This window comes from Gorilla gorilla, chromosome 3 (assembly GCF_029281585.2).
Source record: "Gorilla gorilla gorilla isolate KB3781 chromosome 3, NHGRI_mGorGor1-v2.1_pri, whole genome shotgun sequence".
Lineage (NCBI taxonomy): Eukaryota > Metazoa > Chordata > Mammalia > Primates > Hominidae > Gorilla > Gorilla gorilla.
Window position 1 is genome coordinate 131,014,415 of NC_073227.2, and position 71,597 is coordinate 131,086,011.

Below are 71,597 nucleotides of genomic sequence, written 5' to 3' on the forward strand. Positions count from 1 at the left end.
CGAGCCAATAAAAAGAGGATATAACACAAGAAAAACAAATGCATTTGTGTGAAAAGATATGTAAAGTTTAGTACATAAACTTTATAAACTGTTTCAGTGTTTTCTTGGAACACACAAATTTGACAATGTGTGTGAGTCCACAGATGGTAGTTTCAGGAGAGGAGGAGCTTTCAAGGTGAGAATGGCAAACTGGAGATTTCCCACTTTGGTGGCCATAATGCCAACGGTCATATTGCCTGGGTGAAAGAAGCCTGCTCATTCACTGTCCCAACCTCTCCAGCATGCAGTGGGGCTTTATTAAAGAGTGTGCACAGTCCTTTTTGTGCTCTGAAAAGACAAGCTATACAATATTGCATGCTTTACTTATTCTACCAGAAACTTGTATTGTTCATAGAAGTACTCCATATTCATAAGTACAAACGGTTTACAGGTAGACTCTTGACTGAATAAAACAATGTATCATGCCTGGAAAAGTGAACACTACAAACAATCTGAAGCCTTAATTCAAAAGAAAGGATAAGCAGGGCATAATCCAGGAGCAGCCAAAATTCTGGGGAGAGTCACCTGATGTAGAAGAAGGGCAATAATAAAATGAGGAAATGAAGAAGGTAGAAAATAAAGGGAAGGTAAAGAAAAGGAATGGAGAGAGACTTCAATTTCTCTCATCCATGAAGCTGTGTTGACATCTATTCCTAATCCACCATTCTCTGACAAGGCATTTTGTGTAAATGCGGTGTCCAGCAGAGACTTTGTGTTGCCAGGCTGCTCCAGCCACTGTGGCCTCATCCTCTCTCCACCTCCATGGTGGCACCCCACCCAGATTCCTTTCTTGTCAAACTTGTTTCCAGTCACCCAAGCCCTCTAGTCTGTGACCTCTTGGTCAAACTGTCTGTTACCCAGGACACAAATAGATCGAGGGTGTCAGATAACATGGTAATTTGGTGGGGGAGAAGAGGGTTTGAGTGAACACTGCAATACCCTTTAGAATACTCCTTTCCCCAACTACTCAAACCCTTAAAAGTAAATGCCCTTTCTCCACCTATGTTTCTCTGTCTCTAAGTCACTGAAAAGCAACTGAGCGTGTGATTCATACTTCTTTGTATTTATTTGCTTCGATGCATTCATTGTCTCTCTAGAGCTAACTTAGTGGAACATTTGAGTCAATTCTATTTTTCTTGGGAGAGTGGAATAACATAAAGTTGGGTGCTGACAAAGTTGATCTGTATTGCTCTATAGGAATGACATAGAGCATTGTGTGCACTGCAGTTAGAGCAGCGACACTACATGAAGTGATGAACACTCTGTAACTACATCTTAAACAGAAAGCCATTTTCTCTGAGAACGAACTGATTGGTGATGTCCAATTAATACACATACACAGCACTTGTCACATTGTTGATGCCTGCTGAGACTCTGGAAAGCCTTGTTTACTGCATGTCTCCGCTGCCACCCTCCATCCCGTGCCAGAAATTCTCAGGATCACTATACAGGCTGTGAACACACTGAAGCAGGAGCAGTGGCCTTTGAAGAAGCTAGGATGTGACCTTGAGAGTAATGCAACGATGCAGCGTTCTCAGCAGACATGCACACCAGCACAGCCACTTTCTCACACCCCTAAGTATAGAGATTTGAGTGAATGCTCTCAGCAAAACTTCTGTTTCAATAAACAAGTCAGAGGTCAGAGGTAGGGTCCAGGTTGAGGCAGAGTGTGCCATCTGTTCAAAATATATATATATATATATATAGTGTGTGTGTGTATATATATATACATATACACACACACTAAGAGGTTATAATGAGTCAGGCATGCATTTAAATAAAACTATTTTGTATAAGAAAAAAAGAATCTTCTTAAGAGGTACAGGAATTGCTCTGCAGGTTGGCTGGCAATTCCTGAAAGCCCTAATAACATCACATCTCCCTTTTGCTTGCACCCACCTTATCTCAGATTTTTCTTCAATGGGGGCGGGGGACGGGGGGAACAGAGGTTAGGCAGAGGGAGAGAGACAGAGATACAGAAACAGAATCATCTTCCTATTCAGGAATTTGCTCAGTGCCTGAGTCAGTAATGTTTCCAGGTGAGGGCACAGGAACTTAGGATGTGCACTGTCTTGAATTCTTCCTTCGGCTCTGTTATCTTTTGGTAAAGTCTGTATATTTTGACTGGGCACGTGGGCCTAGCACATAAGTCAGCGCAGACGTATCATTTTACTTTCCATTACTTATGTTTAAAGGAAAAACAAATAGGTCAGAGTCGGAAGGAGGCAGGGTCCAGACCAGTTGTGGGTGGGATCGGATAGGAGCCTAGGACTTCAGCGCGACCTCAAGCCAGGACTTCTGCGAGGTCTCAGGTCCGAGGGCCAGGTCGGGCGCCGGTTGCACCGCCCACCGCGCGCCTCCCCTTCGTCCCAAGGCCCTGGTCCGGGGCTCTTGCTGCCACTCCCAACCCACTGAGCCCTGCCTCCTGGGATCCCACCCCGGGCGCCAGAGATGGCAGCAGAGCGACCTTTCTCGGCCCTGTGGACAGCCGCTTCTCTTAGACTCCAGCTTTCCCCCACTAACTTTTATAAGAGATGAAAAGCTGTTCACACGTTCTCAAGTGTGAAAGAAAAGGAAATTCTCTTGTGTTAGAAGCCCTGAAACTCAAACTCCGCAAGGAGAACGGTTGACTCAGTCACCCCCCTTCCTCCAGTCCCTCATTTGTCCTCCGCTTCCTGCGGCTGAACGGTCCTTGATAAGCGGCCTCCAGAAGATTCGGTACTTTGGGCCAGGGGCAAGGCTGGGGCTGCTCTAGGTGCAGAGCTCTCTATAGGTCCTCTCTCCCAGGACCGGATAGATGATTCATTTTTATACGTAACGTTTTACCCCAGTCTATTCCCGCAGCTGGTTAATGTTCAACCCCCGGGCCTCGAGAGGCAGCTCCAAGGAGGCAGGCAGGCATGACCCATTAACGGTATATGGCTGCTCGGGAGTGAAGGCGCGGAGGCCCGAGAAAGGGTGAGAAGGGATGCGGCGGGGGGCTCCTCTGGCCCTGGACTCCCTGGTGGACTAGAAAAGGGCAAAGAAGTGGTCACATCTGTGGGCCAGACTGGTGCGCGATCTTTGGAGGCGGAGCAGCAAGGCCGCGCCAGGGCTGAGCCCAGACCGCCCACGAGGAGGCCCGCCAGGCCCGGAGCAGCGGCGCGTGCGGGAGCGTCCCGAGCGCAGGCTCTAGGGCCCCTGCTTCGCCCCAGCTGGACCCCGCGGGCGGTCGGTGCAGCTCGAGCGTGTGGGCTGCGATGCCCTGCCTGAGACTTCGGGCTAGGGATGCGGGCGGGAAGTGGGGGTGCGGCGGCAGCTGCAGATTAGATTCCTTTTTTTTTTTTGGCAGGAGGGACGTGCAAACTTCTAGTGCCCGGGCCAAGAGGGCGACCCCGGAGGTGCGTAGGTGGCCCTCCGGGTTCCCGCTTCTCCTAGTGCCTCTGAAAATACCGTCAGGGTAAAGGGAGACAGGCAGTAAGTCTTACCACCACCGCCCTTCCCCCATGTCATTGGCCAAAAACTGAACATTAAGATAAAGCAGCTGTTTTAGTCAATGGAAAGCGGTAGGGCGAGGTTGTACCCAAAACCCGGTTTAGACGGCCAATGAAGTCCTAGGAAAAGCCGCCCCGGGGGCACGTTCAGGTGGAGCGGCTGCACCTCGGGTCGTTCTAAGGGATGGGCTGCGCGGTACCCACGGAATTCATGGGTCCAAAAGGTCCTGGTCACCTGTCCAAACATCCATCCCCTGGCGCATGGCGGTTGACAAGATGGCCCGGCCACCCAGAGGAAGGAGGATCCGGGACGGGGAACTTCGCGCCGGGAAGCTGTAGCCCAGAGCTGCAGCCCAGCATTCGCAAGAGATTCTTCTTTTTTTTTCTCTCGTGTTCGGAGAAACAGATAAACAAGACACCGCCTCATCAGATAAGAACGTCTCCTTCGATGTCACGGATTTCAAGAGGTAGCTGGAGAAACTGACGTCAGGAGTGTCCTGTGAATGAACATCGCCCGAGGCCTAGCACCCACAGAAGAAGGGTTCTATTTTACTCTACTTTGCTTGATATTATTTATTTTCTAACAAAGTGATCCGTAGTCTGCAACCTTAGGCTCTGACAGGCAAAGCCCATTTCTTAGCTCTGGGGATGGCTTGCAGGGTCTCCACCTCTGTCCACTTTGGTGTCCTCTTTCTCCCTTCAGCTCCCCACCTCCATCCCCCGAGCCCACACACAGCGGGGTGAAGCTGTCGGGGAGACTCGTGGGCAACCAAATGCAGGCACCCTCTGAAGAGACGCCGAGAAGGCCCTGCATTCGATCCGGGAGGACATAGAAAGATGCCATGAAGTTCTATTGGGTGCAGCAAGCCGTTCCCCACGCACACTCCCCGTGATACCTGCCCAGAGAAGCAGAAGCAGTTTCGAGGGCTGTTGACACAGGCAGAGCTGGGAAACGCGCCCAAGAATTGGGCTGCCACTGGTCTGGGTCCCAAGTCACATTCAATAAGCTGACCACCGCTTTCTGGGGGACAGCAGTGGTGGTTCTAGGTCTCATCTTTCCAGAGCGACGAGGATAAAAGTTCCTGCCCAGGACTGCGTGCGAGGGGGTCCCGCACTGCTGCAAACTCTCAGCGGAGGCAGAGAGGCTTTGCTGTTTCTGGAGAGAGGAAGCATTGGCAGAGGCGGTCTCGGGGCTGTGAGGAATCCACCCTCATGCCTTAGTGTGGGTACGTCAGGTCCCAGCATCAGCGGGCCATTTCCTCAGTTGCATGAATGGAGGAAAAACCAAACCAAACCAAACCAAACCAAACCAAACCAAACCAAACCAAACCAAACCAAACCAAACCAAACCAAACCTTGGCTGTGGACAAAGAAAACAGGAGAGGGAGAGGATGGAGGAGAAAAAGAGCACGAGGGAGGGCAAACACCTTAAACATTTTTTGCCGTAAGACTAGAAGAACTAGGTCTGGAAAGATCCATCAAAGTCCCAGGGTGCAGACACACACCCTGCCCAGGGAGAGCCCAGTGAGTCTGAACTTCTCTTAGTCCTTCTGAAGGAAGGAAATTTAAAAAGCACCTCTCACTACCACCAAAAAGTAAACACTTTTACCATGTAGTCATTACATGTTTTTGAATTTTTTTAATTGTAAGGAATTTAGATGGCTCTTATAGCCATTCTTCTGCAGAGTAACTTAAGCTTCAAATAGCTCCTGTTTTCCACAACTACCACTGAACTGTAGAAATGTATTGTTACAAAAGGAGTAGAAATGACTTTTAAAGGTAATTAAGTATAATTAAATGTATCTTCAGGGGGTATTTCATTTCTTGCAGGATTCTCTACTCTTCAAAAAAATCTAAAATCAACATTTACATTTTAAAAATGCATAAAATACTCAGCACAGAAGTGAATGAAGTTATGCATCCCAAACACAGTAAATTCTGCTTTCTATCTTTTCAGATAGACAGTCAACAATGGGAAGTCCTCCCTTTGGGGAGGGGGCAGGGAAGGGTGGGAGGGGCCAAGTGTGATAAATTTTTAAGATTAGAGTAAAATTTCCCTGGGTTCATCTGCTAGAACCTGAAAAGGTAAATCAGTTATGTGTTTACAATGGTGTTTCTACTTAACCCCCTTAAAAAAAAAACTCGAATTACCATTTTCTCAAGTTCAGTTAATGAAATTGTTTGGGAACCTGGGGAAGAAAAGCTATTTTTAAAAAAATTCCTTCTGAAAATCTGCTACCAGAAATTCCTCTCGTTTACTTCCAGACTTCTTCAGTCAACCACGTTTCTTGCTTCCCGGTGTGCTTAGATTAACTGCAGTTCGTCAGGGGGTTTATAAATCAATCAATAGGGAGTCTATATTCATAAAGGCCTCTGATCTAATTACACCCCCTCCTTTTTTCCCCCTCTCTAAAAAAGTTAAGTCGCGGAGCCAGGGACTCCCAGGGTAGCTCCGTCGACTAAGGGCGGCTGGAGGCTGAGGAGTCCCGGTGACGGCGGCGGGGGCATCCGTGGATTAGGATGTGGATTGCAGGACAGACCTTTGTTTGGTCACATTCGCAACAGGGATTGGGGGAAGGGTCGTCCTCCTTTGAGATCACGCTGGATTTTTATAGACTCGCCTTAAAAGGGCTCACTCTTCACAGGGTTAATTTATAAGGCTTTCGAGGAATATTAGGACTTTTAAGACGCTGTTTATATTGTCCCATTAATTTTTTTGTGACACTCCTAACCCCCACCCCTGCACCCCCCGGCTTCAGCATCTAATAGAAAGGGGGTGGGGGTGAGAGAAAAAGCAGGGCAAGGAGGCGAAGAGAATTTGCCTTCTAATCAAACTACTTATTCGGCCCAGGCTCTCCAACATGTTTTTAAAAATTAAACTTCTAACCAAGTCGTAAACACTAAAACTCAGATTTAGGAATTGGGAGGAAGGAGAGACAGTCATGGGCTGTATACACCTTTTCCCAGGTCTCCACTAATCTGAAATCGGTATTAGCGGAATGAAGAATTTGGGGCCTTGGAAATTTTTAAAGAGGTTTACTTTTTTTTTTTTTTAAATAAAACAAAACCCGAGGATAGGCCAAAGATACCGAGAGAAGAAAAGGTGCCTGCTAGTAACAGGTGAGGGATGGAAGGGGGTGGCGGGGAGAAAGCCCCCAGACGGCAGATCGCCTGCGCGGGGTTCCTGCCCCAGGCCTGGCGAACCTCTGAGCGCTCAAGGAGCACGGCGGCAGTGCGCTGAGGCCAGTGAGGCCTGGGCGCCTCCGGGCCCAACCTCGAGCTCGCCATTTTTGAACCCAAGCGGGGAAGGTTGGTGCTCGTGCTATAGATTATGTTAAAGGTTTCTTTAAGCACTTTAATACACAACTAGCTCAGAAATCATTAAGAGACCTAGAGAAGGAGAAAAAATACCCTCACACTCACCGGTAATAAGTGTTGACATGCAGCAAAAATCGATTGAGTGGAACCGAGGTGGTGGTTGCAGCGACGGCTGGAGGGGGACCCGCGCAGCGGCGGGAGGGGCGAGGGGACTGACTGCACCGGCTCTGGGAGCTAGGTTTCTCTCGCTGGATGGGAAAAGGAGGTGCGGAAAGGGGCAGGCGGCCTGAGGGCTAGCGGGGATGAGAGTTGTGGGGAGAATGGAGGAGAGAGTAAAATTATTCCTTTTGGAAGTCCAAGGGAAGGGAGCTGAGGTGAGAGAAATGGCCTCTCTTAGGTCCCAAGTCTCCGCCCCCAGCCTGCACCACTCAAGTCGGGGAAGTGACAACTCTTCCTAAACCTCGACTTCCATTTTTTGTTTCCTGCAGATTGATTGATCTCGTGTTGTTCTAGTTCAGCAACCAAACTAGGCCGAGGTACACCTCTTCTACCCAGAGCTCCCAAATCACTCACCAACCTGCAGGAGACCTAAATCCTCCGGGCAGGTCTCGTTAGCGCTTCCAGCCCCCAACCCCAAATCCCCTCTTCTAGCTCCTTCCTTCCCCTCCTCCCTTTGCTCCTCCCCGCCCCCTACCAGGCTGAGAGGCGGAGAGGCCGGGACCGCTGGGCCCTGCGGCTCCAGAAGCCAAAGTCCGCCCGTGGGGACCGTTTTCCTCTCCACTGCTCTCAAGTGAACAACATGGAGGGAGGTGACCCTCGTCCAAAGGGCTTTTTTATCTGCCCCCCACTGCTGCGTGATCCCTCCGCAAGTCGGAGGCAGAGCTTTAAAAAGAAAGAAAGTTAGTGTGCGTTGAGCACTGATCTTAAATCGGGGACATTATCTGTGATCTCTTTAAGTGGCAGCAGCAGTTTCTTGCAGAACAAAGACTCAGTGTTCGAGCTCCAAAAGCTTCTAGGTAAAGTTTCATTCAGATGAAAGCAACTAAGGCGAAAAAACAATGATATTCTCGGCTCCAGAAAATCGGCGGTTACTTTTTGCTCTAAGTTCCCCAGCGTGGTGTTTGTTCTCGCCCACTTTGGTTGTGCGCGGGGTTGACAAGCATAACAAAAGATCTCAGCACATCCCTCCCCCCACCTCCACAACGACCCTCCTAGCGCCATGAGGATGAATTCTCTGGGACTAAGTGGTATTTGTTTCTATTTGTTATGAAATCAAATTTCACATTTTTTTAAAGCTGAAAATCGCGGATAAAGAAGGATCGGGTGCTTAAAGTTCATTTAAACACTCACACCGAACTCATTCCCTGTTTAGATGTCAGAGGATGGCAGGAAGGGCCAGGGCTGTAATTCATCTTGATTTGCTTCATTGTCCTGCAGTTTGCAAACTATAATCCTGTATAATTTCAGGAACAAGCAGGTTTAGAATTAATGGGTCAATATTATTTAAAACAAAACACCGGGAGCATGACCTTTGCCTCAACTACATATTGCTCGACAAGACTCAGGAAACTCCACTCTAACCTCTCAACCCTCGAGTTCTTTGACAAACTGAAGGGCTGTAGTTATTAGAAATCATCTTTGTTTCTTTTAATGTCTCCAAAGGATTTGGAAATAGTAATGCAATATAACATGAAGGATCTCTCTACTTAAGCCTGAAGATAAACGTGGAAGCCTAAATATTTTGAACTGGAGATGTTTCCCTGTAAATTTATTATAGATGTATTCCTCCTGAGAGAAATGCATATAAACTATACATGTATACATGCACAAATATTTCTCCAGAACAATTTTCTAGAGGTGTAGGTTTCCCCGTAAAGGAGTAAACTTGAGAGTCATTTTAAGCTGATGGACTTGCTGAATTTCTTTCTTCTTTTTTCTTTTTCATATTATTTGCTAGCCATAATGGAATCCTCTGGGTTTAAGCCAAAGAAAAATTGGAGAGACAAAATTAGATTTTGTAGCCCTTTTTCCCCCGGGGAATGCCTTTTTTTTTCTTTTTAGTTTCTGATGAATGGCTATCATTTATTTCTACCAAATTTAAATAAGGACTGCTGCCTTGTATGTTTAACTAGGCAGGCAGAGGGAACTGGTTTGTTTAGGAAGCAGTGACTGAGATGCCCTGGCCAAGTTAGTGACAGAGGAGGGGAGAAAGAATCCAGACCAATTTGTATGCAGTATATTTTACTCCCATGAAATAAAACACATTTTTTTCATATTTGCTGAAAAGTAAAACAATAATATTGTACGAAATGTTATACACAGGGTAGGTTGTACATAGCAGTTTCAGAAACATCATTGCATCCACCAGAGAAACTATTCTAAAACTGATATTCACACATTTTTTATAATAATAATAATATGTTAGAAACATACAGTGTGGCATTTAGTATATACACTCCCTTGCTCGCAAGCGAAAAATCCTAATCGCTTCTGTATAACATGCTTTATTTTAAAGCCTAACCTTTAAAAACACTGTTGTGATATTACTAACAACTGCTTTTATAAAATTAATTTGACATTTCGATATATATACATCCTTTCAGTCATTTAAATGTTAACAATGCTAAACTTAAAAAATAACAAGCTTATAGTAATGTTAAAATGTCATATCCAGTCAAACATTTGTTTGTGTATGTGTCCTTGCAACTGTTGGAAATACTTGTAGTGAAAGATGTCAGACACTGAGGACATCCCTTTGAAATCAAAGGAGCTCTCTCTTTGATTCAGTGGTTTCCTTTTCTCTATATAGCTTCTCTTTCTCTCCCTTTCTTTAGTGCCCACGACCTTCTAGCATAATTCCCAGTCTTTCAAGGGCGGAGTTGCCCCATCCGGCAAGGTCCTAGGATCCCGGCGCTGTGGGTGCGGCTCACACGGGCCGGTCCACTGCATACTGGCAAGCACTCAGGTTGGAGGCCGGGTTCTGCACGCTGGCGTAGCCGAAGCTGGAGTGCTGCTTTGCTTTCAGTCTCAGGCTGGCCAGGCTCGAGTTACACGTGTCCCTATAAACATACGGAGGAGTCGGCGGCGCGTAAGGACAGGCAGGCGTCGGCACCGCGGAATTCAGCGACGGGCTACTCAGGTTGTTCAAGTTATTCAGGCTGTTGAGACTGGAGCCCGGGACGCCCGTCACTGCTGAGGGCACCATGCTGGACGACATGCTCATGGACGAGATAGAGTTGGGTGGGGAGAACATGCTCTGTGATGACAGGGGGTTGACGTTCATAGAGTTGAAGAAGGGGAAGCTCTTGGTGGATAGGGAGGCTGATGTAAGGCCCTTGGCGGCCCAGTTGTTGTAGGAATAGCCTGGGTACATGTCGTCGTAGGGCTGCATGAGCCCATTGAACTGCGGCCCGAAGCCATTCTTGCATAGCTCGGCCTGCTGGTTGCGCTCCCTCTTTCTCCATTTGGCCCGACGATTCTTGAACCAAACCTGGGGGCGGTTGGGGCAAGGGAGCAAACAGATGCCACAGTGCAGATTAATAAAACTTCCATCGGAGGCCAACCCCCGCCTTCCCCCGACACATACGCTAGCGCACTCACACACCCTGGCCTCGCTTCACTGCACCGCCCTGCACACCAAGATACCAGGGCCAGCTTTCAGTTACTGGCCCGGGTCTCCACCAAGCGCAGGAGACCTGGTCTGCTCTGGCCTGCGAGCCGGGACTCTGAGCTACGCCACAAACCTCAGCCGAACGCATGGAGACCTGCGGACGGTTTGATCACTCAGCTAGGCGTTTCTCCAGGTCCAAAAACACTTAATGTAAAACAAACGCGGGGCAGCAGGCTTTTCCAACCCTTCCCGGGGCACCTTGCAAACTTGCTTCCATTCCAAAGCCACAGACCCACGGATGAGGAGAAGGGGCTGGAAGGGCACTAGAGGACCGCTCTTTCTTCCAAGCAATTCCTCCCTCCCTTCCCTGACCTCCACTGTCGTCCCCCACCCCCTGGTACGTGCTCCCTTAACAGGGACTAGGCCGCCAACACTCTTTCTCGCCTAGCAAAACAACCAAATAAAGAGCAAAAGACCACCTCTTCGTCAGCTCGTTAACTCCAGGAGCTTGGCATATTAAACTCCGGGAACCCGGAAAGGGTAGTTTTGCAGAGATTCCCCCTTCTTTCGCTCTGCCTCTTCTTTACCCTAAGCCCACCACAGGCCTGTCCCGCGCGCCAGGCCCAGCCGGGTCGTTTGGCTTTGCAGGCGGCCGCCCAGGCCGGCCGGCTTCCACCCGTGTCCGGTGGCCCAGCCGCAACCCCGATCCCAATCCACATCGGGCCTCCCTGTCGCCCCAGACGGCGGCTTTTGTGTATTGGAGAGAGGCCTGGCCTGAGATATCCGAGCTGACACCAGTGATGTTTCACATTACACATCTCCGCCGGGCCCAGCCGCGTAATCCGCTTTTTCTCTTTTTCCTTTCATTCTTGATTTCCTTTTTATCCCCCTTCCTCTTTGCACCCGACTGCTATAAAAAGCACAGCTCACTCCCACTTGGCTCGACAAGCAGCCGCCCTGGAAGGAGAGACAGCTGCAAGGAGAGCCCAGCGCCGCGGCTACAAAGCACTAGGGTGGAGCTGCGGAATAGCGGGCGGGGTGGGAGGGCGTTTTCGAAGGATCCCAGAAAACCCATAGACTCTGTCTTTATTTTAATTACTTGCCATTTCTACCCTAGGCCATCTAAACTTTGCCCAGGCGAGAAGAGTACGTGAGAGGCCCGTTCCCTTGATGTGCAAGAGAGCTAATGAAAGACTGACCTTGCTCAAAACCACGCCGCCCAGGACCCAGCTCTGGCTCTGGACAGTTAAACTAAAACCATTTTCAACTTCTTCCCGGCCTTTTATCCACCAGCATAGCCTCATGCCTTGCACAAATGCCACCCAGAGAGTGTCTTCATTCCCTCTGATTTGGGAGAGCATTTTGGTCTTTATTCTTTTTATCGTTGTTTTCTTCTTTTTGTTTGCTCTGCTCTAACCGGGGGCTTTATTTCTTCTACCCAGAGCACTTAATTTTTTTTTTTAACAGCAAAGCCTCTGGATGCCGCTTGATTTGCTTGATTCTGTTTTCTGCTTCCAGAATCCTAACAAATTTGGAATCTTCCACCGACCAGCATAAACCAGGACGTTGCTATTGGGTAATTTATTTGAGCTCATTTTTGCCAATCCATAAAGTACAGATTTGCTACAAAGTTAAGGTAAGCCCTTTTTACAAAACTATGATTATAATTTAGAAGAGGGGGTGTGAGTTTCAATTTCCAGAGTTCAACTCCTGAGAGAAGATAAATAAACCAAGCAGAAAAGTCTTTCTTCTTTTTTTCTTTCTCCTTCTAAGAGGACTAGTAGTTGTGTATTAAAACTTTGCTCCCGGAGATCACAAAACTAGGAAATAGGGTGTGTGGGAGAGACCTGAATGGCCGAAACAACCGTAAAGAAGGTGTAAGAAGCGCGAGCCCAGGAGGGAAAAAGCTGGGCCAGGGCCGGCACAAAGGTTTCCCAGGGAGGGCCAACTCTTCCGTGTCTCTGGCGGGTTTTCCTTGTTAAAGGCTCACAGGTTGGAGCCTGTTCGCGGCTCTTGGCCTGGTAGGGATTTTATTAGCTCTGGTCTGGCAACTGCAAGCCAGGAACACAATGTCCTGTGCAGGGGATTGCCCACGCAGCCCAGCTCGTGAGATCGCGGGATGGCGGGGCAGTGAGCCGGTGCCGCTCTGGGAGCCTGAGCCAGGGCGGCAGTCCTGTCGGCCTCGGAGAGGGAACTGTAATCTCGCAACCAGGCCGCCGCGAGGCCTTCTGCCTTTGCAAAGCTGCGCCCCACCGGCGCCCTCCCAGGCGGCGCTGCCTTCCACATTCTCTCCCGGTCTACTTGCCCTGTACCTCCACAACATCCTCCCCCCATCCCTCCCAGGCTCCGTGCTGGCTCCTACCCGGACTCGGGCTTCCGTAAGGTTGGTCCACACAGCGATTTCTTCGCGTGTGGACATGTCCGGGTAGCGGTTCCTCTGGAAAGTGGCCTCCAGCTCCTGGAGCTGCTGGCTGGTAAAGTGAGTCCGCTGCCGCCTTTGCCGCTTCTTCTTGGACGGGTCCTCGGCGCCCACGTCCTCATTCTTCCCCTGCTGGCTTTTATCTTTCTCTGAAAACGAAGCACACACACTTTCCCGTCAGCATGCCCACCTGCAACGCGGACGCCAACTGGACCGGCGGCAGAAGCCGTGGAAGAGCTGGGCTGCCGGGCGCCGGAGGAGGGTGCGCGCGGCGGCTCCGGGCCGCGAGGAGCGCTGCGCCTGTGGGGTGTGCAGGCGCGAGTGTGGGTGTCCGCGCCCCATTTCCTCCCCTCCCCCAGCGCCGCACGTTTTATTCACATGTTTATCTCACTGCAGCGGCACATTCACTTTTATAGCCTGTGCTTTCAAGTATATTTATACACCTCTGCGCAGACACACCAAATCTCCTGGGACGCGCACACGCGCGTGGTTTACAGACCCCCCTCCCCCTCGCATAAAGCTCAGATTTCGATGCGGTTTGGGAAGGCTAGGAAAAGATGTGGGGATTCGGTTGGGCACCGAAGTTCGCCGGCCCTTTCCCAAAAAAAAAAAAAAAAAATGCCTCTTCGCGAAGGGCATTTCTGAGTGGTTTCAGGCAATTTCCTAACGAGTGGAGCTCCTCGGGAGCTGAAAGCCGAGAGGAAAACAGGGACAGAGGTCGGCGGCCTTTGAAGGTCCTCGAATCAAGATGCTGGGATTTTTGTGACCCAGGAAACAGAAGGGAGGCCAGGGTACGAATAGAGAGGGCGGCAGAATTGCTCGCGCCCTTAGCGCCCCAGGAGCCGGGCCGGTCGAGGGAGAAGTAAAGGGATGCGGGGTAGTCAAAATTCCGGCTCCCAGAAGTTCTGCGGGGAGCCAGGCGAACGACCACTCCCACCAAGCCTCCCCCCGGAGGGGCTGACTTCCTTGGGGCGAGAGGGAGCGGGTGGCGCAGGGCAGCTGAGCGGGAATGTCTGCAGGGCGGCGCGGCGCCTTACCTGCGGCCTCCGGGCTGGAGGTGTCGGAGATGGTGTGCACCTCCAGCCTGTGCTTGGAGGAGTCCAGGGAGCGGGGCTGACCGGGAGCCAGAACCGAAGCCATGGCTAACGGCTGGGGATGGTGACAGGAAGATGAGGAGACGGCCGACAGCTTGGTCCCCGCTGCTCGGTGCTCCAAGTGAAGCGGGCCTTTCATGCAGTTCATGGACGAGGGAGCGCGACGCTCTACTAGTCCTTGGCTACTGCCCCGCCGAGCCCCCGTAGCCGCCGCTGCCCGCTCCGGGTCGCGCTCTAGGCGCGGAGTTTCCCCGCTGCGGGCAGAGCCAGGGGACGCAACCCCCGCCGAGTTCTCAAGCCAAGCTGCCCCCGTCTCCTCCGGAAGGCTCAAGCGAAAAAGTCCGGAGACGGAAAGTCAGCGGGCAAACGAAGACATGGGATGTGGGCAGAAGGGCACCACTCGGAGCGTCTTTAGGGAGCAGGCTTCCAAGCTCCAAAGCGAAACAAGAGTGGGCAAAGACCCCCTTCTTCTCTCCCTCCCTCCCCCAAGAACCCCTCCAATAAGGAAAGCTAACGCCGACCGCGCTCTGCCCGCCCCCCCCACGCGGCAGCCCTGACAGAGAAGTGTCAAGAGTGACAGGGACAGGTAGCTGATATTAGATCCCCTGCGGCGGCAGCAGCCGCTGCAGCAACGACGCGGCCCTCTGAGCGCACCCTCCGCAACGCGCACACGCACACCCCTCGGGCGGTCGAACAGGAGCCGGGCCTTGCCGCAGCTCAGCTCCAGGCACCCAGGCGAGCGACGGACCAGATCTGCGGCTCCGCGCTTCCCTGTTGGCCTAACATCTTAAAACCAGAGGCGGGCTTCCTGGTGCCGAGACGTCACTCCGCTGCGGCCCTCCCCAGCCCTCTCCGCCTCCGCCTCCTCCCAGACCCTTCTCCGGGTGCGAGTGACGTGGCTCCGCACCAATCAGGACGCCCCGAGCCGCGGTGGAGGGACTGTCCTGCCTGCACCTATCAGCAGTGCGGGGCCGGGCTACTGCCTCGCCGTACCCACTGGGTCTACACAGGCAAGCTCCCGGGAATTCAGCTCCTGCCCAGCCCAAGGCGATCCGGCTTTTAGTACGAACCCGAAGGTGAAGAGATGAGGCTAGGAGTCGAAGGCTTGGGAGAAGAGAGTGGAAAGGTCAAGAAGAGAAAGGTACAAGGATCAACAAGACACCCACTCTTTGTGTCTCACTACATCCATTTCCAATCCCCCACCCCATATAAAAAGGAGACATGTTACTTAAAACTAGAAAATTTGAAAAACAGCAACAAATCACCTCTCCGATCTTATATTTTCCAAACAGCCTGTCAAGTGAATGCTGCGCTAATCTGAAGAAGCTTTAATTGCAAAGAAGACAGAGCCCTGAAAAGGCAGGCTAATAAATTAGAAATCGAGAAGCAAATGGACCCGTCAAAAGAAAATTACCTTGACTTTAAACGAACAACTGTTTGGTGGTTCACTCTGGATTTATACAAGAATAAAAAGTCGCCTCAGATCACGTTCTCTGTGATGCTTATTAGTCCCCAGACAGAAAACACACAATAGAATAGAAACCCTAACCCAGCGTTTTCAAAATGGTGAAAGCTTATCCATTCTACTTAACGTTGATTAAGACACATATCCTAGATCTTTCAAATTCCTTGTACACTGTATTAAGCTCGTCCTAACCCGAGAGAGCCACGCTTTAAATTCGACTCTCTTGTTTACTTTATTATCAATCAGATTTAAATCCATAAAGCCTGTAGAATCAACAACCTTGAGCTAATTACATATGAAATATGCCTTAATGAATTTCCATACAATTAAGAATGTTGCCAAATAACCAATTTCAAGGATAATTTTTAACAGTCATTTTCTTTTCCCAGTGAGCTCAAGGCTGTCTTGAGCCGTTAAAGTCCAAGCAGGCAGAAGGGGTGTGTGTGAGCTAAGGGCGAAAAGCCTAGAACTGCGCTCAACTAGCAAAAGCAAAACCTTATTTATATAAAACAAAAAAAATCACCTTTGGAGACATCAACTCTTTATAGCACTGTTTCCAAGTAAATTTAATTTCCAAAGAAATTAAAGAAAGAAATCCAAACATATTCAAAATAATTTTTGAAAGTCCTTTTGTCCCCCAGCATAGGTCAGCTGGAGAGGACAAACTAATCTCCTCTGGGTTTCTGCATGGGCGATTGTTTTACTATGGAGTTAGTGTTATCATCTCTGAATGTGTATTTGTTTGACATTACAGTCAATGATTTGCAATGCCAGCATGAAGTATCTTTAAAACACTCCCTCCTTGTCCTTGTTCACAAGATTGGGAAACTTATTCGGTGTGGAACAAAGTGGATGAAGCAGACTACAAATATATTTGTAACCTATGTGTCTCTCCTTTGCCCTGACCACCCCCAAACCCTATCTGCAACTCCTCCCCATTTTAAACTTGCAGTCCAAAGACGCAAATGAGAATTGTTTTTCAGTCTTTCTTCACCAGTATCATCCCACTTTAAGAATAATTTAGCTGCAAGGGAGGAATTTCTTCATAGTAAGTTTAAATCAGCATTTCTGCTTTTAACGTTTTATTCCACTTTACCCCATTCCACACATACAGACACCTGCTCAGAGTAGAACACATCCTCATGTGACAGGTCTGCATTAGCTGAGGCTCATACATCCAGCTATATTAGGTCCTGCAATCTTATCACTAAATTATACACATTACACTAGCAGCCTGTTGGTAAAGAAGGTTAAATTAATTTACATTCTGCTCATTATCTGGTGCTTAAATGACGCATTTTATCCCGGAGATTTGGCGGAGAATCTCCTTCTCAGACCCCACAGCGTTTCACTGAAGACAATGCTCTTACATTTGTAGTGGTTTTTAATCTGATAAGACTCTAATTTGCTTAAGTCTTTTAAATAAGGGTTTTAAATGTTTCTAGCCATTTTCTTATTGAATTTCCTCTAATTCCCCCAAGATCATAAAGTATATGTGTAAAGTAAATATTTCCTCCCATTGCACTGCCAGCCGATGACCTATAACTAAGTCAATAAGAATCCAGCTCTTTTCTGCCGAATGTGTTTACTAATCATATTCCAGTTTCTTCTTTTAAACCTCAGAATAGCTGTGGTCCCCACAATACCGTGCCCCTTAAAGCTTCATTTCATGAAGGGACTCCATCACATGAAAGAATGAAAAAAATCTCCACTGTAGTTAGTATACACAGCCCCTCACTCCTTGTTTTTCAAGATTCAAACCCCAGAGCTGCAAATATTTTTGGAAGCTTGGGTGTTAATGCCTTATTTTAGAAAGCCGAGAAGCCCCACAGAGCCATATAGATTTCTAAACCCATCTCTCATAAACCCACAGAATTTTGATAAAAGCTCTGGTGGCTCCACTCTACCGATGGAACTTTCATCACGACAAATATACATGTATGAAGGACCTCAATCAGCCTCCAAAGTGGTTGAAAAACCCAAGGGCACGTGACTGCTCCTCATAGTGCCAATGTGTGCGAGATGTTGGAAGCACTGGGGATCAGCAGCAGCCTAGATGCCTAAAAAGATAAGGAGTCCTAATTTGTGTGGACCCATTGAAGTCAAGTGGTGAATAAAGACAATTATCTAGATAATTCAGATTAAAGTAAAAGCAAAACCATATCTATTTGTATATATATATATATTCACATCCATTTTATATTACAGACACACACACGCACACACACACTGGCTCTGTAAACAACTGACTCAAAGTGAGGATTTTCTTTGCATTTTTCCAGCAGGAGTTTCAACATTCTCCTAATCTCCTAATCACTTTACACACTCACAGCAGCGGCGATTGGGTGACATTCTTCTCAGGCCCCCTGTGTGGCAGGACACCAACATGATAAGTCTGCATGGGGAAAAGGAGGTATGTAGTGGGAACTAAGAAACACTGTCCAGTGAAAACTCTGTGGCATGGTGGTGGTTGATTTTGGAGATTTAATGTACATAAGACTTGTGGGTGCACAGGCATAGGCAGCATAGATGAGAAAGGGGCCAGAATAAAATAAATCTTATGCATTTTGTGATTCCAGCATTACTGTGACCTCTGGCTAAGTTCTTCTTAATTGGTTTTAGAAATTACTATGAGTTCAGCCTCTAACACAGAAATTTCCAATACGGAGAACATCGGTGGTATCCTTGTAGGGAAACTGGAGGTGCTGCATGGCTTACGTGGGGCAAAGAAGGAAAACCCAGTGCTGGCGTGAGGTTTTGAGTCTGGGAGACATCAGGGGTTGTCTCGATTGGGGTTTCTTGCTTATTCTTTCAAAGAAAGACCCTAGAGGAGGGAAATGTGTGACATGGGGTCAGCCGTGTTTTGTGCTGGTATTTGCCACCGATTACCAGTCTTAAAGTCTTATTTAATTTCACACTCTTCAGTGTTAGTTGCGCAAAGTCCCTCTGGCCATGGCAGTGAGCGGTTGGGCTGTGCCGCCAAACTCTCCGTATCAATCTGGCCTGGGACTCAACCAAGTGATCTCTGACTTTTGGAAAGAGTCTGTCTTCAGAGTTCACCCAGAAGATGGCTTAATTAGACATCTCCCTGAGCTGTTAGGCCTTAGACGGGTGGGAGTCCTGCCCTGCCCAAGCTAGCTCAAGGACGAAGCCCGCCTGGACTCAGCTTGGAGCCACGTGATGGGCGTGAGTGTGTGAGCTCCTGGTAAGGCGCAGAGGTCAGATGGAGACCTTGCATCCTGCCCGAGAAGTGCCCCACCCCCTCCAATATCTGGCTTTTCTCTGCATACAAACCAAGCTGAAAACAGTCCACTACCCACCACCCCTCATAGCTATGGAACCAAATAACCCAGAAATTAAAAGCTTCACTGTAGCTGTCCTTTTCCCCATTTCCTAAATGGAATTTAAAAAGCTCTGGCTTGTCAAAGGGGGAAGATTATTTTCTGAATTGGAAGTCTGTAGACATATTGAGCAACAGCCACCCTCTCTGGGTCCCTGCAAATGGTACCCATTTTTCCAACCCACAGCTCTAGCTGCTCAACCATTTGAGATTTGGGGTAACTAGCTGGGGGAACAGTGTTCAGATGGCAGTGGGAGTTACCACCTCACAGTGGCCTGGGGAAGAGAAGAGAAAGAGATTAGAGGAGGGGGCATTTGCTAAAATCACTCAATGAACATGCTGTCAATGCTTCCTCACATTTGCATGTTACCGCCACAGTTTTCCTAGGTGTCACCGAGTCTCCAGAAAGCAACTACTTGCCGAACTAAGTAAAATAAGGAGAATGGTATAGCACATGTGTTTGGAGAAGGGGAAGGAAGGGTGGAATATGAAATCGAGCATAGATATCCAGGTCAGGAAAGAAGGAAGTGGCAAGGGGCTAAATGAAGTCCCCCACCCCGCCACTTTTTAAAACAACAGTTGGATTAAACACTCATCTGTCTTCCTCTTTTTCTCTTTTCTTCCCTCTCCAGCTTATGTCCATCTCCCTTTTCTATTTCTTTTGCTCTCCCTTCTTTCTGTTTTCTCTCTCCCAGACATGCTGGTAGCTAACATTCAGCATTAGTTGTCATGGTGACCATAAATCACATAAATCCAAAAATACCCACCTATAATCTGAGATGAAGCTTTTATTTCCCTAGCGAAATAATATTTTAAAAGCTGTCAGCTGACAAAAAAAAAAGGAACCCACCTCATTGTAGTAACCCAAGTAATATATTACTTCTAAAGGTTTAAATTAAAATGTCAGCCTGTTAAAAACATGCTGGTAGAGTCTTGGACACTCTTCCCGTCAGATCCTCACAAAGAAGTTGACTCTGTCATTCCTGGTCGCTCTTTAACATACACACACAATTTTGTATGCTCTCTCCCTTTCTATTAATTTCTTCCTCCCCTAACAACTACTTTAGTTCTCAAAGACTCTACGCATTGGGTTCTAAAAGAAAAGAATCTCCTCCTGGATCAGAAAACAGCCTCATTGGTTGCTGAAGTGAAAGATGTGGGGTTTACGGGGAAAGGTTATCAGGACCATAATGGCGGTGGTGGTAGGAGGTCATCCTAGAGGAGTTAAGAAGAAAAAAAATGCAGGGAAAAGGACTGGAGGTGGAAAGACAGAGTAACAGAAAACTGAGCTGGGTGGTCAGGTGCTGCGGTGAAGTCTAGCCCCGAAATGATAGGTATATATTCTCCCACTCCTGCCTTTTTCTCCTCTGAGAGAAAACTTTCCTAGTCAGAGACCATGGGGGGTAGGAGGCGGGCAAACGCCGCTGCAGTTGGGCCTTTTGTCTTCTACCTTGGGCTTGTTGTATTTTGCCTATCTTGGATTACAGGGTATTCGCCTAGATGAAGAGCCATTAATTACCCATTCAGTCAATATTAGGAAGACGACAAAGCTTTTTACATAGGATTAAGAAGACATCAGATTGTTCCATTAGTATATTCCTGCTCACGAATAAGCTTTCGTTATACATTTCCTTTTCCCCCGAGCCGCTCTAACAACTGCTGCATATATTAGCAGCGGGCGGTGCGGAATAACAGCCGAACCAGCCTTAAGAAACTTTGTGTACCGAGTCAGCAGCGAGGAACGCGACCTGTAAAGACCACTTTTGCGGGCAGGGATCCGCAGGGACTGACTACTTTCGGACAACTGGTACAATTTCCCCTGGTGGTGAAAAACCACAAAGCGGTGGGGCACCTTTCAAGTGAGCTGCAGATTTGACTGGCGCGGGGGGTGGGGGAGGAGAGGGGAGAATGGGATGGCGGAGGTCGGGCGGAGGAAAGAAAATGGAAAACTCTCCTTACCCCTATTTCGTTGCTTTTTCCTCAAGCCTCATGCCCCCTTCGGCAAGCACCTGTCCCTTCCGCGCTAGCCACAGCTAGAGTTCTCCACCTTTCTCTACACATCCCCCTCTTTCTGACAAGGCTCAGGACCTTGGTCACCACCCCACGCACCACCATTTTGCCTTTTGCTAGAGACGGTCTGGGCTGATCCCGCTGGTGTCCATGTTAGGATTAAAATCCCTTCATGACGGCGAGGAAAACTGTATTATTTGCTTTCAGGGGGTACATTAGGAGTCCACGTAGTATATGCTCCGCAAACATTCGCTGATTGAATGAGAGGCGCGGGGGCGGGGCGGCGGAGAGGGGTCTGCGGCCGCCAAGGCGGCCAGGGTTAACCCAGGTCCTTCGAAGAAGGTTGGGACCGAGCTGCTGCCGCGTGTGAAGGTGTGTGTCGCGGCTGGGGGTGCCACAACGGGCCATGGAGCCCACCTCCCAGAGGGAGGAAGTCTGTGCACACCAGACTTGGGTCGAACACTTTCAGCCCATCCACTGGGCCAAAACTATTTAACAATTAATGCCTTCCTGGGGGAGGCCGGGGGAAGTACCCGCCCCTTGTCGGGACGCAAAGCCAGGCGTCAGGTCCAAAGGGGCTGCAGTGCAGTCCGATTTCAGCACGGAACCCAGAGCCGCCGCCCTGAAACTTTTAAGCCAGTAACAGAGGAGGGTCAGTCCGTCCTCCTCCTGAGGGTGAAGACCATTTTATGAGTTCCACAAGATGAAGGCACCTTTCAGGACCCCCCAAAGCAAGAAAAGCCAAAGAAAGGTCTGTTTGCTCTAGGGGGTCGTTCTCAGCTGGCTTCTACACCATCTTCTGCTAGCTGCGTCCACCCTCTCTCAAACCTCTGGCTTTTAGGGGTCTCCAGTCGCTCTCGTGCTACCCCCGTTTCGGGGTTCTATCCAGGCTGGGCATCCGCCCAATGGATACCAAGGGGAATGGGACTCACTAGGGAAGGAAGGCAGAGCCTGGACTGCTTAGAGGTGGACTCTGCCTATACAGAACGTTTAGTCTTTAACGAGGACATGGTATTTTTGGGCGGCGTGGGGGGCAGAGGCGGAGAGGGTAGCGTAATAGACTATCACGGCCTTTTGAAGAAGTCATATGTCATTGTGAACTTTTTTTCTCTTTAAAAGCAAAGAAAAACTTTTAAAAAACACAAGAAATAAATCCTTTTGTTTTACAAGCAGGCTGTGGCCAGGACTTTGGATATTCCATAAGTTAACTTAAAATCAGGGAAGGATAGGTGCTCTATCCTTCAGCAGTGCTATAGCTTTGCCCACTCATGTGTGATTTTTTTTGTCTTGTCTACTAGTTCCTTAAAAGCCAATTAAATCAAGATTTTCAGCATTTCTTCCCATTACATGCCTTATCTTAATGGCATTAAACGTGTTTAGGCAGCAATTTTTCTTTTCGGTCAAAAAGTAGAAAAAGACATATTGAGTGTAGGGGAAGAGCCTTTCACGTGCACTAAAACAATGGGGGCCTGAAAGTAATGGTTAAGAAAGCAATCATTCATTATTTCTAGTTCTTTATGTGCTGGTTATCAAAAGCGAACGACCAGGGGCGCCTGCCCGGCTTGTGACTGGCGCAAGCAGAACTCCTCTGCTCTTAGCCGTTTCCTGCTCACCTACGAGGACCCCATCCTACCGTAGGCTTCTCCACCTGTCCTCAGAATGCATTCCCCCTGTCTAGGAAACCTGGGGTGGGGACTGGGGGAAGGAGACATTTTGCGTCTCTCTGGCTCCCAGCACAATAAGAAATGTCAGCCTCGGCTTGGCGACTGCGAGCCCGCCCCGCGCGAAGCGAGATTGGGGAGCTCCTCTAGTCTGGCCGGAGCCAGGGCTGAGCCCGCGCAAAGTATTCTCCCCAGAAGTCATCGCTGCTCTTGATTTTTAACCATATCCCAAACATACTACGGTCTAATAATTTATTTTTACTACCGATTATCAAACAGAAGAAGAATTTAACACAATCTAAATGACAGAAATCACGCGACGTTATCTCTGCATTGCCCCCATTTAACCCCATGGGGTTAATCCCGGACAAGTGAGCGTTTAACTGGCCCAGCAGGGCGACTGGCAGTGTAGTGCAGTGTCCGGGCGTGAAGCACCGGATCGCTTTAGAAGCTTCATTTCAACAAATGATCATTTTCTCTCAGATTCACGGGGAAACTCCAATGCAAGACCTTTGTTTTCTTCTTAGTAATACGGTTTGTTTTTTTGACCGGGGTCCCAAATCGCCCCCCTCCTCCCATATTACATTTGTATTCTTACACTTTAATCCGGAAACAGGGGGTTAGGGGCCGAGGGCTGTGGGGGGGGGGGGGGGCTTTATCTGCTCACATTATCAAAGGTCAATAGCCTCCTAAGGCTAGGCACTTATTTACTACGGAGCCAGGAAAATAGAGGAACAGTAAATTTGAGGGGTTTTTTTTTTCCATGTATTTGAAAAGAAAGGCATCTTCCCCCCTCCATCCCTTACACACACACAACCCCCTCTATAGAACAAGTTTCAATTCAGGAAAGGCCTGTGGCGTAGGTTGGAGACTTTTTAACTTTTTACGTAAGCCTGTAGACCTCCTCTGGCAATGTCCCTCGATTCCTCCAGAGTGAAACCAGCCAATCAAGAAACGACATCGCCAAAACCCAAGGCCTGGCAACCAGTACTTCAGGCAGGTTCGCGTCGACAGGGGCAAACCTCCATTCTACGCTGGGCTGCTAAGCACAGTGGCTGCCCTCCAGCTCTTCAGGGATGTTGTCGGCCCCCCGCCCCTCCCCCAACCAGCCAAAGCAAACCTTCGCCAACTCAAGTTTCCCTTGCTTGCCTCCCGCGATGAACCGCGCACCCACAAGTCTGGGTGGGGCGTGGCTGAGAGCCTGAGGGACTGAGTGGGCCCTGGTGGTGCTGCTCGCAGTGGGATATAACGAGCGACAGAGGTCGCTGTTGGACCACTTTTCCACGCCAGCCTAGACGCCGAGGTTTGCTGGAGCGTGCGCAGGGGATCAGACCACAGGGAGCGAGCGAGAGGGAGAGGTGTTGGGTCTCAGGAGTGCAGTATAATTTGGGGAAAGGAAATAACGTCCCTGGGACGGCTGCTTCCCGTCCCACCCAGAGGCGGAGTGTCTAAGTTCAAGCAGCAGGCGCGTCAGGTCTGGCGGCCTCGCCTTCTTGCGCTTCGCCCGAGGCCCAGAGTCCCGGAGGCGGGTGCCCAGCGCGCGGCCTGCACTTCCCTCCCGGCCTTACCATTGGCGCCAGGATGCTGCCGCGGGAAGAACTTGCTGCTGGCTGCCTCTTTTCGGCTCTCAGGAGAGTCCGTGAACTCGACCTTTTTGATTTCGGAGTCTTTGGAGAAGAGACATTCAACGGCCGCCGGCTGCACGCCTGGGCCACGCGCGCGCCCGCCCCACGTGCGGAGAGAGGCGTCCCGGGCCGCGGCCGAAAGGAGCCGGGGACGGGAGGAGGGGGAGGGGGGAGGCAGGCCGGAGGAGAAAGAGGGACAAAGAGCAAAGACCCAGTTAGAGGAAAGAGCTGACGGCATCCCCGTCCCCCGGACCCTCTGGCAACCCGGGGCAGGATGGCGTACTCTTTCTGCGCCTCCCCGGTTGCCTGCGGTTCCAGCCGGGAGGAGTAGGCTGGGGGGCTTCGGTACACAGCGCGCCGCTGCTTCCTAGTCCACCGCCCCGCCACAGGGAGAGGCCACTGGCGATTTGGTTCTGATTTCCTTCCTGCCCAGGCTGGCACCTCGGGGAAGCGCCCCTCGCTGGGGCCTCGCCGCAGGGCCAGTGCCCTCTTGCCGCCCTCACGTGGCGCGGCCTCCCGTCCGATGACCCGGGCAGGAGAAGGGGGTTCTTACCTAATTGCACACACGCCGACACCAGTTTGCGGCAGTTGGTCTCCATTCCCCGTTATCTGCAAAACAGAAGAGAAGTAAGGCTGTAAGAAGCGGCGGCCGTCGAGTGAGCAGGGCTCAGATGAGACTACGTTACACTAGCTGTTAGGCGCCTACTGTGTGCTAGGCTTCAGACGTGTTTTTCCGACCTGACAGCCTCTGGCTGTGCAGCAGCATCTCCAGCCTAGCCTCGGGCCCAGGACAGTTAGATATTTATCAAGAGGGGACCTCCCTCCAGAGTTGCCGCAAAAGTGCCCAGAGGTTAGAGGACTATAAAGCCACAGTGTGCTGGGGAGGCTGTGGACCTACTTTCAAGAATCTCGGTGCCGGGGTTAAGAACTCATCTGAACGCAATGGCAGCGGGAGTGGGTGGGTGGAGAGGACTTTTCTCTTTGGGAAGCTGTACGCAAAGACCACCCTTCAGTGCTTGTCCATTAGTTGGAGCTCGGTAAACATTTGTAGAACATCAGCGCCAACGTGCCCCTGTCCTAGACAGCAGTTTCCCTCGGTTTTCTCTAATTCTGAAACGAACGGGCTCTTGGCCTAGGGTGTTCCAGGAGCGAGCTGACTTCGGGCCTCTCATCCATCAGGAGCCACTTTTCCATATTTAGCCACACTTTCTCCTAGAGATACTAACCCGACCATTTATTTACTTACTACAAATAATTACCCTAAAGTATGATTTAAGATCGCAGAGGAGAGCCACTGGGTGGACTGAGCGAGACTGAGGAGAGCAGGGCAAACGTTCTTGGAGGGTTTACTGCCCGCCAAGGACGGAGAAATAGCTCTGGTATAACTGCTACCCAGTTCTCCCCCTTTCTCTCCCGGGCGAGCCAAATCTTTTTCACGTTTTCAACCACAACGCAGCGAGCCAAGCATTTAACGCGCTCCCCCTTCTCTGCCACAGGCAAGCCGGGAGAGGTGGGTCTCGAGGGGCTCCACCGGGTGGGTAGAAGAGCCGCGGTTGCTTTAAAGACAAGAAAAGAAGGTCCAGGGCTCCCTAGGCCCCTTCGATCTCAGCGCCTGCCTGTCTCCACGCTAACCAGGGTACGCCGACGACCGGAGGGCCCACTTCGCGCGGGTGCGGGGATCGGGGTGGGAGCAAGCGTTGTCGGGATGGCGGAGGCACAGAGGCGGGGCAGGGAGCTGCGGGCCTGCCTCTGGCCTGAGTACCGTTTCCCTGCGTCTCGGCCTCTCCTGAAGGGAGCTGGCCCCTGGGGAGCCTCTGGCCAAGGTCGCTGCCTACAGGAGGGGCTGCCCGGCGCTGTGGCGTGGGGATCCAGGGTGGGGACGGCCAGGCGGTTCCCCCACCCGCTAGCGAGAACGCGGGCGGGGACTCTGCCGATTCGATCCTTGTGGGCCCGTGGGCCCAGAAGTAGCAGTTTGGCGGCTCCAGATTTAGTGATTCTGCAGTAAAATCACAGGATTAGTCCCTGATTGAGATGTCTGTTCGTGAGATATTACAAAATTCATTATCACAGCTTTCTACTAACTCGATATGAAGTAACACAGATGGGATTTTATTAGTCCAGACTTCAAATGTTTACTTATGATAATTTCGGAGGAAATTTGCATGTCATCATCATTTCGATAATCTTTTTTTTTTATATGTCTGAACTGGCTGCATTATTAGCTGGTAGCCGGAGCACTGCAGATGGTAACTGCAAATAGTTTTTATTTATTTATTTTTTTAAAGAATGAAATATACAAAAGAAAAAGATTGCGTTGCTCGGTGTAAAGTCAGTCAATTATTACACATTCTTCCCCCCACTTCCCCGTGCTTCAGTGCTGAAGACCAAACAAAGCAATACAAAACAAATCTTCAAGAACTCATAGAGCTCCACTCTAAGGACTGAAAAGAAGGTCAAGGCGTGTTCCTTAGCTCACTCCTACATGTCCTTGTGACTTGGAGATTTATTTTGCAGTCAAAATGAGCCTTGAGACCTGCATTTTTATGCTTCATTTAATGACCAGGCCTACTAGAAGAACTGAGTCTAAATAACTGGGGAAGATAATTTTTTAAAAAGAGACCTCCAATTCCCGCCTGCTGATCCTTAAACTTGCCCTATCAAGACAAGTCTTCTGTGAGAAATTTGGCTGCCAGACTTCGGAACTGGCTTCAATGGCTAATCTCACAAATTGAGATGGGAGACTTTTCCTAATGGGAGGTAGTTCTCACCCCCAAAGTTCATGTTCTAGTTGGAATGTATATGCCAACGACTCTTGTTTTGGCCAACTTGGGTTTTATATTGTGAGCACACAAAAAGCACTACACGGCTAATGGAGGATGCGGAACCATGGCAAAGCAGGCAGGCAAGCCCTAAGAAATAAAACAATTTGCTAAAAAATAATTTCTGATGACTACCGCAAGAATGAAAGTGCAGGAAAAATACAGTTCGAATAATCCCAGATCCTTTCACATTTCCCCCCTTTTCATACACTTTGTTACCCCATAACAAAATCTTTAATGGAAAGTTTAAAAATAAACAGCACAGGAACATGTGTTTTAAATGAACTAAATTGTGAAATTAGCCAGTAAATTAATTTGTACTAAGTAATTATTTAAGGAAATTAAAATACTGCTCAGTTCAGTTCTGTATTTTACCATGTGTGTGCGTTCTTTACAACCAATTAATATAAGTGCTTTAGGAACATTTGAAGACAAACACGCTTAAGGAACAAAGCACCTAAATAATTTAAGTGTAATTTTGCTGAGTTAAAGTAAAACATTCCACAAATGAAGTGGCTATTTAATTTTTTAGGGAAAGTTTGGTTATTGAAATGTTGTATGCTCATGTTACATCAACAAAAATCTTCAATTTATTTTGCTTATGTGCTTTGTTTTCTTGATATTATTGGTATTTGAATTTTAGATGGATTTCTGCCAAAATGATATTTTGTGTGATAAAAGCATCTTTAGTTTTGATTGATGGACTAAAACAAATGCAAGGAAATTTCTTTAAATCAGATTAATTTTTCATAAAAATATTTTAGAATGTATGAATTCTGATATTTAAATTTATAATGGTAAAAGTTTTTTCCGCTTAGTTTAGTAAGACAATACTCACACAAAAGAGTAAAAAAAAATCACACCACCTTATGATAGTTTGATTTCTAAATTGCTTAAGAAAGTAAAGTGGTTAAACTGGAAAAGAGGAACATATTTCTGAGGTTTAGAATCGAAAATTTTTTTCTTAATCTCCAGCTGGAAAATAGTTCTCTGCATCCATTTAAAGTGTATCTCCTGAAGTGCCAGATTGGAGTTGACTGGTGATCAATTTAAAGGAGTTACAATCCAAAGAAATGGTGAGAGCTTGGCATCCAGGCCTGGCTCCCAGGTAATTCGCTTGGGCCTGAGAGGTCACTAACTGCCAGTTAAGATGGAATCTTTTTCTTTTCTTTTCTTTTCTTTTCTTTTTTCCCAATGGATAACAATGGGACGGGGGCTAATCTTCCAGTAGCTGAAACTTTGTACCCAGCCCTTTATCTTGAGAATGCTAATCCTTGGCCCGAGGATTTGTTCCTGCAGTGTTGGCACCGAGATTTAAGGGAAGATACCTCGTTTTAAATGCCAGCCATGGTCTGGCTTCCCTCTCGACTTCAGCACCCTGTAGATTGTTAGTGTCTGTGGCGGGGGACGAAAGGAACAGGGCTTTGCAAGGTCTGTTTGCCGACTGCGTTACCTTGGGCGAAACTTAGCCCCAAAAGCCACAAATCACCTACGGTGAAGATTCTCCGAAGTGGAACAAATTTCCAGACTCGCATTATCTCACATCCCTGCGGGATAGATGGCCTCCACTTACCGGCTACCGGGAGAGAGCTGCTGTCTCCGTGTCCCACTGCTTCCCGGGGCGATTTCCAGCGAGCCGAGGCTCCGGCTGCACTGCAAGCGCCCGAAAGCCGGGCCTGAGAGGACTGCAGGGCTCCTGAGGGTGCCAAGTTCCGAAGGAGTCCACGGGTGCACTGGGGCCTCCGAAATCTAGCCGCCACTGGCAGTTTCTTTCTGCTCCTCTCCAGCTTTCTCGCTCGGTCTCGCACTCTCTCTCCCCTCCCTCCCTCTCATCCCTCTCTCTTCCCTCTGCTCCTACTCCGTGTGGGGAGTGACGTGACGTCAGCAGAGATTCCACCAAACTCCACTGCACAGTGGCGCGCGGGCGGCCGGCCGAGCCCGGCTGCGCGGCTGGCGATCCAGGAGCGAGTACAGCGCCCGGGCGAGCGCCGGGGGGAGCGAGCAGGGGCGACGAGAAACGAGGCAGGGGAGGGAAGCAGAGGCCAGCGGGCCGAAGAGTCGGGAGCCGGAGCCGGGAGAGCGGAAGGAGAGGGGACCTGGCGGGGCACTTAGGAGCCAACCGAGGAGCAGGAGCACGGACTCCCACTGTGGAAAGGAGGACCAGAAGGGAGGATGGGATGGAAGAGAAGAAAAAGCAATCTGCGCCAACCCGGCAGCCCTAATAAATCAAAGGGGGAGCGCCAGGGCAGCGGGGAGACAGAAACGTACTTTTGGGGAGCAAATCAGGACGGGCTGGGAGGAAGCGACAGGGAAAGTGGCCCAAGAGACGGAACAAAGGACAATGTTCATGGGGTTGTTTGGGACGAGGCGTGTGGAGTGTGGGTGTGAGCGTGCGTGTGTGACCTTCTTTCAGGCCTGCAGAGTTGAGGAAAGAGGTCACAGCAAAGAGGGACTGCGGAGGGAGGAAAGTGAGAGACCGGTAGAGGGCGGGAGTGGAGGTGGGCGCGGTGGGGATGGGAGAGGATGAGTGAAGAGAAATCTGGAAGAATGGAGTGAGCTAGTGGGAGAGGGTGGGAGGGCCACAGCCGGGAGCAAACGAGCTAGGCTTGTCAGCTGGGGAAGGCCGGGACGCTGGGCCCAGCTTAGCTGGGACACCGCGCCCGAGGTCAAGGCGGGTGGACCAGGCATGCTGAGAGTGTCGGCGCACAGGTGGGCACGGCCACGCACTGACCATTGTTCACGAAGGGTTTGCACTGGACAAGGCTCAGACGCTCATAGAGTCTAGAATTTCCTCTGCTGTACCTACATTCAACAAGTTCACCCTGGGTCACGGATATCTCATTTTTTAAAATGACGAGGTTAAGGTTCCTGGCGAGGATGGTATTAAATTGCACGGGATGGAAGTGGGGGTGGGGGAGAGAGTTTCCCTCAAGTCCACATTTGCTCCTGTAAAGCAAAGAGTATATGAAATTACAGGGCATATTCTCACTCGAAAAGTGTGCCTTACTTCTGAACCCTGATTTTCTGATTTCTTGACTTGAGCAAAGATGTGTATTTTGGTAGTGAGCAGAATATTTTGGCTCTGTCCTGCCTCTGAGTGGAAGGACTATAAATATAATTCGCCTGGAGGACCAGGTGTGAAGGCTTCTGCCAGGCATATGGGACAAAGTTTTTTCAATCTCAAGGGCATCCTGTTAATGTATGTTTTTGGAAAGTGTCGGAACACAGCCATTGCTCCTGGATTCGGACTTTCCCACCAATATTAATTCCTGCTTGAGAGCAAAACTCAGGCCCGCTATTAAAAAGACATCTCTTTGGCCCCTAATTGAGAATAAAGTTCCCTCTAAAAGTTGTATTGCTCTTCCTGAATCAATATACCAATACTCGCAATTTTAGAAATATATAGTGACTCGGGAGAATGTGCATAAAATAGATACGTCTTAAAAAGCCTGGTGCTTAAAACTAACCCTAGTCACTATATAGGTGCTGGGCTTTCCCTACTTTTGGGGGCTGTCTGGAACATGTTATGTGTTTTCTTGAATTACTCCGTGTTTTGAATTCATTTGAGTTAGCAGTAAAAACAGGCAAACAAACTTGCTCAATTTGTTTTGAGTGCTAAATCCCTTCACTTTGAAATAGCTAACAGTCGACAGATGGACTCATTTTATGGAAAGGGTTAGCCTCTTCAGCCACGAAGAAAACTGATTAGAGATCTACATTTTAAGCCATTTCTAACCTCCACGTAACATCCGTGAAAACTCAAACTTTCTCTCTTTACCCAGTGGAAACTCAAAGCAGTGTTATTTAAGGGGAGAGAAATGAGGGGGAAAATGCCCACGTGCTGTTTAATTGTATTTCCTCTCTGACTCTGAGAATTTCTATTTCTGGTTTTTGAAATCTCGCCGAGGCAAGAAAATCAAATTTCTTCAACAAATCCCACAACTGAACTCTAGTTACAGGACACCGGAAAATGCAGTCCGAGAAAGACATTTTCACCTCTGCCCATCGACGATTTTTGCAGCCTCCCCATTCCTCTGAGTAATGGGCTAATAATCCTCTCTTTTTTTCTTTTCATTTTGTAGAGATTAAGAGGCGCTCGTAGCAGAACGGCCTTGCCTTCAGCTGGTGGCGAGGATAGGCAATCTCATGGAAAAGTTGGAAGAGAATGAGAAAACCAAAGACAGAAAGATTCAGAGATCCGCGGAGAGACACAGGGAGAGGGAAGGGAGTTGCGCTGGAAAGACTCAAAGATACGCGCGTGCAACTCCCTCCCCTTTCAGGTTTCAGAGGTTTGCAAACCAGGGCTGAGAGGAAGGGGCTCGGGAAGCTCACGTTCCTCTCGCCCCCCTTCTGTCTGGAGTCTCGCCCGCCAGGGGCTGGTTAACCCCAGTCCCGGCCGCCGCAGACACTGCGCTGAGCTTTTGGGTCCTCGCCTCGCCCAGCGCCAGTGCAGCTGAAGTGAGCAGCTGGTGGGAAATGCAAATGGCTCCTGGAGAAATAGAAGATACAGAATGATTCTCATTCCCTCCTCGAGTGTGTGGAAGGAGCTGGACATACGTTTCACGCTCCTAATCCTTCTTTTACATTTTTAGTCATACTCCTATTAAACAACTAATTAATGCCCAGAATCACCAGGGAATACATTAGGCATGCAATCGTAGAAGCAGGGTGCTGGGGGGCTACAAACCACCGAGCTGATTTAAGACGTGGATTTCAGGTTTTTCCCTTGTCAAAGCAGTAAAGGAAGAGCGGGCCTTGGCGACTGTATTTAGATTCCGATTACTTCAAATTAGAAGGGGGTGGAGGGAGCGTCCAAGCAAAGCAAGCAATTCTCTGCCCTGCAGATGTAAACAAGATTGTAGCATCAAAGGTACTAGCTCCTTTAGGGCTAGATCGCCTGGACTGGGAGCCTGGGGAAGGGGAGACACTAACCTTACGTATCTGTGAATTTCAAGGATGTTACATTTTTACATAAACAACTCCAGTGCGGATTCTCTGGAATGGGGGGAGTAATACCCCCATTCTAGAATATTAAAACTTTTTTCCCCCCAAAGCGTATATCCTTTTTATTTCCTCAAAATTTTGAACTATGTCTAAAGATAATAGTCTTCCAGTAAACTGGAGCATTGGACCATTTCCTTCACCCTTTCCTACAGACATTTTGATGATCTGATTTTAATGTGTGGGGGGCACAGGGAATTAAATACAGCCCATAAAACTAAGCTTAGGTGAAACAGTGCTGGCTAAGTGGGTTCAGATAATTTTTAATGAGAATCTCAATTACACTCCTCCCCCCAATATGTTGAGACAAGTGACAGAACCGTTAGAATGGTAATCAAATTGGAAATCTCAGGGAGAACAACAATTTCGTGATCAAAGTGGGGCAAAACCGTGGACAAATATGGGGTGACCTCCGCCAACTCCCTCTCACCCAAGAGTCAGGATTTGGGAAAGGTACAGTATTATTTCAGAGCCCGCTGTGACGGGCTGTGTGCTACCATTTACTTTCTTCACTCTGGATTATGATCTCAACCCTGGCAAGCAATTTCCCCAGCTCCTTATCTGACAACAAGCGAGTATGTAAATACCAATGGCTAGCGATGTTTAACTGCCTCAAACATTATTGATTTGTTGGCTGTTCTAAATTGTCTTCCTAGTCCAGGTCTTGTTTCCGAATTGTCTGTTCTAGAGGTTTGATCCATGCCTCCGATGCTACAATACAATAATTGTTTTTTTAAAAAAGGCATTTAAGATGAACCAATTGAGTTGCATATAAATTAAAATTACTATGCGTTGCCGATTCCGGTGTTTTATAATCATTTCGAAATTAGTACTTAACCACTTGAACTAAAAGAATATATAAATGCCTGTATTGACTCACTAATGAATTACCCAATTAAAACGTCCGGGAAATGCTGGGCGCTGGAAAGATTGTTAAATCAAGACATATTACAGGAGGGATATGAAGATTAGAAAGGTAACAGACCAATATCTCGCACTCAAAACGGAGTTTCCGGTGATTCCCAGCTTTAATTTTGGAGCAGGGGTCTTTCTCCTCTGTTGTTAAAAAGATTTTTTGCTTGTTTGTGAGTGAGTGCATTCAAGTGGAAGGAACGCTCCCACGGCTACGGTGGCTCAGGCCCTTTGCTCGGACCGGGACCTTACAGTTCTAACCCAGGAGCGTTAAACTCTGGAAGACTCCGGGCCAGCCCTGGAGGTGCATGGCCCCGCAAGTCGCCAGGCCAAGCTTGCTTTTTCTGTCTGCCCCTCCGGCAGGCTGGGCGCGCTATGGCAGTGAGCTTTCCGCGCAAACGGAGAGCTGGAACCAAAGCCGACATTTAATAGATATGCTAACTGAGCACTTACCTTCGTCCTGAGAATAGGAATAAAAAGTAGCTCTTCTTAAGAGAGGCGGTGCAAAGGCACGCTATAGGAGTTCAGAAAAGGCTGGCGGCGGGAAATCTGTAGCCTGGGGGCTAGTCAACATCCCCTTTCATTTCAAGCACTTATTGATTTGCTGTTGTCATCTTTGGCGACGCAGAAGGACACTTGAAAGAATTTCTGATGGGGCTCTGATCTGAGAAAGGAGGTGACCTGCCCAGGCTCCCACCAAATTCTTAATTACCACATCAACTGCTTTTTTTTTATCCCCCACCCGACCTCCTTCCCCCATGGCAACTGAGTTTGCTTATTCTTAACTTTTTAATTATTCAGAAACTCCCTTACCTCTCAGTGGCTTCCCTTCTGCAGCAGTTTTCTATTCGAACCTTCCCCCCCCTTTCCGTGGTAGGGCCTGTATATTGATCCCTCTGACCTTTGGCACATCTGGGCCCTCTGAAATCTCTCAATCTTTTCAGATTTGAGGATGGAAGGCTCCACCCTCTCCACTGTGTGCACACACTCAGAGATATGAAAACTTACACAGACTGCCTTCAAACCCAGGGGATCTAACAGATGTTCCCTTTCCAGTTAGTCTCTTGAAATCTGAAATGCCTGCCTGATTCCAACTTGGATACCACTCTCTCTTGCCCTTCCTTTTTCAAAGCAGTTTGGACATGTGTGCAAGTGAGCCCAGAACAGCTCCACCCATATTCTTTACCAAACTGTAAATACAGAAGAACTAATGAAGTAGATTGGCATATAGATTGTATCAAGAACCTGAATCCCCAGTTTCTGGATTCCCCATTCAACTCTGGCTGTCATCTACATTGACAGAGTCATTCTAAGCAGAGGCCCAAAGAAACCTGCATTGTGGGACAACAGGTAAAGCCACAGTACAAAGTGGAATAATTTTAAAGTCATTTCATTAGAATGTAAATTGTATTTCTGGGTTTTGTTCGTAACCACCTAGTTTTAATATATACAGAATTAGACGGGAAAAAATAGGTCAACACAATTATTGGTACTAGAGAAGACAAATTCCATGGGCTCCTCAGTGAAAAGAAGATCCCCAAAGTCTATAATTTTTGATCATTTAATTTCATTTATAATTGTGGGAATGAATAAGACACCAACTGCTTTATGTATTTCATTTACATCAACCAATTTGTGTTTCCATCAAAAGCAGTTATACAGAATTTCTTTTAACTTCTGGTAGCAAGTTCAGAAAATGAAGCTTACAGCCACCCTGAACTGGATACATCTCTTGAGCTGACCATTCCTGTAAGTGCAGGAATATAATATTGTTCTTCTATGGTCTTTTTGCACTCTTTTAGGGTTTGCAAGTCCTTATCAGGTCTGACATCACTGTTTGGGTCTACATTCATTACAAACAAATTTGATTACTATGCCTATTTTAAAACAGCCTATTTGGCCAGCATAATCTTAGTTTTCAAATTATAAAAACCTTTTAATATACAAAGTTCCCAGTTTTTACCTCCTCTAGCTCCTTGCTCGTTCAAAACTTCTATTTTAATTGGTGTAAGTAATAATAATTTGTATTACTACTTGTACTCCTTTTACTTTTTTGGAGATTGGGCTGGATTCCAGAGAGAACACCAGCATCACCACCACCACAAACAACAAAATCTAAAAGTAAAGCCCTTATTTGCATGATAATTGGTACTTGGAATGCTTCTGACTTACTCAATGTCACCTTATAAAGGTACCTTGTAAACTTTCTTGGAATTTCTAGCAAGAGCTTGTAGCAACTGGAACAACTCTCTGGGAAGATATCCTCTTTGATGGGCTTTCAGTTTCTGGAGGAATAGATTGAGAGCAATTAGGGAGGGAGGGGACATTGGAAATTGGCAGCTACGTCAGCTGAAACAAGCCTGGGTTCAGTAAGGTGACTGATGTTGTGGTTGATTCCCTACCCCGAGTTTCTCTTTAATTGGGGCACTGACTCTTCCCACTTTGGGATCCCAAGGCACTTGGTGTGTATGCAGATTCCTCCCTTGTGGTCTTCACCATGTGGTTTCGTAGCAGGTCTCTGGTTCAATGATATTTTATAGTCATAGCCCTCATATTCATTATCATGATCTCAATGTTTAGGCTTTTAGTGTATTTATATTAAACCTGCTTTATTAGTAAGCTGGAGCACACAGGAGAGATGGGGGCAAGTAAGGACTCAGCAGAACTCAAATTCAGACATGTTTAAATGGCTTTGACTGTGTAAAGTGTGGCAATGCTTCCTGCTGCCCTAGCTTTCTACTCTAAGCTTCACGTGTCCTCTGGCTAATGAAGTGTGATATAGGCCACATGCTAGGAATAATAGTATTTGTTGAGAACAAAGTGAAGTCAGGAAACCTGGTATACACAAAATGCATCTAGTCATTTGAATTAGTAATAATGGTAAAAACTAATATTTACAGAGTGCTTAGTTAATTTAGCTATTGTACTAAACACTTTTGTATTGACAATCACACTTATTCCTTATGCCAACACTGCAAGGTAGGTACTGTCATTTTACAAATGAAGACAGTGAGGTTTGCCATGATTGTGTCACTGGCCCGAGGTCACCCAGCTGGTTAGAGCACAAGCTTATAACCGCTGGAGGCCACAGTGGATAGGATATTGCTTCAGGTCACGTAGGCAGTAAGTGGCACAGTGGGAATTTGAATCTAGGTTTGTGTAACTCCAAAGTCCAAAATGTTAACTAGTACACTGAACCAATGGCAACTGGAACCAGAAGACCAGGGGCCTCTGGGGGAAAGAAATATAGAACTTACATATGGAATATTTCATAAACAAAAGAATAATGCAGAGACAGGAAAGCAAATATATTTCTTGAGGGATGGAGAAAGTCAGAAATGTTTTAAATGCTAAAGAGGAGGAAACGAGAAATGATTGGATGAGAAAGCAGAAAAGCCAAACTCCGGTATTTGTCCTGGGCAGTTTAGGAAGAGAAAGGTAAGCTCAGGGATATTCCTGAGCCACAGGAAAATTAATGCTTAGATGGTCAGTTTGGACTAAGCCTAATATAGGATCTCAGGAATATGGTTTACTAGAACTGTTTCCCAATAATTCCAAGGGAGAATAAAATCTCTGAATTGGGTTTAAGTAGTTTTATTCCAGAAGCAAAGAGAGATGGAAGTAAGGACCGAGTAATAAGAACATCTATATTGCAAGAACATGCAAGTTGAGTAGGAGTGAAATCTAGAAAAACCTGTTAGGACTCTGGTTATTGTGTTAAACCATGCTACACTCTAAGTAGAAATCAGATTTTTATTATCATTACTTACCTAGGTCTAGTTAGCAGCTCTATTATTGTAGTAAAGTCATTTGAAATTTTAAGAGAAATGACTTCTTGTGCTGAAGAAGACATCTTGGGTGGAAGGGTGTCAGCAGACAAATGGAGTGCAAAGATGGTGATTCCAAGGACATAGCCTGTGGGGAGCAATACTGGATTACATACCCGTTGTTGGTGGTAGAATGTTAGCTAGGGGAGAACACCAGGTAGCTTTCTACAAGGTCCATTTTATCACAAAAAGACAGTGACTGATTCTAAAGGTTATTCTCAATTCAGGTTTGTCCCATTATTGAAAATGATCCAAAATTGGATTCATTTTGGCCTTTTCCAGGAGGGATAGATAAATATAATTTGTATGTATGGCTTTTCAGTTTTAGGAAGCATAGGAGGAGAATGAAAGAATCAATCCAGTCTCCTGTTTTCTGGTAAAAACTCTCATACCTGTGCTGTTGCAAGAATTCAAGACTATCTCGTCCAGAATGCTGTGGTATTTTTGAAAGTAAGGTTTGAGGGCACACAGAGCCTTATTTTCTATCTCTACGCTGTGGATCTCATTGTTTTTTCTAAATGGGAAAGAGAAATTAGAATTCACAGAAAGTAAGGTCTGGAAAGGATCTAGAGGGTACTCCTCTCCCTCAGCCTATGTTTAAATTACTTCCAGAAATATAGCCAGCTACACTTTTGTAAACAGCCTCCTACGGTCCCTTGGTAATGCATTCTCATGCTTCATAATTTCACAGCTACACTGTATATCTATTGACTAAACTCCAAGTACCGAAGAAAATGATGTCACATCAAAAAGCTCTAATTAGTAGGGGGCATGTTTTCCAGAGTTCTCCAAATATTTCACGTCTTTACCCTAAAAAAAGATGAAAATATTATTAGCCTAATTTAACAGATGGAAAATTCTGTCATAGAGACTTTTAGAGAGTTACACCTGGTTATGCAGCGTGATGCCTGAAAGAACTAAATTAAAAACAAAGTCAGGAAATTCTATGTTCAGGGCTTTTCTAGCAGACACGTCACTTCTTGGGGGCTGGTTATTATCTTTCTGCCTGAGTAAAGTACATGTTTGATTGTAACTCTATCTGTCCTTCTGTTTGTCTACCTGTGAGTAGTTTATCTTTTAATCCATCAATTTATCTCCTTGCTAGTTTTTTAAAACACCATAAGTTAACCAATGTTGATAAAATTTCACCCTCACCATGAGTGCTACTTGAGCAGATTGAGATGGTTGTCATATTTTTAAAATATCACGTGTAACAAACAGTGCTGCTACTGTCTTAGTGTCATGACTTTGTTCTTATCTGGAAATTGTACAAATACCACACCTTTTGTCATGACAGGACCACTTCCACTTATTAGGACTTTTGATATTTGTGCTGTCACTTGGGAGAATGTTGATCATTTTGTTCATGCCACTCTTGAGGTTATAACAACTGCTTTTTTGTTTAGCTGCGTCTTTTTTTCCACAGGTAAATTTAGTTTTTTTTCTCATGCTTGATTTCAAGAAACTGGTGCTTCACTGAAAGATGTTTAAATTTCCTGAGAGAAAATGTTGGAGCAAGAATAATTTGTCAGGTACTGTCCTTATCTGAGTATTAATGTTCTTTCAACTTCATATGTTCCCAAACTTTTTGAGAATTTCTTTTTCCTGAATGTAATTTATGAATCAAGTGATCGTAATCCTCAAAATATCATGTTGTCCACAGTAAATATATACAATTTTTATTTGTCAATTAAAAAAAGCAATAGGGTTCTTACTCCTATTTTTGATATTTGCTCTTTTTATCCTCTCCTTAAGTATTTCCTTTCTTCTCTCAGAGATGTATTCACTGAGAGCATTTTGTTATTTTTCTCTCCCCGCAGCCATGCATGGTTAAAGCTGTGTTCTTCAAATTCTTTATTCTTTTTGTTACAACTGATAACTCATTCTGCTTTTCATTAATTCATTAATGTCATTCTACTGGTTTCTGATTTACACAAATCAAATAGACTCTAGAAAACTCAATAAAAATAAAAATAAAAATAATGTTTTCCATCCTGAAATATTTATTTATTGTTTTCCTCTAGGGTACATATATCATATTCCTTTTCCTCATACTCCACCCTTTCTGAATCCACAAGAATGTGTTATTGAATACAGAGAAAACAATTTAAGAAAGGAAAAGGAATGACCTACCTAAAATGAGGAAAAAGCAGAGTCGAGGTCTAGGATTGTGGCTCAACAAGATGATTCAGTTACTTTCTGGTAGCTTTATTTTTTGGTAATTTCTTAAGCTGAGTTCTGGATGATGTAAATAATATTTTTTAGATCTTTAATGGGCATATGCTGAATTAAAAAGAAAAATTCATGGCATCTTTTAACTATGTGCAAATGAGCAAAGAAAAAGGAAAGAAAAGGAGTGGTTAAACTGACATGTTAGGGTTCAGGATTGGGGGAAGAAGAAAGAGTAATAGAGAGAGTGGAATAGTTAAAAAAAGAATGAGATCATGTCTTTTGCAGAAATATGGATGGAGCTGGAGGCCATTATCCTTAGCAAACTAAATCAGGAACAGAAAACCAAATAACGCATGTTCTCACTTGTAAGTGGGAGCTAAATGAGGAGAACTCATAGATACAAAGAGAGGAACAACAGACACTGGGGCCTATTGGAAGGTGGCGGATGGGAGAGGGGAGAGGATCAGAAAAAATAACTATCGGGTACGAGGCTTAGTACCTGGGTGACAAGATCATCTGTACAACAAATCCCTGTGACAGGTTTACCTACATAACAAACCTGTACATGTGCTCTGAACCTGAGATACAACTTAAAGAAAAAGAGAGTGCACTTGTTTGCAAATTGGCTTTAGCAGACTGTTTTTTGAGTCCTTTTTGTTTCCCAAATTGAATTTAAGTGGTATTACATTTTTAAATGAAAACTTTACTTCTAATTATAGGTGAAGTTAATTTCTCACCTTCCCAACAATTTTTTTATGATCTTTTGTATTGTAAGCAAGGCAAAGATTTAGTTTAAATGTTGCTAGCTTAGTTTATTTTTTAAAAAATATATCTTCTGAGAGGTTTGAGAAAACTAAGGAAGTATATTTTGTTTAGCCTTTCCAAATACTATTTCCCTGGAAATAGTATTTTGTTTAGCCTTTCCAAATACTATTTCCTAATCAGTGAGTTAGTCCAGACCTCAGAGGGCTCCTGGAATTAGAAAGAGGGCAAGGATGAACATCAGGTTCAAGATTATTCTTATGTTGCTTTACTACCAAACCAGCAAATCTGGATGTCCTGCAGGCAGGCATGTTTATGAGAGTTACTCAAAAAGGATATGCTCACTGAAGTGCCAAGTTTAGTGATCACGCAGTCCATGTGGAATGAGGAGTCTACCAGGACAGAGGAGCTTGAGTTGGGAGGCTGGGGTAGAAGCATGATAACCCTCCAGGTTCCCCTCTGTTACCATGTACCAGACTACTTGCTGCCCCATGGGAACCAACATCTGTGTTCTATTTATTACTAGCTCATTGGCCTATGCCTGTCTGGCTATGGCCTATGGACAGTGAAAGATAAAGAGTAGAGTTGAGTGGGGAGTAAATAAAAATCAACATTTTTATGTGAAATAAAAAATTAATTCTAAAACAGAATGAAATACTGATCTGGATAATATTCACTGATTTTAATTGATTTATCATTTCTGATTTCCTACCTTAGGTTGTAAGCAGATACCTGAAAATTGTGAAATTGTTATAAACCCAGACCTTCAAAGCAACTGATGACCAAGGGGATTGTGATATAATAGCCACATATTCTTTACCAGTGTTAGGTTTTAGTTAATAAACATTACTATGGAGCTGAAAAATACCTCACTGTTTTTGAAGTCATTGACTGTGGTTTTCGCTGTTATTTTGAACAATGGATTTTTTTCTGAGGTTGTTATTCTTCCCAGGATTTTTCCTTTATATTTGAGTTCACAGCTATAAAAAAATACAAATAAGCTGTTATGAAACATTTAAGAAAGCTAAATCTGATCTCTCTATCCTACTTAGAAGTAAAATGATTAAACTACATGTGGCGTTTTGTTTTATTAAAGTTTTCATTTTAAAAGACAGTTTAAAATAGTTACATAATTGGGAATATATTCTCTGTGCCTAACCCTGTATTCTCTATGTAGAGAAATGAAAAAATGCTTAAAAAATTCAAAATAGGAGGTTCATTTGAAGCATTGCGATTTTAAATAAACCACCCTGTATAAATGTGTGCATAAATATTTATGCACATATATACATACATTATATATCAACATTTCCTCTAAGTCCTATCTGCTTATAATTTTGATAACAAAAACAAATAAAGAATAGGATAAATAATAATCAAGATGGGAAACCCTCTGACTCATTTAGACAACTCGTATGAATTCTTTAAATGTTCCCAATTTATTTATCAAAGATGTTGTCTCATTCCCTAGTGAGTTCATGTAGCCCTTATTTAAGATTTAGCCCAAAATTTAACTGCACACTTGACTCAGTATAGGATAATGCTTAAAATGTGAAAACAATATTTTATATTTTTAGAAAGCGTTCTCTGAAAAGTGTTGGTGAATTATAAAAAACCAAGCAATCCAGTTCAGACATTCCCTGCCTCTCCTATCCCTAATCTCTTCATTCATAGAGGTGATTTTCCTATAATAGTAATAGCTAGTTAGAATATATTTAATAAAGGATTGACTCTTAATTTAAATAAGAGTAAAGTCCCTATGGTAAGATTCTTAGTAAGGGTTATGAGGGAGCTTTTTATTTTTCCTCCCCAAGAACACCTTGGCATAGTTACACATAATTAAAAAAGTATATGGCTTTATCTGAAGCTGACTCTTCTCTGGAATAATGTTGAGAGTTAATGAAAACCTCCTTATCTCAGGCCAATTAAAAAAAATAAGTGACATGGTCTTCCAAGTATAAAATGATAGGCTGGAATATTTTTAGATGACATATAATGTGTCAATTCTAACCACTGGATTGTTTTGGCCTGAGAAAGTTAAAAATCCCCCCACTCTTTTCATTCATTCTTATATTCTGTGTCAAAAGGTCTGGCTAATTATTCCGCATTAAAAATACAGCAAATTTATGCCAGGTGCAGTGGCTCATACCTGTAATCCCAGCACTTTGGGAGGCAGAGGCAGGCAGACCAGCTTGAGGCCGGCAGCTCGAGATCAGCTTGGCCAATATGGCAAAACCCTGTCTCTACTAAAAATACAAAAAAATTAGCCGGGCCTGGTGGCACATGCCTGTAGTTCCAGCTATTCAGGGAGGCTGAGACACAAGAATCGCCACTGCACCCCAGCCTGGGCGACAGAGTGAGACCCTGTCTCAAAAAACAAAACAACAACAACAACAACAAACCAAAAAACAAATTTAAAATTTGTGAAAAATGTTATTTCTCCTTATGAATATAAAGCTCCCTATGAACCTTAACTGTTCTAGGTTATAGTCAGTATTCTTTGCTACTTGCTTTCGTAGTTTATTTATATTAAAAGAAACTAAAACTATTAACAGTTGTACTCTCATAATGAAGAGAGCACCCTTGAGTGATAGGCCTACAGCTTGTTAAGTCGTTTATCTTGTAAAAACCAAAACCAAAACCAAAACACCATGCAGAGGAATAAAATGGAGCATTAGTGAAGGTCAAAATTAAATAATATTTTAAAAGACAATTTTATGTTCTCCCAAGTACTGTATACACATAGCAACTTGGGTCAGGCTCCTAAATGTTGTCAACATTTTTTTTTTTTTGAGACGGAGTCTCTCTCTGTAGCCCAGGCTGGAGTGCAGTGCCGCCATCTTGGCTCACTGCAAGCTCCGCCTCCCGGGTTCACGCCATTCTCCTGCCTCAGCCTCCCGAGTAGCTGGGACTACAGGCGCCCGCCACCACGGCTGGAAAATTTTCTATATTTTTAGCAGAGACGGGGTTTCACCGTGTTAGCCAGGATGATCTCGATCTCCTGACCTCGTGATCCACCCGCCTCAGCCTCCCAAAGTGTTAGGATTACAGGCGTGAGCCACTGCACCCAGCCAGTGTTGTCTACTTTAACTACCTGTGCTGTTCCAGTTAATAGGAAAGTGACAAATATGTAGATAAGCAGCTAGAGAGAAATAAATACATCTGACTGACAACTCTGGGAACTCACTTGAATTAGTTGAAATTTCTAGTCAATTGCCTATGTTTTTAATTTTTTTAAAATAGTATCAGTGCAACCAAAATAAAAGTATCTAAGTTATCCACATACTTTCATATGCAGTTAGTGAAACTTTTAAATACTTTATTCAAATTCTTTAATATTACCAATATTCCTTTTTTCTTTACATTTGCTTTATTTTATGTGAGCAAAGATATTTATGCCATTGGACGTAAAACAAGGAAATTCGTTTCTCTATTAAAATAGTACTACAAACTTATGCTTACATCAAAATAAACTGCTAACAAGACACGGGAACTAGGAATACTGAGATGGAAGGATACTTGCCCCTCTTGAATTTTAGCAGCAGGAGCAGGACTGGTCCTGCAGTGCTCCTGACAGTAACATAGGCTGTCATGAGCAATAGTATGTGGGAAAGCGTGGGACGTGATACATGGGACCTCAAGAACTCATCAAATCAGTTTCATCTTCTGACCTCAGGCACGACGGTCTTCGTGCCACAATGCCAAGCTGAGGTGCATGTTCTCCCTCGATTCTGTAGATACCACCATCCCAAGATGGTGATTTCTGGGTTCCCAAAGCCGAGTGGGTCCACCGCCCGCAAGGCCTGGCTCAACAACTCCACTTGCAAAAATTATGACTGGACCTGGTTAAAGATCATGTTCACCCACCGTGCCTCCACCAAAGAGTCACACCGGAAACCAGGGCTGGATGTGAACTGGTGGTGATGGGAATGATAACCTAAACTCCTTCTCTAGGGACCAGGCCAGCAGCATTGGTTTTTCCCACTGGGCCTCAGCAGCACCAGCGTCTTCTGTCTACCATGCTGGGTCTAGCAGCTCTCGTGGGACCTCCACCAGCCAATAATCTTGAGAATTAAGGAATGAATCTAGTTATTTTTCTTATAAATATGGAGAACACAAAACTAGCAAAATTTCTACATGATTATCTGACTTCTTACATATATGCAAGCTTTAGGTATTCTTGTGTGTGCACAGAACATATATGTAGCTTTATAGGCCATGGGCTAAGTATTAATTATCTTTGTGTTCCTATCACAGTCCCTTGATATTAATAATTGCTATTTGTTTTTTGGGTTTTTTTTTTTTTTTTTGGTTTTAAGAAGGAGTTTCGCTCTTGTTGCCTAGGTTGGAGTGCAATGGCACAATCTAGGCTCACTGCAAACTCTGCTTCCCGTGTTCAAGCTATTCTCCTGCCCCAGCCTCCCAAGTAGCTGGGATTCCAAGTGTGCACCACCACGCCTGGCAAATTTTTGTATTTTTAGTAGAGACGGAGTTTCACCACATTGGCCAGGCTGATCTCGAACTCTTGACCTCAGGTGATTGGCCCACCTCAGCTTCCCAAAGTGCTGGGATTACAGGCATGAGCCACCGCGCCTGGCCGCTATTTGTTGAATGGAAAAATAAATGGATCAAATTGACCAATTGTCCTTGTGATGAAAATAATCATAACCTAAAATTGGCCTATCTGGCAGTTGTGATATAATAACAATTGGACTGACCTGTGGGCAGCTTGGTTCAGTTCTTTCTTTCTTTTTTTTAAATGCTTCCCTGAAGTCAAATTGCCCATCACTGATCCCTTACATGGGCTCACAAATATGTCTTATTTATTGGTTTATCACACAAGCAGGCTCTTCACCAGGCAATAGCGAACGTGGCACTCTTTTATGTTCTTTTCTTGAAAATTATTTTGCAGTTAAGTATTTTATTTATTCAGACTAATGCTTCTCTCATTCCCAAGACTGAAGCAATAAAGTTTTATTTATATGTATATGTTTTGGATGATAATCATAGTGCACTCATAATGAGTATATTATACTGATATGCATATATGAGTATGCAAATTGCATAGCAACTTACTATTATTGTTCCCATTTTGTAGATGAGAAAACTATGGCTTAAAGAGGGACAGTAACTTTCCCAAGATATCACAAAAGCAGAGAGTGAGCAAATCATCACCATCTGGAATGCAGATCTAGGCCTGTCAGACTTTAGAGCCCAAACCTTCACTCTCACTTTTAACTGCCTCTGTCAATGAAGAGTGTAATTCTAGCACATGCTCTTGCTGGAAATTTCATAATTATAGTTAGGAAGCATAGAGTGTGTTTTCTTGTGTAACAGCTATGGGAAAGGGCTAGGAAAGAAAAAAATCACCAAATACTAATAAAACACGGTTTTATTTCAGAAAACATTTATTATGCATCTTGGTATCTTGGAGCAATAGAAGTGGTCACAATATGTAAACTTGAGTGAATGTGACAATGGATCGGCTTCTTCATTTTAAGACTATGCATCTTCCCATCATTACTTTAAATCACCTTTAGCAGCAAATTTGAGTGAGATCCTAGATTTTGGTCTGGCTTAGGTAAGAAACCAGAGTCTATCTCCTCTTGGATTCAGTCCTTGGCTGTATTTCTAAAATGTTTGATCCAGATTCCCTGTCTGAGTCAGCTGATGGGGCCTAGTTTCATTTCAAGAGACTTCAGAATCAGCATCTCTAATCTCACCTCCTAATCTCCCTTTATCTCTTTGGTCATATTCAAACATACTTTGACCTACATTCTACAATTAGAGACAAAATAATTGGATGGTGGCTTAATCAATGAACAAGTATAAATGACAAGTTCTTTGCCTGGAAGAGTTGCCATCAAGAGTGAAAAGAAAAGTACAGGAAAGCAGGTGAAAAGTGAACTTCAAACACTTTACAACTTTGTTTAAGGTCAGATGTGTTTACTTTCACCTGGGCAGGGCAAAGAGAAGGAAACAACCTATGCCAGGCAGCTGCTACTAAATGCTTTCCATACCTTTTCAAGTTGGTTCCTCACCGTTTCTCCCTGGAATTTACATTGTTACAGTTTTCCCCTTTTCCACGTGAGCACACAGGTTCTGGAAAGTTAAGGGACTTGTTCAAGATCTCATAGAGTTAGAACTGATTTCAGGTGGAATTAAATCCAGAAGCCATACTTTTCACCACAACGTCCCCCTAGCACAGTACAAAATCGGGTGTATGTCAAGCAGTTATGAACCGCCACCAGGCAGCTCTGCTTTAGATTAGTTATGCTGGGTTTTTTTCTTCTTTCCCTCCTCCTTTTTTTTCTTTTTTGCTAGAATAGACTTTGCAAAAATCAGTTTAATTTTTTGAGGGGTTCGTTGATTTTAGCATCACTGAAAGATTCTGGAGATCATTGCTTTAGTTAATGCAATGGCTTATTTATTGATGTAATGAGGACTTCTTTTATGGGGAAAAAGAAGGCATTCAACAGTGTTTGCCAAATGAAAGACTAGCTGTGATAACATTACTTTTGTCTGTTTTCTGTGTGCATGCTGGGCTTTAAAATATGCTTGGAATTTTCTGTAGAATCATAAGATGCTGAAGTTGGAAGGGTACTCAGAGAGCATCTGAGCAATCCCTCATTTACAGATAAGAGAACTGAAGCCCTGAAAGGATAAATGAATCATCCATGGTCACATGTTTGGTTGGCAACATGGTTGGAACTGGGACCCAGTGCTTTTTTCTGGCTTTCTCCTCAGGGTATCTCTACAATGTCTCATGTTAGTATTTTGCTTGATGAGGGAGGAACGTGGGATTCTAATATACTGTGCTAATGCAGTATGGTTTTCCATTTTTCTCACTTGTTTTTTGGTGGGGTATAGTGGGTTGAATGTTGGTACCAAAAAAAAATATGTCCACATCCTACTCTCTGGAACCTGTGAATATTAACTTATTTGGAAAAAGGATCTTTGTAGACATAATTAAATTCATAGTTTGAAATGAGAAGACAATTTTTTCCATGGACAGATTGGGGAGGGGGATGGTTTCTGGATGAAACTGTTCTACTTCAGATCATCAGGCATTAGATTCTCATAAGGAGTGCGCAACCTAGACCCCTCGCATGCACAGTTCACAGTAGGGTTCCTGCTCTGATGAGAATCTAATGCCGCCGATGCCGCCGCCACTGATCTGACAGGAGGCAGAGGTCAGGCGATAATGCTCACTGGCCCGTTGCTCACCTCCTGATGTGTGATCTGGTTCCTAACAGGCCACAGACTGGTACAGGTCCATGGCCGGGGGTTTGGGGATCCCTGAGAGATCCAGATTGCATCCAGAGAGAGTGCAGCCCTGCCAACACTTTCATTTCTGACATCTGTCCTCTAAAATTGTGAGAGAATCAAATTCTATTGTTTTAAGCCACCCATTCTGTAGTAATTTGCTACAACAGACACAGGAAAGTAATGCATGGGGGAACAGAGAGCTAGGACTGATGTTGTTTTAACCACTTCTGACTTCATAGACTCTAAGGAGGAGTAAGTGTCTGCTGGGGTGGGGGTGGACAGTTGAAGAGCTTCAGGAACAGATGAACGTTTTTATTGCGATGGAGACTGAGAATAGTGACCTTTCTGCAAATAACAGAAAAAGTCCCCCAAAGAAAGACCTGGGGACATCTCATCAAATAAAGTGAAGGAGGGAAGGACAGACCATTCCCTGTTTGATGCTTACACTCCTTCAGTCCTTGGCGCCCTCTCACTGCTGCTTCCTGGATGTCTGTGAGCCCTTCTCGCCAAGCCACATGCCCTGAGAACTCTCCTCCTTCTCTTCCAACCTTCTGTAGCCTCTGTCTCATTTCCCCAAGGCTCTATTCCTAGTGCAAACCCTCACCTCCAAATTAATATGTTGCAAGGAGATAAAGGCTGATTGTAATTCACTGTTACCGTGTGTTACTTCCATTTATCTTCTACAGCCCACTTTGTGTGAATTAACTAAAGGAGGAGAGAAGTCAGTGGGGATCTTGTGCAGGTTCCACACCAGCCTAAGGGAGAGACATTTTGGAGAGAGAGGAATATTCCTCCTGTCCTTCCTGCCATACCCCATAAAGATCAGCCCAGTTTATGAAAAGCACTGGGTGTAGGTATTTTCTTATAGCCCTAGATGTATTGGGAGCAGAAACCTGAAAGTAGAAGAAAAGAAATTCTTCCATTTAGGCTGGAGTTCCTCAGAAAGTTCTACGAGTGATATGATATTGCTTGCTCCTCAGTGAGCTTTTTACTTAGTTATGATTTTCTTTTCCTTCAATGACTTAGCCTTTATGTGCCTCAAGTTTCCTCATCTGTAAAATGAAATAGTGCTAATGAGAACACATGAACATAGGGAGGGAACAACACACACTAAGGCCTGTCGAGGTTTGGGGTCGAGGAGGGAGAGCGTTAGGAAAAATAGCTAATGCATGCTGGTCTTAATACCTAGGTGATGGGTTGATAGGTGCAGCAGACCACTATGGCACATGTTTATGTAACAAACCTGCACATGCTTTACATGTACCCTGGAACTTAAAATAAAAATTAAAAAATTTAAAAATGAAATAGTACTCACCACATACGCTGGTTGTATTATATGAGTTAATCCAGATAATGCTTTATAGCAGTGCCTGGCACATAGTGAGAACTCAATAAATGTTAGCTATTATTCTTTATCAAGGAGAAACACCTGATTCCCTATTGCTGTGAGAAGGGATGATCCCTATGTACACTCAGTCTTTTGACTCATTCCTTACTCTTCCTCCTGGTGACATGCTTGGCTAGTGACAGCCATTATTCCAATTTCTTTGCTTGTAGAGGTCTATTCATTAAAATTACTGAGTGTGGGGAGATTTGGTATCTCCTTTTTTTTTTTCTTTCACTCTCCACTCAGAGCAGTAGGAGACAGTGACTTGAGTAAGTGTGTCTGCTTTGTGGTCTCAAAGTTTCCCTCAGGTGGGCTGTTCTGAGTCTAGTAGACTGAGACTGAGAATGAGCAAGCACATGTTTCTTACAGTAAGCAAAGTTCTTCTATCTAGTCTGGATTAGTAATATAATATTTTTGTTTATTCACTGACTCTTTTGTCTTACTTCTTATTGGCTTAGTGCTCACATTGGGGTCCCTCAAAAACACCAACATAATTATTATTGTCAGGGAGAACTTCAGCCAGGGTGGAAAGAATCTTGTTTGAGGGAAAAGTCTGTGTCTAAGCAGGTGCATCAAATGATTCCCTGTGTTTAAGACGGAGTGCAACGCTGAAGACCTGTGTTCCCCTCTACCTCCAAGACACCAAGTTAGTGAGAACTATCTTACTTTCCCGTCACACTTCTTCAGTCAATCAGCACCAAAAGAACATCTGCAGTCATTCTTTCTTCAAGCCCACGTGCTCTCCTGAAAGAAGCCTTTAAGGATACACCAACAATTCCATGCTGTGGAATGAGTAAAATTGTGCAGTGAAGGGATCATAAACAGAAGATTTTTATTCCTGAGCAAGCAAAATGAAAATTCAGCAAACAAATCAAAGAATCAAGATAAAAACCTGAAAGATGAAATGAGAACATGAACTATATAACAATGAACATAAAACAAAATCCTTCCACCACCCTGGCGATTACTTTGGTCCTGTGGTGAGTGAGAATGAGAAAAATACTCCTAGAGGAAAGAAGTGCTCAAGGTTGTAGGAATACTAATGTCTTGCATTGATGTATTACTTTATACTGTACAACGTGCCTTTACATTTGTCTCCTTTGTTGGTTTTTATACTAATTCTATGGTGTTTGTTGGGGAATTTGATCTCCTTATTATAGAAGTAAAAAGAAAAGATGCTCTGAGAGAGATAATATAATCTCTGACAGCTATAACTGGTCAGATGACTAGTGTGTGATCCAATAACAGATGAAAGTACTCTATCTATTTTTTTCTTTTATATAGAGTCTTGCTATATTGCCCAGGCTGGCCTCAAACTATCTTCTCACCTCAGTGTCCTGACTAGCTGGGGATACAGGCATGTGCCACTGCGCTTGGCTGAAAATTCTCTATCTCTTATCACACAATTGTTTCTACACTTTTGGTAGTGGTGGGACTAATACTTCAGCTAGCTTTTTTTAGTGTTCTGGGTTCTATGAATCTGAACTCTAATTGTAACATTGAAAAAATCATTCTCTACCATTTTGGAAACACAGACATTCTTCCATCTGCCTGAACTCAGAAGATTTCCCTTCATAAGTTTATTAATGAGAGATTTGGATTTGTTCATTTTAACAGTGATTCAGAATAAGAGGATCGTCTCTTTAAATAAACTCAAGGGTTTAATAAAGAACAGTTTCATTGACAAGAGTAGAAGTATAACCAGGAACAGAACAATTGAAGGCCTAAAATGGTTTAGCTGTCGGTTCTACCATAAAAACAATCTTGTTTTTAGGATTTATACAAGAGCCCTCAGATGTGGATCAATAAAGAAATTAACATGGTACTTTAAGTACAAATATACATGTATTTTAGAAAGCAGTGGTCAGTTCTTACCTCACTGAAACTTGGTTTTGCTCTTTGTGGATGGCTGTCACCAGTGGGTTGTGCTGGAACTTCACCTATCAAGGTATTAAGATGTATTTTCCCCACTTACTCTTTGGCAATTGTCATCAGCTCCCTTGCTTTTTAGGGTGCAATCCTGAAGGGCACTGGATTCTGTGGTTGTGGTCAGCAGTCTGTGACAAGGGTTTTCTGAATCCACTCTTGTTAAAGCCATCTGACAATCTACCTGTATGCAGTCTTTTTTGTTTCTGAATTTCTTTGTCTTGGCTTTCTATCTCCAGTGAGGAATTGGGGGACAGCCCGCTACTCTAGCTGGCATATTGGGGCTTGTTTCCTGGTCTTATCTGTATAAGATCTGTTTCCTAGAGCTGGGTTTTCTCCCCGACCCCCTTTATATTACATTAAGCTACCTCTGTAGTCAATATTGTGGTCTGTGATGGACTTTGACTGTTACCACTACAGGAACTCCAGAAGCATTCCTTGCTTTCATCTTCACTTAGGGAGCATTCCTTCCTTTCTCTCAGCTTAGTTTGGATGACCATTGATCACTGCCTACATGGGACTTAAGTTGTTGTCGTTCAACAGTGTTTTTTTTGTTTTTGTTTTTGTTTTTTTTTTGCCGCAGTTTGAGGTAAAATGTTTGAGGAAAAAGTCTGTCTGAGCAGGGTGGGCCAAATAATGGGTACTTATAAGAGAAAGGAGAAGGAGACTTGAGACACAGAGACACAGGGGAGGAGGCCATGTGAAGACAGAAGCAGAGATTGGAATGATGCTGCCACAAGCCAAGGGATGCCAGGAGCCACCAGAAGCTGGAAGGGGCAAGGAAGAATCCTCCATGTCTTGCCTCATGATACCCCTTCCTCACCAACACACATTGCCTGAGCCTCAGGGGCCTTTTCTCTGTTCCCTGAAGAAGCCAGACTCTTTGTCTTAGCACATTCACACATGCTATTCTAGAGCCTATGGATATGGTGACTTTGAACTTCTGAACACTGAGATAATAAATTTCTGTGGTTTTAAGCCACCAAGTTAGTGGTATTTATTATGACAGCCTGAGGAAATTAATACAAAGGATAACACTTTAAAAAATAAATAGGAGATTTATCTAAGTTATAAAATGATAATTTAAACACAGACCCAATAATTTCTTCTTGGGCACTATGTTTATGCCAGGCTTGGAAGAAGTCATTAAAACCATTAATATGTCATCTAGAAAAAGAGGCATTTTCTCCCAGAGTTTATGTATCTTGCTGAGAGTCTTCATGGGAGCAATCTTATTAACATATCAGAAATCCAACTGTGCTCATATATAGGTATAAGTTTCCCTTTGAAGATTTATCAACTGGCTAAAGTTCATCAATGAAAATCAAATTAATGGTTTTTGCTTAAAATAATACCACCTTTCCTGGGCAAATAGATGAGTATTTCGTTTTTTTCAGAAGGAACTTAGCTTATATAGTAACAGAAAACAGCACTTAGCTTTGGCAATAAATAAGCTATTACAAACACCATTTATCAATTTTGCAGAATGGCACTATATTAAAATCAGTTATTAAAATAACACACTGGGTATTGACTTACTTTTATAAGTGTATCAAACTGATTTACCACTAGTATGAATGGGCCTTAGTCAGGTGACAGCGCATTTTGTGTGCGTGATTTACAAATATATGCTTCATTTTCATACAAATTTTATTAAATTATTCCACCAGTGGGAGATTCACTAGTTGGTGAGCATTTTACTCTCAATATATCTCTTGCGGGGTTTAGGAGGAGCATTCATTCCCATGTTGATTGGGATAAATTGGTTCTTGTCACTCTTTCTCACCTCCTCTCTAGACTTCTAAATACTAAATGGCTTCCTCTTGTTCTTAGAATGTGATACACTGTTTTGATTTGCATGTCTCTAATGATCAGTGATGATGAGCTTTTTTTCATATGTTTGTTGGCTGCATAAATGTCTTCTTTTGAGAAGTGTCTGTTCATATTCTTTGCTCACTTTTTGATGGTTTTTTTTTTTTCTTGTTGTAAATTTGTTTAAGTTCCTTGTAGATTCTGGAAATTAGACCTTTTTCAGATGGGTAGATTGCAAAATTTTCTCCCATTTTGTAGGTTGCCTGTTCACTCTGATGCTAGTTTCTTTTGCTGTGCATGCAGAAGCTGTTTAGTTTAATTAGATCCCATTTGTCAATTTTGGCTTTTGTTGCAATTGCTTTCGGTGTTTTAGTCATGAAGTCTTTGCCCTGCCTATGCCCTGAATGGAATTGCCTAGGTATTTTTCTAGAGTTTTTATGGTTTTGGGTTTTACATTTAAGTCTTTAATCCATCTTGAGTTAATTTTTGTATAAGGCGTAAGGAAAGGGTCCAGTTTCAGTTTTCTGCGTATGTCTAGCCAGTTTTCCCAGTAAGAAAGAGTGTCAGGAAGGTCTACTTTATCTTTTGTTACTTATACAAGAAACTGATCTCAATTGGAGAAGGAATGTCCACATTTCTATCTTTTCCATAAATAAAGCCCAAGGCATTCCTACACAGTCAGGCATGCAGGAATTTCTTAGCTCTATTTATACTAATGCTCTTGAAGAACAAATATCCTGGTTAGGTAGGAAACAGGCTGTGCTGGAAACAAGCAGCTTGCTGTGGTGGAAAATGTGAAAAGTGAGAGCTCTTCTAACTGTCCCTAGAGTTCGGTCTTGCCTGCCCATCTTCCACACACTCAACCAAGCTTGCCCATACTACCATTATAGCAATTGTTGTACTGTATTTGTCTGCCTGTCTTTCTTGCCTCTAGCCAGTATACTCTTTGAGGACAGAATGATACTTTTAATAGGCCTTGGTATCCTTAATACATTGCATGCTTCCTGGATCACTGTGGGCATCCAGTTGCAATCTGTGAATAAACAAGGCTTTTGAGTCTGATAGACTTGACTTGTGTTAGCATTCTGGCTCCATCATAAGTGGGATTTTGGGAAAGTTCCTTTATCTCTTGGGACAGTTATTTTTTTCATTTGTAAACTAGAGATGACTGTTTAAGTATGTTGCAAGATTGCTTACTTATCTTAACCAGGTATGGTAGATTGAATTATTAGTTTAATTTCTACATCCCTCCCTATACCCACGCCTTTTGCTATATGACTTTGCATTTTCTCACTAGATGCACTCTCCTCCTCTTTACCCGGACTCAGGCATGTGGCTTGCTTTTGTCTATGGGATGTTAGCTGATGTGACACAAGCAGGGGCTTGAATGGTGCTTTGCCATTGTGCTGACATCTTGTACCAATGCCACTTCTACAAGAACTTCCCTTGGAAGGTATTGCTCCTTCAGTCTGAGCTCCATAATTAATACATCAATGCATACATGTGGAGTTGACTATAGCACAACATGCAGCAAGGAGCTAAGCCCAGTCAGACCCACAGCTAGGAGCAGAGCCATTTTAACAACTGCAGAGTGAAGCAAAGTTGCCCCAGCTGACTGGCAAATTTGGAACGGAGAATTAAATCCTTCTAGTCATATGCCACTGAGATTTTGTAGTTTGCCATGCAGGAATAGTTAATTAATGTAACAAGGTCTCCCAGAAAATAGACTGAGGCAAAAGCTTATGTAACACCTGTTTTAAATAAAAGGACATGATAAAGGAATGCAATCCCAGGGAAACAGGAGTAAGGGAAAAAGGGCGATGAAGGAAGAAGCCAGTATAAGTAGGTGTTACCAAGCCTGCATCTACTTGGTGTACAGACAGTCTCACGGCACTGTCTCCTGAAAGGGCATGTGAATCGCTGCATCCTAGGGAAGTTTATGGAGATGGCAAGGAAAACAATTTATCTACTGTGTCCTAGTCTCCATGTTTGTTGCATGGGTATTAGCTCTCTTTCACTTTGGAGTTGCTCATGTGTGTTGAGGAGGAAGTCTTGAACATTTTGTACTCCAGGCAGCAGGGACTCTGCATGATGAGAGGTAAGAGGTGCGCAGAGCATGAGGGGTGAGGAGCTCTGGGTGGTGTTGAGGTACAGTGAGCCTAGGTGGCTGGGAGGAGCTCCTGTGGAGATGGTCATAGAGGCAGCAGCTGGAGCAAAATAAAGCGCCAAGAGTCCCAGAGGCAGCTGATGCTTAGAGGCTCAAAGGCAACAGAGAAGAGGTGGCTGATCATGCTTTATTTACTGGTAGCTATTATTATTATTAATACACTTTAGGGGGAACCTATTGAAATCTAGTTCAATTTTAAACACAGTTAATTAAGAAGCATATCTTTATTTGTTTTGCTATTTTCCAAAGTGAAAACTCTGATTTGGAACATTAGAAATCAAGGGAGCACTGGTTAATTTTCATCCCTCTTCTTTCATTTTTACGTATTCCAATGCTTTGCCTTGCAACATCATTAATACCTTATATTATTTTGTAAACACATGTCTAGGTAAGGTCACTGAAGAAGGTTCTGGAAGCATTTAATAAGTGGTGTAAAATCCTGATATTGATATTGCAAAATGAAATAACTGATAAGGAAAGTAAGACTTTTGGGTGATGTTGGAAATTTAATTCTCTTTATTAACCTTGTAATTCCAGTAGAGGTGAGATTTGGGATAATGGTCTAAGGTGAAGAATTTTATAGTGAGTTTGTCAAGAGCTCTAGTTTTAATGAATTTATAGCCAGATCTGTTAATGGAGTCATAATAACAACAGGGAATGTGATAATAAAATTAGGAAGAATCAAAAAATATTTGTGATAAAGAACAAATTGATTAGCAAAGATTCCTAGATTGAAGTTTCCTGCTGCTGTGGTAAATCTAATTTCTTGTTTCTTTCTCATTGGCAGGGATTGATATAGAAGTGCTTGATAAGCAACACAGGTCTAAGCAGTATTGCTATGGGGCTGATTCACTAAAAACCACAACTTACATAAGCCTAGATTAAATGGGAAAAAATAAAGGAATTTAATAGCCAGATGGACCTTTAACCTATATTGCTGGTCACACACCAGTTTCTTAAAAACTCCACCCTGAACCAAGCTTGCAAACTGTTATTGAAAAAGCAAGGGGGGGCACAAGAGTGTTACATCTCGTATACCAAATGATAAAGATAATACTTATTTACTGACATTTATGGATAATATAATCCTTATAGTGTTTAAATTAAATGTTAAAGTTAATCCTCTTTACACAGTAAACTTCATCAGAATTTGGATGCGAGGACTAAAGCAAAGTCTTGGGTTCTAAACTAATGTCATTTTCTAGAATTAAAAAAAATGAATAACCTAGAAAAGGAAGCTGAACTTTTCACAGGACACATGCTTCGGGGGCTTATATTGAATAGAAATTCTTTATTAGCAGCTACATAAGAAAGAGGCATATAAAGGGAACTTTTTTTTCCATGCTGAAAATGATAGATATTTACATTTACTTGAATCTTTTTTTTTTTTTGGCAGAGGTCTTAAAATGCCTTTTTCTTTTGTGTTTATTCTGACTCATCAGTAATTCCACTAATAATTTAAGTTCTGGTAAGGCATGGATTCCAGAGCTCTTAGAAGTCAACTTGTAAAGAGCTGGTGCTTAAAAGTAGCTGATTAAATGGTAGTACAAGGTGGAGAGGAGTGAATGATCCTGAGGTCAGCAACTCCCCTTGTGAAAATGTCATAGTGATGTGGAAAAAAAACCTGGACATCCTCCCTTTTCTCCCTTCGAGTAAGCAGTAGTTTGGGGGCTGGGGCTGTGTGTTGGGGGTGCTGCTCATGTGGGCTTCCAGGAGCTGAGGCTGGATATGTGGGAGCCATTGTTCTGAGGCTGTAGGGTATGAAGCCATGGGACACAGGGGTCAAGGGTGGAACAGGAAGTAAAGGAACTGGTAAAGCCTCTAGCCTAGAGAGCTGGCAGAGAATGAAAACAGAACTGGAGAGAATTGGTGGGTGTAGATTAGACAACAGGCAAAGCTGATTGAACAGGTTTGGGAGGTGAGGGCTTGAAAGCAATTTTTCAGAGGCTATATGACTGTGGCTGAACCTGCTTCAGACAGTCAGGCCCTACTGTCAAGCAGGAGTTGACACTCTGCTTGACTGCGTAGTACCATGTGCTTCCTCACTGCTTCCCCTTTCTCTGGATTATCCAGATAGGCTTGAAAGAGAAGGGTGAGGATGGTTAATCAGAAAAAGACTCCTGGCTTACAAATCTGCAACGTAGCTCATCGACAGCTGATCAGGACACGTGCATTGGGAAAACTGTGCTTTCAGTATAGCAGAGATAAATGCTTTGAAATAAAGGCAGAAAAAAAAAAAAGAGATCATGCAAGTTTTCACATTCAAACTATAAAGCTTGCAATTTTTATGCATTTTTTCCCAAGCCCCTTCGTGCTCTTTTCAATACTTGCTCTGAGAGAAGAAACCCTCTTCAGTTTGGTGACCCATGGTACTCTGGTTAGGAGATATGTGCTGTGAGAGAAGCAAGGAGGACGGAATGTCAATACAAGTGTGACCATGACTGTGACCATGATAGCCACTGTGAACACTGCCAATGCCCATGCTACTATTAGGAACGGGGCCTTGTTGGAGGGAAACTACATCCGCTTTTAAGAATGTATATGTTTAAGGGCATTTCACTGTAGAACAAAAATAGATTGGTGTGAAGCTGAGACATTAAATACCTTAAAAATTTCTTACATCACTTGAAATTTATTTTCTTCCTTTTTGGGTCATTTTTGAGGCTTATGGACATAGGGGTGCTACTCAAACACGTAAAAAGCTATATGGCTTGGGCACTGGTCATCAGAACAGATGCCAGCTGCACTGTTTCAGCAGGGCCCAGGAACACCCTGCCCTGCCTGGCATCACTTCTGCAGCTACACAATAGGAGTGGGGACATCAGGAGACCCCGGGGAGGCATCAAGGTGGCTAGCTCAATGAGGTCACATTGTGGGAGCTCAGAGATTCAGCTATTTACTGGTCAATATAGAAGTATTTACATTTTGTAGCAAAAGGTTGGCCCCACAAGCTGAGTAGCAGTTCTGCCTTATGAAAATGACTTGCTTGTCCTCAGCCTTTGTCACTCTAATGACATCCATCATCTCTTCAGAATTGCACATATCCAGACTGTTGATGTCCCCAATTCCGCAAGAGGGGCTCTTTCTGTTGGCTTCTAAATAATAGATTTCCTGTACATCTTCCCCACAAGTGTTTATACTAAGATGTCTACTCCAAGTGTGGCTCAGAGAGCTCTAAACATCTTACTTGACAGCTTTGGATCAGTCATGTTAACTCCTCATATTCCATGGACACTTGAAAATCTAACATCCAAATGTATTGAGTTCTTCATTTGTTAGATATGAAAGACACTTTTATGTCTAGCCAGGCTCAGCGGCTCATGCCTGTAATCCCAGCACTTTGGGAGGCTGAGGCGGGCAGATCACATGAGGTCAGGAGTTTGAGACCAACCTGGCCAACGTGGTGAAACCCCATCTCTACTAAAAATATAAAAATTAAACGGGTGTGGTGGCGGGTGCCTGTAATCCCAGCTACTTGGGAGGCTGAGGTAGGAGAATGGCTTGAACCTGGGAAGCAGAGGTTGCAGTGAACCAAGAATGCACCACTGCACTGCAACCTGGGTGACAAAGTAAGACTCTGTCTCAAAAAAAAAATAAATAAATAAAATAAAATAAATTAATTAATTAAAAAAAGACATTTTTCAAATTCAAACTCTTCTAACAAAGTCTCACTCTCCACAGAATGGCTTATATGAGGAGCTGAGAGAGTGCTAACTGCCAACATGTGTTTTAGTTGAAACATATTTGCTAATGTAAACAACTTATGCCTGCCTGTGGCACCCAAGAAGGTCACATGAGGCTTGCATGATACTTGGAGAATGCTGCTCTCACAAAGATTAATACATGTAAATCTGTAACTCATATTTCTGTGCTTACATGTGTCTCACACAATTAAAGAGAAAGGGGACTTATTTACATCAGGCCAGGACTCTGAAAACTCCAGCATTTGATCAATAGAAAAGAAGGGAAAAAAATCAATGAAAAATGAAGGGAAACTGAAGAAAAAATGAATTAAGTGAATTTCCCCCCCTCCTTCTTTTAGTATGGATTTATTTGCTGTAGCTTTTATTTTTTCAAATGCAAGGTATGTTTCTCAAGTAGCTTTTTTAATTTCAGAGAATAAAATGGCTTTGAAGCTGTTTTCAGTGTTTAGGTAGAGGATAGCTCTTTGACAAAATATTGTAAGGCAGTGTTTGTCAAACTTGAACAAGCACCAGAATCACCTGGCAGCTTCTTAAAATAAAGCTTGCTAGGCCCCACCCCCAGAGATTTTGATTCAGTAGATCTGGGATGGGGCCTGAAGATCTGCATCTCTACCAAGTTCCCAGATAATGCTGATGCTACTGGTCTCCAGGTTTACACTTTGAGAACAACTGTAAGGCAGGGGTTATTAACCTCTGATGCACAGGAGAATCACCCAAGGAGCTTTTAAACACTCTCCAAGCTAGGGTTCCATCCTCAGAGTTTCTGATTTAATTAGCCTGTAGAGGTTCTAGGGAATTGGTAATGCTTAAAAACTCTCCAGGTGATTCTAATGTTCAGCTGGTGTTAAGAAACATGGCCTAAAGATTAATGACTAGTATGGGATTTGTTATTGGTTGATATTTGGCTGAATATTAAATGATTTTGAATCTAGGAGTAACTTCAGAATTTGACGGATGCCAAATCTATTTAAAAAATAAGTGTTAACACATTAATATCAGAATTAACAGCTACTTTAAAATAATGACAAACTTTAATTTCCCCTTATTCAGGTATGGGGGAGGAGAGAAGGGTTGAGGCAGGGGAGTCTTACCTCACTTTCTTTACAGCATCCCCTTCTACCCAATCCCTGTCTTCAGTTTCTGAACCTTCTTCCTTTTGCCCAACCTTTTGTTCAAAGGTCAGTTGGCTGATTGCTGGAGCTGTTCTCCAGAAAAATAGGTGGTTTAAACAGAAAAAGCTCTGAGAATGGCCACAAAGGGTTTCAGGGCACCTCCCGGAAGTGGAGAGATGTATTTTACAGAGTGCTGGCCTGGGAGTCAAATAATCAGCTTTCAGATTCTTATTACTTTCTCAGTAATAAGAATAGCTCATAATCTTTTATTTCCCAGTAATAAGATAGCTCTGAAATCTTGGGAAAATCACTGAATCATGCTAAACTTCACTTTTCTTTAACTATGACATGGGGACAACATCTACCTCCCGTAAGTTTGTTTCAAGGATTAAATAAGATGTTAGGGATGAGACTTTGATTATCTTGTTCACCGCTGACACCAGAGCTCCTGGGATAACACCAACACGAAGAAGGCATTTGGATATTGGTCAAATTAAAACAAAATTTGTAAACTGTAAAGTACCAAAGAAAGATGGCCGTTACCCTGAGTGAATGTGCTTTCTAGCCTCAAGCTCTCTCTGCACTTCCCACGCACTTTGGCCTATATCCTTCCTTGGACTCTCCGCAGCTCTGCAGACATAGAGTGTTTACAACCAGACAAGGAAAGCAAAAGTTGATATGACTCCATTCTTTGTAGGAGTAAACATCTGATCATTATCACATTTCATTTCTAAAATATTCTTTCAATAAAGAATGCAAAATATAGTCTTGCTGATGATATTCTTCTCAGTATTGCTTTTTTAGAACTTCAGAAGGAATTATGTCAGTTGAGAAAGAACTGTTAGCTGAAGTCAGGCACTGAAGTCCTGGGTTCTATTTATTCCTAACAGTACTGTGGTACCTCATGCTTTATAAATAACCTTTATTGACTTAACTTTGGCACGCCTCAGGTCACTGATTAAAATTATGCCAAAATAATATCTTTCTCTCTTCTAGGAATACATTTCTCTGTTTGGTTGTACACTTATACTGATACAGTAGAACCAGCCCAGCTGAATAAATTAGGATGGGTTAGGGGTATGTCATTTGTCAAATTATATGATTGTAAAAGTGGAAGGCTGCCAGATTTGGCTGGAACAGCAATAGCTTTCCTATGCTTGGCAAAGGATCTGAATATTTGGTTGAACCAATTTTACCATGGCACATGAAGTTCCTTGGTTAGTAAATGCTTGTATTATATCAGAGCCAAGAGGGTGGACACATACATTGAATTGAAACGTAGGGAAAATCTTGGTTATCATCTTACTGATAAACTCAGTTATATGAGTTATGTTTATGCGTTGATTCCTTTGTGCAAAGGTGACATGTCGATCTAACCCCTTTGTTTTTGCTGAATAGTCAATAATTATATCATAGCTACTTAACTTTTTCAGAGTGTTTATTTTTGAATAGACAGTACATTTTTATTATTATATAGATATTGCTATGACATGGTATTTTGATATAAACATGCTCTAAAAACATAACTTTGAAGGAAAATCCAAGATTTACAAAATTATTAGAGAGTTCTAGCTCTCCCAAATCAGGAAATCTCAAAGAAAGCGCCTTTCTTTTACCCTCACCCCCTGGCCTGGATTTCACAGGCAACAGCTTTTTTGCAGTTGTAAAGTTAGTCTTCAAATATAAACCGAGATCCTGGGCTTCATTACTGTTGTTGGCCAGAAAACTAGAGTCAGTGTTATCTCTAAGTTTGTGAAATTCAGAAAAAACAGCTCTGTGGTGGCAGGGCTAGAATTTTATAGCCTGGGTAAGGAATGCCATTGAAGTTGTCAGACTCATAAACTTAAAATGTTTAGATCTTTTGGAGGGAGGGAGCATGGTGTGATGGTGGAAGCAAAGAACTCCAAGTCTTCAGGACAATGTTTTCTTCCCAAGACTCATACATTCTCATACATTTTTACAACTTCAGACCACTGTCTTCCTGCCTCAGTTTCTCCAGCTACACAATGGAATAATTGTGAGAATTAAAATGGCTTTGCTTGAGATCACAGTTTATAGGACACTTTCTCTTGGGAAACCTTTTTTGAACCTATGATTTTTTTTTTTTGTTTGGTGCCTGATTTTTTGAAAACTCACCCTCTCTTTTCCTCTTCCCCCTCCCACTTTCCCACCCTCCCCTAAAATCCTATGCTTACTTACCACTTGGCTTTATGTTTGCCTATTTACTTCTCTTTCCGCTATATCTCCCCTGTCTCCATTCCCCCAGATTATAAATTCTGGTCTAAAACTAGATTTCCACTGTTATAACTGCAATGTCTAGCCCTGGGTCTAGATATAGAACACTCAATAAATGTTTACTCTCAGAATAAGGGAATAAAAGAACAGATATTCTTCTTAGTGCTCAAGGACAAGTCTATATAATTGTTGCAAGATTAATTTTTTTCACTTGTATATTTATGAGTGGGTGGCAAGTCATATAGCCTTATTAGCATGGCTCAAGAAGAAAAGAGGTCATGTTGGTGAATGATTCTTAACAGCCAAAATGATTCATGGAGGTATGTATGCTTGGCACACATTTGCTGCTGGAGTGATGGGCAGGGCACAGCTGCCATGGGAACTGTTGGACTGATAGCCTATACCCACAAAAGGAAGGGAAGCTCTTTTCTGCTCAACATTCAGACAGGGACACACCATATGACTATAAAGTGATTGGACAACTGAGACCACTTTCAGTCAATTGAGCTAGCCAGTCAACAATGCTAACATTTACTGAGCACTTCTTATAGCCAGACACTTTTTTAAGCACTTATATGATTAAGTTCATTAATTATCAGACTAGAGATGATTGTGATTGCCATTTTAGAGATTTTTAAGACACAAAGAAGTGAGGTCAATTGCCTAGGGTCACATAATCAGAAAATGGAGGAGGCAGTCTTCAAACCCAGGCGGTCGGGCTCTGGCACCTGTAAACACGCAACCATTATACATCTGCCTTTTGGGAGCGGGCTGGCTGTACTCTCAACTAAGCAGATCGTAGGGCTAGTTGTTACATCAGTCAGTCAACCAAGCAATCAGTCAATACTTTAGACTACAGCTTGGTGCTGCAGGGGTCATCAAAGCTGTAGATATCAAGGCCCTGCCCTGAGAGCCCTGCAGTCATTCAAGGCAGGCACAGTCTTAAAAACCATTTTAAGACAGTGTATAATTATGTGTTTATTTGCATGGTGCAGTGAGTGCCATCATGCCCAGATACTGAGAATCATTCCTGTCCTCCTAGAGGTGAGTTCTGAGAAAAATGGCATTCTCTGACTTACATGTATGGCTCAGCTGAAATTATCAGAATTGCTGACCACCTTAGGCATCCCTTCTGTTTCTTTGAGGAAAAAGGATTCAGGCAGGGCCAGCTGGATCACTCCTGAGGTAGAGGAGGATTTTTGTATAACTAAGAAAAGGATCAAAATGATAATGATATAATAATAATGACAGTGAAAGTTAACGTTTATTGGACACATGTGCACTTATGTTCTAATACATACCTACTCATTTCCTCTCTCTATAATTATTCATTTCCTTCTCACAATAACGATACAAGGTATGTACTACTATTTTTTTTTTTTGTATTTTACAAATGACAAAATGAAGACACAGAAAGATAAAGCCGCTTTGCTAGTAAAAGGCAAAGTCTAGGCTTCTTTTTTTTTTCTTTCTTAACAATTGTTAAGTTTCTTACTGTTTGCCAGAGACTGTTTTGAACACTTTCTATATATTAACACATAAGATCCTCACAGCAGGTCCATTTCACAGATTGGGAAACTGAGGTAGAGTAAGGTTAAGTAAATCGTCAAGAGAACACACTAACAGTTGTAACAAGCAGTCTGTTTGATCTTAAAGCCTGATGTTGTATTCATTTGGCTCTATGGCCTCTGCTTGACTTTCTCTCAATGCTTACCCGAGACTTTCAGGGTTCTGTTATCTAAAAAATGACATCAATAACATTAATACCTATCTTATAGGATTGTTTTGAGGATTACATGTGACAGTTTATGTGAAGCACTTTGCATAGGGCTCAACACATTGTAAAGGTTTAATACCTGTTAATTTAGAATGCTCCTAGCGTTCACAAATTTTTACTTCTTTTGGAATTAGAATTAAGTTCAAACATTTATTTTGCACTTATTAGCTGGGTAGCTTGGGCAATGTACTTAACTTTTCTGTTACTCAGTGTAAAATGGAGGAGATAATAGTATCTTTCTCAGAGGATTGTTGTGAAGATGAAATGAGACAACACATTTAAAGAGCTGAGCTCTGTGCATCAATTAATGCTTGCATCTGTTATTAGGAGAAGCAAGGGAATGGAGTCGGGAGGGACACAAAGAGCCTTTATTATGAACTTCATGGTGTCATTAAATATGGGTGACTCAGTGGGCATATTCAAGAGTGGGGGCAAGAGAGCAGTTTGCCAGGATGACCTGACTTCCTGCAGGCATCTCGCACAGTTCTGGAGAGTCTGGTTTAGAGCCAGGCAGCCCTGCGTTCTAGGCAACACTCCCTGTGGCCTGGGCAAATTATTTAATTGCTCTAAGCCTCAGATTCCTCATCTGTGCAATGGGGATAATGTTACCGCCCTCTAGGGTTGTCATGAGGATTAACTGAGATATTGTATGTAATTCACTTGGCACAGTGCCTGGCAAATAATCAACTCCCAGTAAAAGGTAACTATCAGTGTTACTGAAAGTTGTCATAGAGGGTGCAAAACACAGCCTCATGACTTGCACAATCATGTAGCCATTTCTGACTAATAGAAGGACTACTCCCATGTTCCTAAGGATTTTTACTGTGAGGTTATGCCACTCGCTATTCCTGCTACAATCTTCGCCTTGTAGTCACAGGGTGAGGGGAACTTGAGAACTGGGGGTATACTTGGTAGAGTAGAACAAGATTTTTGAGATAGTTAAATTTGAATGTTTCCTTTAATAAATGAGAATAATGAGGTCAAAAGCTCATTATTTAAAGGACTTGCTCAAGGTCAGACAGCTGAGTTGTAGTCAGTAGGACCAGAACCCATGTCTCTTGGTTCCCACACTTAAAAATTTCCATGGGGTTAAGAAGTAGATTTCCTAAGTCATGTCAATTGTATATTGCTGTGATGAGTGGTGCTATATATGCAGCCCTAATCACTTAAAAGGGCTAATATGCTGACTGAGGCATTGAGGAGAATCTGATTTAAGGAGTTTTTATTGATGAAGGATTCATAATCGCTGGAATAAAACTTTTATGTGTATGCATGCTCCTTTAAAAATTTGGTCAGAACAGTAGTAAATACCTCATTCAAGGTATGTAAAAGACATGAAATATATCACTTGAAATTACTTAACAAAATGTTTCTACATGGGAAGCCTGCATCTTGCTTTCTATTATTTTTAATTCATAGATTTTATTAATTAGGTAAATAATTCTTCCTATTTTAAAATCATAATTTAAAAAAGAAGAATTGAGTAGATGATGTATTAGTTATCTGGATTAAAGAGGTATCATCTACCAGACAATTGCCAAGTCTAGAATTTGTTTCTTGTTTGAAATAAGTCTCAGTTTTTACATCAATATTACAATCATATGCCTCTTAATGTTTTGATCAATGGCAGACCGCATGTACGATGGTGGAACCATAAGGTTATAATGGAACTGAAAAATTCCTATGGCCTAGTGATGTTGTAGCCATAGTAATGCCATAGCAGAAGGCATTACTCATTTTGTTTGTGGTGATACTGGTGTACACAAGCCTGCTGCACTGCCAGTCATATAAAAGTATGGCACATACAATTATGTACAGTTCATAATACTTGATCATGATAATAAATGACTATGTTACTGGTTTATATATTTACTATTCTATACTTTTTATCATTACTTTTGAGTTTACTCCTTCTACTTATAAAAAAAAAAAAGTTAATTGTAAAACAGCCTTAGGCAGGTCTTTCAGGAAGTATTCCAGAAGAAGGCATTGTTATCCTAGGAGATGACAGCTCCATGCATGTTATTGCACCCGAAGAACTTCCAGCGGCACAAGATGTGGAGATGTAAGATGGTGATATTGGTGATCCTGACCCTGTGCAGGCCCAGACTAATATGTGTGTTTTTGTCTCAGTTTTTAATAAAAACGCTTAAAAAGTAAAAAATCCAAAATTTTAGCAATAGTAAAAGGTATATAGAATAAGGCTATAAAAATATTTTGTACAGCTGTACACGTGTTTGTGTTTTAAGCTGTGTTATTACAAGAGTCAAAAAGTTAAAAAATTAAAAAGCTTATCAAATAAAAAAGTTACAGTAAGCTAAGGATAATATATTATGGAAGAAAGAAATTTAAAAAATAGATTTAGTGTAACCTAAGAGTACAATGTTTATAAAGTCTACCTTACAGAAATGTCCTCGGCCTTACCATTCCCCCACCACTCACTCACTCACTCACCCAGAGCAACTTCTAGTCCCACAAACTCCATTCATGGTAAGTGCCCTCTACAGCTGTACCATTTTTATCTGTATTTTTAGTGTATCTTTTCTATGTTTAGATACATTTAGCTGCACAGATACTACCACCGTGTTATAATTTTGCCTACGGTATTCAGGACAGTAACATGCTGTACAGATTTGTAGCCTAGAAACAATAGGCTATACCATATAGCCTAGGTGTGTAGTAAGCTATACCACCTAGGTTTGTGTAAGTACACTCTACAACATTCTCACAATGACAAAATTGCCTAACGATGTATTTCTCAGAATGTTTCCCCACAATTAAACAACAGATGACTGTATTAACAGTCAGGCCACACAGTAATACTGTATTTTACACAGTAAAAGAACTAGTAACATAGGGGAAGATAAAAAAAAGTTGTATTTTAAAGCCTAACTCAAAATTGCAGCCATGACCGCCAATGTCTTATTAGAGTAATCCTTCATAGTTTAAATATCATAATTGTTTAATTGACCAATATGTATTTTACACTCATAACCCAAAATAGTCCTGTATTTAAAGGTAAAATCTGATAATTTGTACCATTGAGGAGTATGCAAAGAAGGAAAATCATCCTCCAAAATTAAAGTGGCTTAACAACATACAAATTTATTTTTCATTCAAATAAAAGAAAGATAGATATAAGCAGTAGAGAGAGTAGCTCCAAGGTGCCATCAGAGGCCCTGACTCCTGTCATCAGTCTTACCACCTGCTTGGAGACTAGGAGCTGTTTGTTAGAACCTGTTTCTCCTCTTCTTCAGTGAGTAATAAATAGAACTGTAGCTGAGATGTGGCTGACCAATTAGGAATTCATTTCCCACGGTCTCCCTTGCAGCTGGATGTTGCTGTGCCATGGAACTTTTACCGATGGAATGTGAACAGAAATAATGTGGGCAGCTTCCTCCTCACCTTCCTAAGAGGAGATTTCTGTTCCTGGCCTTCCGCATTTTTCCATTTTAGATTTAACTGGATGATGACAGCTGATAGCTTAGAAGCTACACAACAAAGATGCAGAGTTATCAAGAGCCTCAGTCCTTGAATAGCTGGAGCAAAACTGCCCATTGCCCAGAACACTTTCTGTGACCTGTAACGCAAGAGAGAAGTAATCTGTTTTCCAACTCATGAAGTCTAGACTGGCTTTGCTGCAGCACCTTAGCCTATCTTCACTAACAGCATCCTATGTATGACTTATATCCTCAAAGTTGCTTTGTGGTCCAAAATGGCTGCTTGAGCCACCTGTGTGTGACAGCACCAGTTATCAGACCCATGCTGCAGGTCAGGAGGAAGGAGGAAGAAGGAATCTGAGCTCTCTCATCTGAGTCTTGTCCTTCAAACAGTCTTGCTGGAAATCATCCACTTAACCTCTCATTGGGTAGAACTTTGTCACTTGGTCACATCTAGCCAAAAGAAGACTGAGAAATGCAATCTTTTAGTTTGGGGGGTAACATGCCCAGTTAAAAGTCAGAGTTCTGCTCTGAAGAAGAATATCAAGGGAAAGCGGTTTCCAGTCTGCTGCAGATGGCTTTTTCATTTTCCAGTGAAAAGGCAAAAGATAGAGGTTCTAATCACTTCCAGCAATAGTCTTAATTATTTTACTCCAAAACATATAAATGAGAAATAGAATTATCCTTCTTATTAGAAACTATGCTGTTTATGGTGATGCCCTGCGTGTGTTTGTGTGTGTAAGATAGTATATGTATTTGGAGGAAGGCAGATGGTGGGGTTTGGCACTGGTGATAAAGCTGACAGGGCTTGTGCTCTAGGATGGTGCTTTCTACCCTAAGGGGAAAATACAGTTCCTCTAGGATTCAGAGAATGTCATCTTTCTCCCAGAGCTGGAGATGTTGCAGATGTTGCAGCTTACCCTTGGGACATGGCCTGACAAGGGTTCTTACCCAATTGATGAAATATGTTTCTGGATGACTGTTTGTAATGTCACATCATAGAGGAGTTTCTCAAGGAGATTCTCTCTTCTTCTGCAGTTTATATTGTTAAACCCTCAAATAAATTCAGTTTAGGGATTTTCTAACCAGTTTCCAGATCCATATTTAAAGTTGCCTTATGCAAGATGTTTGGCAGCACCCTTTCCATGTAACATAACTACTGGATGGTGTGTATACATGCTCTGGGCAGTGGTGAGAACTTCACATTTCCTGTTGCATGAAATGCTCTTTCTGATATCTTTGCTGAGAGTAGTATTCATCCAAATGAACTGCATGCAAACATTCAACCTAACTTTGATTAGTACTGGGTACGATTTATTTTAACCTCAGGTTTAGTGCCCCTTTCTTTTATTAATGTAGTGACTGCTTAGGATAGGTAACTATCCTAAGTAGGAGAGAGAACTGAGAAATGTGCCCATAATAATCACTTTCAAACTATCATTAAAACAGACAATAACTCTTTCATCATTTTTTGTATCTAAAGGATTAAATTGATACAATATTCTTACCATGCCAAAAAGTACACAATTATTTAGAGAGCAGAGATCATATGTTTCCATGAACCAGTATTTCCCTATTGAATGGTAATGTTTCTTTTAGTAACAAATGAGTTCTTATACTTAATATTAGGGCAAGTGCTTGCTACAAAATATCAGTAATATATTCATGAGGTGAATCACTTTGGAACAGTCTTTTAAGCAATTTCTGAGCTTGTGGCTTGCCCTCTTTAGAGTGGCCAGAGACTTAGTCCCTCAAAAATGAGGATGCAGTTCAGGTAGAACAGGAGCCCTGAAATTATACAAAGTGCTAGAAAGTATTAATAGTTGGAGTTGAATTGAGGAGACAAGAGGAAGGCTTGTCACAAATGACTTTTTAGAGTTGGGTCTGTGGCAGAAACAGCCAGTTGTTCCCTGGTATCTTCTCTCTCCTGTTTCTATGGAAGCAGAATTTTTAGCTGGGCCTCTTGTGCAACTAGGTGTATACATATGATGGAATTCTAGCCAATAAGATATTAGCAAGGTTGCTGTGTGCAACTTCTAGATTGTGTTCTCAAAGGGAGAGGATGTGCCTTTCTGTTCTCTTCTTGTCTCTGCTGACTGGAATGTGTTAGGAGAACTGGAGCTGAGGCAGCTGTGATTGAGCAAAAAGCTAGAAGGAGTCCAGGATCCCGGCACCACAGAACTGCTGTACTTGCATGACTTCTGGGACTGCACTTGAGAGAGAAATACACTTCTATTTTGTTCAAGACACCACTATTTCAGGTCTGTCTATTACAAAAGCCAAACTGATATACCACAAATACAGGGGACAGAGTCCTTCCATTGGTTCAGTCTCCAAGCCTTTTGGTTCAGCACCACATGTGATTAACTTCTGGGATAATGGGACTCACTTTATCATCATCATCATCACCACCAGATACTTCCAGCTGGGGAGGCGTCCCTTCTCGTTCAGTTGTAGGTCCAAACTGAATCCTAGCCTCCACCCATATTTTTCTACTGCTAACCTGGTAAAAACCTTCCCAGGTATTTGGAGGCTGTTATTGACTGACAAAATTCATATTAAAAGCCAATCTCCATTGTGGTGGTATTAGGAGGTGGTTACTTTAGGGGGTGATTAGGTCATGAGGAATCCACAATCATGGATGGGATTAATGCCCTTATAAAAGAGGTTAAAGAAAGCTGCCTTGTTTTTTCTGCCATCTGAAGACACAAAAGGCATCATCTATGAGGGATGGGTCCTCACCAGAGCTGGCATCTGCTGGCACCTTGATCTTGCACTTCCCAGTCTCTTGAACTGTAAGAAATACATTTCTGTTGTTTATAAATTACTCAGTCAAAGGTATTTTGCTTTAGCAGCCAAAATAGATTAAAACAGAGGGAATGAGTAGATTTACAAGATAAATACTTTAAGTATTGAGTAGATTTCACAAGACTGATTTTTCTTGTCCACAATCCCTTGAGCCTCCTTCAGACTTCAGTAGAAAGTACTGACCTCCAAAATCCGAAACCTTCAAAGAAGATGCTCTGCTCCCACTGTCATTTTTTAAAGTTTATTCTTTCTCAACCTGAGATCTTGCATAGCAAAGAACCTATTCTAGATATTTAGTGGGGTATTGGAAGCATTAGAAATCGAACTTATTTGCATCATATTTATGTGATTCAACTACATTTATCTGATTTATCTAACTGGAAGCCCTTGTTTTTGTATTTAGATTTTAATCTCTCTGCTTTGTTTCTTCATACAGTGAAGTGTCAGAGGCAACATGTTGGTAGAAGAGCTCTGGTCAGGAATTAGGAAACTGGAGAACTCATCCTGGGTGTGCTATTTACCAGCATGGCTCTCTGACCCTCAATTTTCCCAGTCAAGTTGGGATTTTAATATTTTCTCTCAGTGCCTCAATTTACTATTCTGTGATTAACCCTTCGGTGCATGGAAATAATGAGAAAAAAGGTGCCTTGAACATCATGAAGTCTTATATCACCGTAGGTTAGAAGGAGTCTCCATGAATTTGCGCTGGCAGTCTTCGTGGTGAAGTTGGATTGTTAATTCTCAGTCACAAATGTGAACTTGCGTTCCTGCCAACAGATGCTCTCAGCAAGTTTCTCAATAATTTATATACTTGTACCCTTTTCTCTAGACAATCGCCTCCCCACTTTCCCCCCCAAATAGCTATCTAGATATCTAGATAATTTCTTTTAAGTTACCTTTAGTTTTGTCTATAAAAGATGATTTTACAGATTCAGGTCTTAAGACATATCAGTGTTTACCCAATGGCACATAAGAAATGTTTTGGTCATTTCTGGATTTAAGTGTAGTTACTCTCCTTTAAAGGCAAACACATGTTCCCCTTGGATAAAGGAGTTAGTGTTGGTTGCTCCTTCCTTTCTGCTTCCTCACTTTCTATTTTCCTTTTTCATATCACTTGCTACCCAGTATTGTCATAATGGGGTCACAGTGAAGAGCAGCAGGGACTGAGACTCACTAACTGTTGCACCTCGGGGCTTGGCATCATGCCAGGCATCTAGCAGTTTCTCATTCCATACATGTTGAATGAATGAATGAGCAAATGTGAAGGATAAATTTTCTATCTGGGACAGGCAGTGTGGCAGTAATACAGTACAGATTAGTGTTCAGATTGGCTGGTGATTGAATGGCATTGAGTCAGTCTTGCCTGTGTCACTGAAACTGAGACCTCAGAAGTTTAGCTTGATAGAATAGACACGGGTTGGAGGAAAAAGTTACTGATGTTGGAGCAGGAAATACAGCATGGAAAACAGAAGTAAATGTCTGTGGAAAGTAGCTGGGGAGCTTGAAACAGGTCTGGTGCTGTGTCAAGCTTACTGCTGCAGCTCTGGGAAATATCTTGTTCAGAAGCATACACTTCAGGCTCTGTAAATAAATCACTGAGAATTATTTATTTCTGCTGTGTCTTTAGGCTTTTTTTTTTTTTTGGCCATCATATAGGAAGAGTGGATTCCTTTAGAATATGACATTCATATCTTTCTCTTCTCAGACATTTGAACAAGTAATCATCTATCTCAGAAGCATTACTGGTTTTTTTTTTTTTTTTTTTAGCCAGACAAAACTTAAAATATCTTATCTATTACAAATTGCTTTCAGGATAATAATGTTGTTCTGTAACTTTATTTGATGATTCTTCACAGTAAGTAGACAAATAATTTTTACGTGCCAGGTCATTTAAAAAACCCCTCCCGAGTAGGGATCTCTGTAGGTGCATAAAAGTAAACAATTAAGGGAAATTCTCATTAAGAAAAATGTCTAACAGAATTAGAGAGAACCTACTTTTTTGCTACTTTAATTCCATGCTCCCCTCCCCCGGCTTCAACAATGTCACCAGATTGAGAAACAGAAGGAGAAAAAGATTAATCATTAGTAAAAACACACCCTTCTGCCCCTCCCCCTGGCATCCTGAAATTTGAGTGAGTCAAAAATATGTAACATTTAATCAGAGGAGTTGATTTTTTCCCATTCATGTACTATCCCCCCTTCCTCTCTCTGTTCCCTTTTGAAGGGGGAAGGTGATTTTTTTGGCTTCACTCATGTCTAGTCAACCTTTATCCTCTCCCTTCTCCCTTTTCAATCTCTAGGGTGTATTTTGGAGAAAACCTTCCCCGACCCCCCCTTTCTGGCATTCATTATTTTCTTTACTTTTAGACACTAATGGTTTCAAAACCAGTCTCAACACATGACTCAGTTATTT

At 43.5% G+C, this 71,597-nt stretch overlaps 1 protein-coding gene and 1 long non-coding RNA gene across 4 annotated transcripts in view; both read right to left on the reverse strand.

The window, feature by feature from the left end:
- Positions 1–7,427, reverse strand: part of LOC129532919 (uncharacterized) — a 20,595-nt gene extending 13,168 nt beyond the window's left edge. The window contains exon 1 of the long non-coding RNA XR_008678860.2: positions 6,936–7,427. This is a non-coding gene — a long non-coding RNA (uncharacterized lncRNA). The remainder of the gene's footprint in view (positions 1–6,935) is intronic.
- Positions 7,428–9,054: 1,627 nt separating this feature from the next.
- On the reverse strand, positions 9,055–29,211 carry PITX2 (paired like homeodomain 2). Of its 3 annotated transcripts, XM_055384465.2 has the most exons (5): positions 28,447–29,211; positions 24,608–24,663; positions 23,998–24,135; positions 12,803–13,008; positions 9,055–10,320 (listed from the first exon to the last, which is right to left on the reverse strand). In XM_055384465.2, the coding sequence occupies exons 2-5, from the start codon at positions 24,651–24,653 to the stop codon at positions 9,757–9,759; spliced, it is 954 nt and encodes a 317-aa protein (XP_055240440.1). In that variant the 5' UTR covers positions 24,654–24,663; positions 28,447–29,211; the 3' UTR covers positions 9,055–9,756. The 3 variants fall into 3 exon arrangements, with proteins under 3 accessions (XP_055240440.1, XP_055240441.1, XP_004040329.1); XM_055384466.2 differs by lacking the exon at positions 23,998–24,135; XM_004040281.4 differs by lacking the exons at positions 23,998–24,135; positions 24,608–24,663; positions 28,447–29,211 and adding an exon at positions 13,897–15,831.
- Between the last annotated feature and the right edge of the window lie 42,386 nt (positions 29,212–71,597).

What these genes read in the sequence shown, in the direction of transcription:
- PITX2 (XM_004040281.4), bottom strand. Translation starts at nt 14,101, where the DNA reads ATGAACTGCATGAAAGGCCCGCTTCACTTGGAGCACCGAGCAGCGGGG. An exon ending in CTCCAGCCCGGAGGCCGCAG is followed by an intron (nt 13,009 to 13,896) that starts GTAAGGCGCCGC and finishes CTTCGTTTTCAG; the next exon opens with AGAAAGATAAAAGCCAGCAG. An exon ending in TTACGGAAGCCCGAGTCCGG is followed by an intron (nt 10,321 to 12,802) that starts GTAGGAGCCAGC and finishes AACCGCCCCCAG; the next exon opens with GTTTGGTTCAAGAATCGTCG.